At 44.6% G+C, this 72,089-nt stretch overlaps 1 long non-coding RNA gene across 4 annotated transcripts; it reads right to left on the bottom strand.

The window, feature by feature from the left end:
* Positions 1-34,505: 34,505 nt before the first annotated feature.
* Positions 34,506-45,151, bottom strand: LOC128328435 (uncharacterized). 4 transcript variants are annotated; one of them, XR_008309214.1, is made up of 4 exons: positions 45,133-45,151; positions 41,462-41,588; positions 40,328-40,461; positions 34,506-38,181 (listed from the first exon to the last, which is right to left on the bottom strand). It is a non-coding gene; the product is annotated as an uncharacterized LOC128328435 (long non-coding RNA). The 4 variants fall into 4 exon arrangements; XR_008309212.1 differs by lacking the exon at positions 45,133-45,151 and adding an exon at positions 44,795-45,099; XR_008309213.1 differs by lacking the exon at positions 45,133-45,151 and adding an exon at positions 44,855-45,099.
* Positions 45,152-72,089: the final 26,938 nt, after the last annotated feature.

Here is a 72,089-nt window from a genome sequence, read left to right as displayed (position 1 = left end):
AGTTCCCTCCCTGGCATCTCCAAGACAGGGCTGAGAGAGATTCCTGCCTGCAACCTTGGAGAAGCCGCTGCCAGTCTGTGGAGACAATACTGAGCTTGATAGACCAATGATCTGATTCAGTATATGTCAGCTTCCTATGTTCCTAGGGGAGTTGCAAGCATGCTCCCAGTACATTTTCACAGAGCCTCTACATGGATATCAGCCACTATGAAATATACACTTAAAATGTAATTTTTAAAAATCTAAATGTATATTCTTCTTCTGTTTGTAAAACATATAAATAGTTTTAAAAAGCTTATAATGATTCCTAAAATTATGTAACATTGAGCATATAACAACAACATCTATCCAACATATATGTTGGATGGAGTGGTGGAGAGGACAGCCGGTGGGAGGATGGGACAGGCTAGCGAGGTGGCCCAAGACGGTACTCATTTGAGCATTTTTAGAATATTTGGGGTACTCTTTTACAAATTTTTGGTACTCCTGAGTACCATTTATGTGACGCTCTGATGATGATGAGATTTAAAATAGTTATATACCACTTTTGAACAAAAAGATGTTCAAATTGGTACACATAGCAAAAGATATGACAAAATGGTTCCATGTCCTGAAGAGGCTCACAGACTAGCTCCCCACTCCCCCAACACAACACCAGCAACAGCTACTGGAGAGATGCTATGCTGGGCTACACAGGGGCTACACACTACACACACACCCATTCATATACTCCTCCATTCAGATAGTCAGTCTAACATATGGCTGATCTTCTGATAGTGTTGCCTCCATCTTCCTCTTCCTCACCAACAATCCCACCTGCCCCTAGATTTCATGTGCTGACATGAAACTTTTTAAACTTCTGGGCTGTAGTAATGTACATAAACATTCTATAACCTCGCAACAGTTGAGCCAATAACTAGTGAGATGCTCATTGTGTAATTATACTAAAGCCATAGCTTTTATAGCAAATAGGTTTAAAGACTGCAGTCTGCATTTAAAAGCAATTGGCTTGTCAATATTATTATACATACTATAGTGAACTCAGATGGTTGAGTGCTTATCAGACTGAAAGCAAACTGAGACCACCCCAAAAAGAGAGCAGTTTCTATATATTCGGGAGATTCCTTAGATAAGAAAGGAGTAATGGGTATTTTTAATAATAATGTTTTAATTTCCCCCCTCCTACTCTCCAAAACAATTCCAACTGCATTATAGCCATAAATGTTTCAGGTTTAGGGCTGGCATTCAGTCCCAACATTGATCCTGTAGCACTATATAGCACGCAGGGGAAGATATCAAGGGGAAGTGAAAAAGTATCTTTTTTTTTCCTTTTGCCCCTCTTGCAAGTCTCCCTATCCACCAAAGCCTGAACAGCACTACAAATCTCCAGTTTCAGGCTGGTTGAATCCCTGGTGCTGGTACACTTCTCTTAGAGGTGGAGGGTTATTTATCTATCTATCTATCTATCTATCTATCTATCTATCTATCTATCTATCTATCTATCTTTATATAAATATTTATATCCCACCCCTGCAGTACAATTGCTAGGGGTTTAACTCAAGCTCCTTCTGTTTAATAATTTATTCTTCTTCTGCTGCTGCTGCTGCTGCTTATTATTATTATTATTATTATTATTATTATTATTATTATTATTTCATACCCCATCTCTCCAGTACAATACAATTGTTATGGGTTTAACTCAAACCCCTTCTGCTTCTGAAAATGTCACTGTGACACATTCAGTGAATTCTTTGCAGATAAAATTTCTCTCTTTCGGGTTTATCTGACTCCAGTATTTCTGCAGGACCAGCTAGGGAGGCATCCAGCAATCCCTCCTGCGAGATTAGATTGGCTCAGTTAAAGTTTGTGACTCCTGAAGATGTAGACAAACTGCTTGGAGCAGTATGGCCTACCACCTGCTTTTTGGATCCTTGCTCAACATGGCTGATTTCATCTTGCAGGGAGGTTGTTGGAGCTGGCCTAGATGATATCATTAATACCTCACTGAAGGATAGTAGGATGCCATCTTGTTTGAAGTAGGCGGTGCTAAGAGCCCCTTCTTAAGATATCCACTTTGGATCCCCTGGTGATGGATAATTATAGGCCAGTCTCCAACCTCCCATGGTTTGGGTAAGATTATTGAGATGGTGGTGGCTGACCACCTCCAAACAGTCTTGGAGGAAACTGATTATCTAAACCCATTTCAAACTGGTTTTAGAGTGGGCTATGGAGACGGCCTTGGTTGGCCTGATAGATCACCTTCGCCAGGGAATTGACAGAGGGAATGTGATTCTGCTGGTTCTTTTGGATCTCTCAGCAGCTTTTGACCAAAGTATCTTTCTGGATGAGTTTAACACTTCCCCAGAAAGAACAGGTTCGTAGCTTGGCAGTCCTCTTGGACCCAAGTCTCACCCTCGTGCCTCAGGCTGAGGCTGAGGCCAGGAGTGCTTTTTACTAGCTGTGATTGATTCGGCCACTCTGCCTGTTTTTTTGAGGAGAATGACCGGAAAACAGTGATACACCAGCTGGTAAGCTCCAGGTTGGACTACTGCAATGTGCTCTATGTAAGGCTGCCTTCATACGTAGTTCAGAAGCTTCCGTTAGTTCAAAATGCGGCAGCCAGATTGGTCTCTGGGGTATCCCAGAAAGATTATGTCTGTTCTCAAACAGTTGCACTGGCTGCTGCTATGTTTCTAGGCAAAGTACAAAGTGCTGGTTATTGCCTTTAAAGCCCTGAATGGCTGAGGTCTGGGTTACCTGAGAGAGCGCCTTTCTCTACAAGATCCCCACCGCTCATTGAGATCATCAGGAGGGGTGCATCTTCGGGTGCCAGCAGTTCATCTGGTGGTGACCTGGGATAGCAACCTTTCAGTTGTTTAGGTTATGGAATGTACTCCCCATGGATATAGGAAGATTGTCTTCCTTGGAGGTCTTCAGGAGAGCCTTAAAGATCCATCTTTCTAGCCTGGCTTTTAATGATATTTTGTTTTAATTGTAATTTCTTTTAATTGGCTTTTGATTGCAATTTTAATCTGCTTTTAATTGTTTTTTTATTATTTTAATTATGTATTTTTTACTTCAGTGTAAACCACCCTGAGCCCTTTTAGGCAGGATGGTGCATAAATTGAATTAAATAAATAAACAAATAAATAAATACTGCTCAAGGTGGCTCACAACAGTAAAAGTTATATAAAGTTAAAACAATAGAACAAATATAATACAGCATATAATAAAAACAATTAAAACAAACTCAGGTAAAATAAATGAATAAAGATAAAATAAAAAATCCATCAATTTATTATTAAAAGGTTTTTAAAGTCTCTCTAAACAGAAGGGTTTTTAGAGCATAAGGGAGGATGCACTGCAATTGCTTGTCCTGCTTGTCTAATTTTGGGAACCACGGCTTTCCTGCAAAGCTACATCTTCTGTGCTTTAGCACATACCTTATTAATCTCTCTCTGGCATGGTAAGTGTCATGCAAAGGAGGCTTTGGCACCCGGAACAGACAATGGTTGACCTTACAGAGTTGCTGTGAAGATGAAGGAGGGCTGTTAAGCACTAAAGTACAATGATGATTAATAACTATTCATGAGCAGTGTCACCCTTTCCGTGCCTTTAAATCCCAACTTGAGGTGCTGGAAACAGGAGTGCTTAACTCCATGAAGAAAGGGCTTCCAGTGTTAAATACACTTCCAGTGTTAAATACCCCTACCTTTACCCTCTCAGCTTAGAGATGCATGAGAAGGACGTGATTTACTCCTGTGTTCAAAAGAGATGAAAGAGAGTGTTTGTTTCCCTTTTTAAAAATTTAAATGCCTCCTGGCCATTGTTGTTCTTAATACTAGGTGATGTATAATTTAGAATGTAACTATCTTAAAATAAATTAACAGGTATAAGAGTCATTTTTATTTCCTTTGCAGAACATAGTGTGCAATGTAGGGATGTGCACAGAAGCAGTTTGGCTGGTTCGACCCGGCCAGGTCCAGCTTTGTCTAGGCCGAACCTGATTCGGTTTGGATATCGAACCAGTTTGTGAGTGGCTCAGGTATACTTGCAAAGTGAATACTTGAGGATTCCCCTTTACAAGTGATGGGGGCATATCTAATCTTAATGGTAAAGGAGCTGGTGGGGACTAGCAAGAGAAAGCAGCCTCCATCAGCTTCTGTACTTTTAGAGGAGGCGGCAGGGTGGGGCGGTGGGGCTCCTCCAAGCCCCCCGCCAGCCTACCAAATGACAGCCCAGACTAGCTGTGGCCCGATTCAGGCCTCTGTGCATGCACAGAGGCCATTTCCTGACTTCTGTGCATGCTCAGAGGCCATTTGCACCACCTCGCGATTTATGTCTCTACGCAATTTGCTTGGTGATGCAAATAGCCTCTGCATGTGCATGGAGGTCACGAAAATGGCCTCTGCATGTGCACAGAAGCCTGAACCAGGCCACAGCTGGCCCAGGCTGTCATTTGGCAGGTTGTTGGGGGGCTTGGGGGATCCCCTGCCCTCTGCCTCCGCTGCTTCTTTGCCACCTCTGCCACTCTAAAGGTCTGGAGGCCTCTTTCTCTTGCTACACCTCTCCAGGGGCTTTACCATTAAGATTAGGGATGCTCCCTTAATTGTAAATGGGAATCCTTAATGATTCTCCTTTACTAGTATACCCAAGCTGGTCCATGAACCGGTTCTTAGAACCCGGGGCCAGGCCAGTTTGAACTCGGACCAGCATCCCCCTTTGGGAGGCCAATCCAACTGAACCTCGGACCACCCAAACCAGGCGGGCTCGATGCCAAGCCTGGCTCAAAGCAAGCTGGTTCGCGCCTCTCTAGTGCAGTGAAACGATCAGAGCACCACCAGCACTGCTGCGTGTGTGTAAGCACCATTGGGGCTCTTGAGGAACAGATTGGTTCTGCTCTGACTTACAGTTGCTCGAACACATAACACAACATCACACTTTGTTTCCAGTGGGCATTGCACAAATGTGTTTGAGCAACTTTAAGTTGCTCTGTTCTGCAACAGCCACGATGTTCTGTAACAGCCCTGATGGGCAGTGTTCCAGCTGCCCACATTGCATTGTGCAGTATGTGAGCTAGTAATACTAATAAATGTCATACAGGCGAATAGGCTTTAATGCCCTCTTTTTATCCCTACTGCTTTTGATTGTATCTTTGTGTTTTCAGCCTTTGAGGGGGCAGTAGAATTTATGGATACGGTTTTTGTGTTCTGCAGGTACTTTTTCAAGGACACAAGTGCTATACGCTGCATGAGTTAGTGCTGCTGCATGCAGATTCCTTGACGGCAAAATAAATATATTAAAGCACACACATGCAGAAAAGAAAACTCAGTTATTTGCCAAGAGATTATCATTATGCTTCTCTGTACCTAGCAGTGAACAAGGTGTACTGATGAGTAAACTTCAAAAGTGTTTGGATAAACATATATGGACTCAGAAGAATTGACCTTGAATGCTCTAGGGGAAAATACTTTCATCCTCTTGGTTTATGCAAAACAAGAGAGAAATAGACTTCTATAATAGAATACCCTATTTGAGCTCGGCACAAACTGCATGAAATAAAAGCAAACATGACAAAAATTTGGGGCTCAGTGGATCGTCCAGTGAGTCTTAATCTCATATTAGATTGGGGGAAATAATATTATGTTTCTTTTTCTTCTTATCAATTTATGTGAATGTATATGGGAATATATTTTCACACATTTTCTTGACAGTTCTTTCAAGGTCACCGACATCCAGCTTAAAATGTAAATACAGATCAATAAAACATGGGAATCACAAGTACAAACAGCTGACATCAAGACTAAGCTATTCAGTAGTACTATTCAGGAGTTCCAAGGGTGGCTCCATCAGAAACTTTGTTGGTTGCCCTGAATTTCTGTTTCAGAAATCTAACATGTGGGACACAGCTCGCCTACCCAGAAATGCACTTTGCCCCTTCTGTGTCACCACTGCTCAGATTTCTCTGTCTATTTTCTAATGGAAGGCAAGTTGGCAATTTTTTTTAATCCTCTCTAATAAAACACTTGGTGTCCGTCCGTGGATGGACACCAAGCGTGCGTTCGTGCCTGCCTGTTCTGGGCATGCGCGAAGCGCATGCCCAGAACAGAGCAAGGCAGCCGCGAATGCCAGCACCCGGTGGCCATGTTGGGCGGCCAGAAGCGGCTGGCTCGAAGAAGCCGGGTAAGCGGCGGCGGGGGACACTGGCCGAGGCACAGCGGAGCCATGGCCGAGGCCTGGCTGCGCTGCCGCATACCCGGCTTCTTTGGGGCGGCCACTTCTGGCTGCCCAACATGGCCGCCGGACGAGGCGGCGGGGGAAACTTGATGCGGCGGTGGGCCCGGGCACCGGTGGGCCCGGCGGGAGCCGCGGGCGGCGGTGGGTGGCGGGAGGGGGAATGGCGGCGGGGGTCCGGAGCGCACAGCTCCACTAGCGCCCGTTATCCAACGGGCTTACAAACACTAGTTATATAATAAATCTGGAACCACCTATAGTCCGTGCTGTATAAGAGTGTCTCTACAGCCCTAGGAAGACATTCTAAATGTGGAGAAAATCAACATGTGGAAGGGGGATTGGGATTTGCATGTCCTAGCCCCACCCTAAGCTCCATGAGTTCATTGAAAAGTCTAGAGACGAAAGTTTGGGGCGGTGTACAAATTTGATAGATAGATAGATAGATAGATAGATAGATAGATAGATAGATAGATAGAGCCTATGTATAGTATACATTGAGACTATATACGGGGCATAACTAGGTTGGAGTGGGCCCTGAGACAAGATTTTTAAATGCCCCCCCGCCGAGAAATTTTTTTTAATGACTTCAAAAGGAAGATCGGGTAGGCGCTGGGTGGGGGAGAGCCTCTGAGGGCCCCCCCCCAAGGGTGGACTCGCGGAGACAAACAAGAAGGAAATAGCGGGCGGCGCCAGAACAAGGAGGAGAAAATTTTTTTTACATGACTTCAAAAGGAAGATCGGGTGGGGGAGAGCCTCTGAGGGGGCCCCCCAAGGCGGGGGGCCCCGAGACAACGGCCTCCCCCTGCCTAATTGTAGTTACGCCCCTGACTATATAGACCAGTGATTCTCAAACTTGGGTCTTCAGGTGTTATTGGACTTCAACTCCCATAATCCCCAACCAAAGGCCACTGAGGCTGGGGATTATGGGAGCTGAAGTCCAATAACACCTGAGGACCCAAGTTTGAGAATCACTGATATAGACTATAGTCTCTGTATACCTTTGAAATGATATATGCAGGTTGGTGGTGGGGCCAGGCATCAAGATCACAATCCCCTAGGGCATCGTGAAGGCTCGAACTCAAACCATACCTCCCTAACCCCATAAAGAATGAGACTGGTTCAGGTTTGAGCTGAGCCCAATTTGAACGAGCCGGCTCGAAGGCGGCTCAATGACTCGAGCGGCCATTTCATCCAGGGTGAGTGGCAGTGGCCATTTTGGGTCACTTTCCCAGGGTGCTTTCCAGACTGCGCGGGAGGAAGTGGGGTAAAATCTGACAGCTAGCCATAACATTTTGAAGCCAGTTAGTTAGCTTAGTAATTTTACACCACTTCCTCCCTTGCTGAGGCTTTGAGGGGAGAGAGAAGGGAGAAGAGAGGAAGCAAAGGAGAAAGAGAGGAGGGCACAGTTGCAAAGGATGGGATTAAAAATGTATTTAAGGACAAAAACCCCGGCCTTGCAAAACCACGGCTTCTCAGAGCTGCCTGCTTGATTGGAGAGAGCTGCTGCCTGATTGCTGAGTGGAGTCTCTGAGCTTCACTGGGGTTTGCCTTGGATTATTTTGATTATTATTTTGGATATTTTTGTTGGCTGGCTGGCTGCTGCTTCTTTTTTTAATTTTAAAAGAACATCTCCTGCTACTGCCCAGCCAGCCAGGCTCTGGGTCCTGCCTTTGGCCTATTTATTTAATTTATTTTTCCCTGGCTGGCTGCTGCTTTTAATATCTATTTTTAAAGCCAGCTGCTGCCTGACAGCCAGACAGGTTCTCTAGGTCCTGCTGCTGGGCCCTCCACTTGGGCCTTGGCCCTACAGCACAATTTTTATTTTATTTTATTTTATTTTATTTTATTTTATTTTATTTTTGAACTGCACTGGGGCTGAGACACCGAAAGGCTTATTTCTCTCTCTTTTGGCCTTTTAATTTATTTCAAAACATTGCGTTTTCTTTTGAATTTATTTTGGGTGTGTAGGTGTCCCTGCTGGCCCCCATCTGCCCTCCCACAGCTGTGAGCCAGTGCTAGGTGTGCCCTGGCTAGTGTGTCAAGCCCTGGCCTCCAACCTTCCATCTCCAGCTGAAGATGTCCAGATGCCAGAGAGGGTGAGTAGTGAATTTCTTAAAACCCCTTTCCCGCCTAGATTTGGATTTTAAATAGAGCCTTCCTGTTTGGGGATGGGGGGGAGTGCGGGTTTACTTTTACTCTTTTGTGTGCTGGTTTTTCCCTGTATTTTTCTTTACAGGTGGTACTACAGATGTGTACTAGTTCAATGTAGATGTGATGGGTGCTAGGTTAAAAAAACCCCAACTAACTAAAAGTTCTAGCAGGAGGTCAGGATGATGGCTGATACTTGTGTCCCGAGCAAGACTCGGACCCAAGGGACAAGCAGAGGGAGGGATGGCCCTGATGCTGTTGTAGGCAGGGGCTAGAGGAGGGAGGGAGGGGTGGCCATGGCTGCCCAATCCCCAGTTTCCCCACCCTAGTGAGGTTGCATGCAGGCTCTCCTATCCAGAGGAGCCTGCTGGTCCTGCACCACCAGATGTGCCAGTGCCCGTGACACCTGCTGGCAGTGCTTGGAGGGGAATGCTCCCCTGCCAGGGAAGCAGATGTTTCCTTGGTGGGAGTGCAGGGAGAGGGCTCAACAGCTGCTAGCTCAGCCAGACATCCCCTTTCTGTAGATATCCCTTCCCATTAATCTCGCCCCTCAGTGAGACCCACTCCATCAGCGTCTAGTCTGGGACTGGGTCCTCCTCAGGGACTGTCTGAAGAGGAGCCTACTGAGTCACAGCCTCAGCCTGGCACTTCTTGTACCCAGACCGAGGGCAGCGTGGGCAGCCCGCAGCCCTAGGACCACCATCACCCAAGCGGTCCAAGATGTCTGCTTCCAGTTCAACCAATGTTTGATTAAGACTTATATCTCCTATGTTAGATAATTTGCCTGGCCGGTCTGATGAATTTTATTTAAATTATCTTTTAACTAATGTGGACACTGATATTATCTCTGTTATGGCCAGGTTTTCTTATATTATTTGTAAAATTCATACTGGTCTATTGTAAATGTTTGCTGGTCAATGACCAAATAAACTTATATCTATCATCAATGTTTGGAAGCACTTTGAGGTGCTTCCAAACTGAGCTTCTTGTGTCCACTGCAAGGTACAACTCAGTAGGGTGAAAGATGTCAAGCATCTGGGGATGTTCTTGATGTGGTAACACGTCTTGCAACATCATCCTGGCATCCTTGCCATTTCTGATAGCGCTAGCATGCCTAGTTGTGAGCCTTCAACTAGAGCTGGCAAGGGGCATGCACCAGGTTCTCTGAGGCAGGTGATGCTCCCAGTCAAGCAGCGGGAGCCATCATCGGGCAAGCGCCCTGGCCATCCAGACCCACATCTTGTAACCCGGACCATAGTTGAGATGATGGCTGTGGACGGCCAGCCATTTCAGATGATTGAGAACACCGGCTTTAGCCAGTTACTCCAAGTGCTTGCCTCCGACTACAGGATTCTCTCAAGGATGACCTCAGTCAGAGGATGGTCCCCTCCCTGTTCTGGGCATGCAGGGAGCTCATGTTGGGCATGCTGGAGGCAGCAGGTGCATTTCACAACTGCATTTCACCCCCTGTAGGGATGTGCATAAAACCTTCTGGCCTGGTTTGGTTTGAGTCTTACCTGAAGTGGACCAGGCCAGTTCAGTCTGGCACCCCCTCGAATCCCCCAGGTTTGGTTTTGGGATTTGTGAGCTTTTTCATTTTTTTTTTTTTTTTTAAAAAAATAGTACTTACCCCCTCGGGGGGGCTTCTCCAAGGCCGCGGGGGGGGGGGCCTCTGGAGGTCCCTTCCCCCCACAGGCCTCCATTATGGCTCAAATCACTCTCTTCAGGTGGCCTCTGGTCTACCTTGCTGACTGGGCAAAGAGACAACTTTTAAAATTGTAATTCTCTTTATTGAGTAGGGGGAGAGTAACTGGCCTTATTTACCCCCAGCACAGTACCTCCAGTGACTGTTGCTGATGTCTGTCATGTTTCTTTTTAGATTGTGAGCCCTTTGGGGACAGGGATCCATTCAATTGATTGATTGATTGATTATTTCTCTATGTAAACCACTTTGGAACCTTTTGTTGAAAAGCGGTATATAAATATCTATTGTTGTTGTTGCATATTGTTGTTGTTGTTCCAGGCCTCATCCCTGTTGCTGCGACCATTTTGGAGGCTGCTGCGCATGCCCAATGGGCCTCTTTGTGGCCATGTAGAGGCCCATTGGGAACCTACAGAGACCCCCCTGTGGCCTCGGAGAAGCCCCACAGAGGGTACTTAAAAAATCTTTTTTGAAGTACTTAAAAAAAAAATAACGAAAAAGCTCTTGGAACCCACCCACCTACCTCCCAATGGCTGAGGGGCGTGCTTTTCGGTCTGATGTCAAGCTGAGCTGGGAGGGGGGGATTGGCTTGACACTGAGCCGTCAAACTGAACCAGTTTGATGTCGAACCTGTTCAACATCAAACAGGTTTGCACAACCCTACTGACCTGTGGAATAGCGTCAGTGGAATGCATGCTGCTTTCCTGTCCCTCGCTGCTCACTGGTGGAGGGCGGAGAGAGAGGGGAGAGAAGGGACATCTGCTGCTGCCATTGCTGTGGCCAGCCCCTCCTGTGTAGTAGGCCTTGGGTGTGTGGTGCACACAGCGGATGAACTGGCAAACTTCATTGGGTGCCACACTGAGAAATGACTAACCGGGAAGCCAAACCTTAGGCAGAGCTTCATTGTCATGACAATGGCTCCAATATGACTAAGGCAGTAGATCAGATGCAGTGTGTGTCCATACGCTGTATGGCCCACACTCTGCACCTGGTGGGGTCGGGCGCCCCTGGCCTTAAGGAGGCCAGGACATCCAGAGAGCGGGGTGGTCTGCCAATAAGTGCAGATGCTGCCTTAGCTGAATTTGTGGAGAAGTGCCACAAGACTGCAGCCTATATCCATTCCATAGGATTCCCTATGAAAAGAATTTATTTAACAACTGAGAATCTACAATACATAAAAATTCCTTTTTAAAATTACCTAAGTGCCCTACTGCCTTGTGGGTTTGGTGGTTCTACAATCCCTCTCCACATGTTGATTCTTCCTGAATCTAGAGTGTCTGCATAAGACTTGTGTAAAAGAGGATATATTGCTTGGAGAACTGGGAAGAGAAGGAGCAAAGTACAAGGGTAGTCCCTTTGGGAGTCCTATGGCCTTGGTCCCTCCATAATAACATCACAAATGGAATATATAATGAAAAATGCCCTCTTAGTTGAGAGAGGCAAAAAACAGGAAGCCATGTTATTTACCATCTGGGGGATTCCTTCCTCCTCTCAGACTTCCACATGTTTACCTTAGCAGCTTTCAGGTGCTGAAGAAAAGGAAATGCGCTGCCTTTATTCCCTTCTAAGCTGATTTATAATGTTCCCAGCCAAGAAGACAATATATATGATGGATGTGCGCTTTAATTAGGCTGTTGTAAAAGCTGTAATTACAGCTACTAAGTGCACTTTTATGTCTGCATACATAAGCAATTTCAAAATTGTCACTCTGACTCTGCAAGAAAATGACTTGGTTTCCAAAACCTGTTTTGTATTTATTGGACTTTAGAAAAAAATACAACCAATAATGGTTTTGAAATAATATATTCTTGTAAATGAGCCTGTTTTTAATGTAAAGCAGAGCAGCAATCACTTTATGGTAGTGCTTATTTTTCTTATCAATCACTTTTTTAATGTGATCAGATACATTGAATCATTTCTTTCAGAAATATAATTATCCGTGCTATTTCTTTTGTAGTGTATCCTTCTGAATAACAATGAAGATCTAAGAGCAATTGGCTTCTACCACCTGCAAGCAATACAAACAGGTTTGAAGTGTTTGCTGCCTCTTCTTACGATCTGTTAGTAAACTGCACATCCTTATTATGGAAAATTAAACCAATTTATTCTTCCCTGGACCCATGCTGCATATTCAGCTGTTATCTTGAATGCATAGTGAATCAAGATGTTTCCCCTTGACTGCCTAATGTGGAAAACATTTTTTGTAAGAGTCCACAGAAAACTGGCAAATGACAATAAAACGTCAATACAGAAAATGTTTGACTTAAGACACATTGGCCGCCTTCTCACATAAAGGGAAACCTGCGGTTTGCCCCCATTCCCCTGCCATACTCCCCAACAATCCTCATCTGGAGTCTGAGAGCCTGAAAGTGGGGAGGAACTGGCTGCACAGGCTTTCTTCTTCTCGTGAAGGAGAGCCGCAGCAGCCAACCAGCTATCGAGAGAGGGAGAAGCTTCTTATTGTCCAATTAGAAATGGCAGCAGCCTTCAGACGGCACAACAGCACTTTCTAACTGGAGTCATCGCCCACAAAACTGAAGAGCAAACAAAGGTGCAAATTCAAGTTTGTAACCTGAAACCTTGGGTCACTTTTCAAACTGAACTGAGGGCTCCCGAATTTGGATGACCAGAAATCCCAACCTCTGGCAAAGTTGCCTGACATTTGGTGTGTTGTCTGAAGGAGGCCGCTGAGTTAAAGTGATCAGCACTTAAGATGGAAAGCTGCCACCTTGTTTTAGCTTTAGAACACTTGCTGTGAGAGATGATGCACCACTAGTCAGTGGGACAGAGGAAGAGGAGCAGGTGACAGGGGCACCTTCGAGACAGAAGAAGAGGAGAAGATGACCGTGGCAATTCAGACTCATGTTGTCAACTGAGGCTGTGGAGGCATTCGCTGATTTGCTTGTTCAAGATGTTCCCCTGCCACAAAGAGCCTGGCCTATCCCCAGTCCACATACTGTTCTTACCTTCCCACCTAACCATTGCCTCTGTTGCCTCCCTCCCTTCCGCTGAAAAGTGAGAACAAGCCAAGAAGGGAGTGGTGGCAAGAGTGCACAACTTCGTATTCTCCACCATCAACTTATCTGTTGCATGTTTGCATGTCTGTGCCTGCACACCTTTTGACAACAACAACAACAACAATTTTTTAAAAAGCATATCTGTGTATGGTTCAGGAATCAAATTCCTAGTTATAACATTGTTTCCTATGGGAAAATAGGTTCTGAGTTAAGATGATTTGACTTCATTCACAGTTTTAAAGAATCAATTGTGCTGTGAGTCTGAGAACTTCCTGTCAGTCAGTCAGTCAGTCATGTTTATTTACGGTCATAGACCAAAATTTACATACATAATAATACACGTAATATAGTAATAATATATACATAATATAATCAGGAACATGGACTCATCCCAATCAGCAATTTCCCGTTAGCATAATCTGATTTACCATCTGTTGTCTAGCCTTCTTAGCTGCCTCACAGAACTTAGCAACTTTAAATGTTACTTCCTCCTTCTGATCTGAGAGCAGATAGTTGACATAAAATGCATCTGTATGCCCTGGGAAATCAGTCAGTAAGGAGGAAATATAACAAGTTCGTAAGTCCCTATAAAAAAGACAGCGGAGTAAGATATGAAAGATAGACTCCTGTTCTCCACAGCCACAAGGACATAGTCTCTGTTCTTTTGGGATCCCTCTAAATTTACCTTCTAATTCAGCTGAAGGTAGCACATTAAATCTGGCCAATGTAAACATCCTGCGATATTTAGTGATAGTAATCTTACCCAGGTAATTCGCAGGTTTAGTATTATACATTTGTAAACCTAGGAAAACTTCTTTAGAGATTAAAGATCGATCAGTCTGCATTTCCATATCATAGATCCGCTGCTTTAATATCAGTCTCGCGTGACAAAAACCCATTTCTAATAGACCATCCAGGCTAAAGCCATATAAACTTATTTGGCGAGATATTGACTGCTTCCAGCTAGAATTAAATTTATCAATAAAAATTAAGTGAGCAAGGCCTGTAGAAAAGAAAGACAATCTCAACCAGAAGCTGAGAATGGAAAACCACATCCGGGCTTCCATCTTAGGCATGCCAGTTTCCATCCTCAATATTACATTGGGAACACATCTAGGGATCTGTAGAATAGATCTCAGAAACTTTGTCTGAACTATCTCTAGTGGAGTGCAGTTAGTATACGGGCCCAACTGTGACCCATAAAGCAACTGAGAGCAGGCTTTAGCTGTAAATAAGAGAACTTCCTGTATGTAACCAAGATGTCCTCCTCTTTCTGCTATATTGCATCTTGCTTCTTTTTCCATTGATATTCTCTTAAGCACAGAATGAAAGCATAAGGTTAGAATAATATAATCATGGGAATGCAAGGAAATGAACAATTCATTGCTTCCTTTTTTACATTTGGTCAGAAGTTCTTTGCTCCAAATCATTGAGTCCTACCAAAAATTGTAAAAAGATAGAAGTCTCTAAACTATCTCATGAAACTTGATTGTCACACATTGTATGGGATCCTTTTCAGAAAAGGAGACCATTTTTTTGATCTGGACATATTTCCTGGAACACTTAAACATTTATCACGCATGTCAACCAAATGAAATATCATTTTCTTGAGCACCAATATGCAAACCTCTTGCTTTATGCAAATAAGATGTTCTTTACCTTGGAATCTTAGCTTAAAATTGTTTCTAATGGGTGTGTGAGCTAAAATGGTTGCTCTCATGTTGGCTATGAAGAGAATACTCTCACCTGATCTAAGTCAGTTCATTGCTTTCTCCTGCCAGTATTATTGTTTGTACAAAAAAGCCTCCCACTTGAAGAAATTGATTTTGGAAAAATAACAGGCTAACAAATCCATGTTACTTGTTTTAATTGAACCAAACTTCATTGCACCATCTTCATTGACTGACTACAGAATGAACACCATGAAAGTGGGGCCAACAACTCAGGCACTGGCCAGGGGTTCGGGACAATTAAAGGATCCTGGCCATGCTCTGAGACCTGATGAAAAAAGATGGTGACTGCCAGCACTGCTCCTGAGAGACATTCTAAACTTATGCTGCTACCAAAAAGGTGAGCCTCACACAATATCTATATTATATCTATTTTATTAATGTTGTAAGCCACCCCGAGCAGTTGTGTACGTAAGGTGTGGGTTATAATTTTTTTAAAATAATTTCATATTCATCAGTGGGGACAAGAATATTGCATTATAGGTTAAAAAAAATTGTGGCACAGCCGAGCTGCCCTGCACTTTTCACCATTGCTAAGGGACTGTGCAAAGCACTTGGCCAAGGATCTCTACGTATGGTCTCATGACAGTACAGCCTACTGGTACCTAGATTTCAAGCAGAGAAATAGACGGTTTTTAAAAATCTAGTGAAAAGCAGAACAATTTATACTGAATTTCACTAGGTTCTGCTGCTACAGGTCTTATTATTCTGCATTCTGAACCAGCTCATTATGCACACATTTTCTGGTTGGTTGTAGGATTAAAGCAAGAGGTTTTGTTACAATCTAATTTCATCTTTCCCCAAATGAGATTGAATTAATTCTTAGGTTTCTTTGGAGAAGAACCCATTAAAAGTCTCATTCTTTTAGATCTAAATTAAAATATTATTTCAATTCCTTAGTGAGAGTTGTGCTCAGTGATTGGTTTTATCAACTGATGCTAATGATGTACCATAATCTGTGGTACATCTCAGGGTATCCTCTGGAAACTTTGTTTTAGATTTCAAATGAAATAAAACCAGTCAGCTAGAAATACAAGATGTATGCTGTTATGTAAGAGAAAAATTAAAGTATCGAAAAGAAATAAAAAGACATAAAAAGAAAGTAGGCCTCGATATTAGATAATCGGTTTCCCACAAGGACATCCAACTCTTTGAAAATATTGACTATAACTGTAAAAACCAGTAAAAACAAAAAGAGCATCAACAAGGACACTCTTTAACATGACTAAACTTTAATCCAATATATTTATTTTATTATTATTTTATTTATTTTTTAACTTTCTGTACCTTCCCATGCAAAGGCTCTGGGCAGTGTACAACAAATAAAATGCAAGAACAAATACCATTTAAAACGAAGAGGTTAAAACAGTATAAAAACAAATTTAAAACAGTTCAGAGCCATTTAAAGCCAATTAAAAATAGTTAAAAACAATTTTAAGATCTGGGAAGGCGAGGCCAAACAGGTAAGTCTTTAGGGCTCTCTTGAAGGCCAATAACAAGCCCAAACTATGGATATCTGCTGACATTTCATTCCACACGCCAGGAGCAGATACAGAGACGGCCCGGTTCAGAGTCGTCCTTAGATGTGCAGGTGGTAGCTGGAGACAGACCTCGCCAAAGGACCTCAAAGTGCGAAGGGATCATACACATTTGCAAGCATTTGTCGTGAAAATAGATAAAATCCATGGCACAAAATAAATATGTAGGTGTTTCTATTTAAAAATTTAAAAATCCATCCATTTGAGAATGAAAAATAAAAATAAGAGTACATTTTGCTAACATCCATTTTCTATGGAAAACAATCATATTGAGGATGTTCACACAACCGAAAACTGGGTTGGAGAAGAGTTCTACCCATGTTTGGGACCTGTGCACACTCCCAATTTTGTGTGTGTGGCAGCAAATGGCTAGGTTGGTAGAAGAGAGAAGTGATTGTGTAGGAGGCAGGAACTGGGTAGGACAGCCTTTCCTTCTACCTTGGTAAAATGCTGGGCAGAGGTACGTTTACATAATTTTGGAGCCTGGACCTAATGGTATGTGGAGGCCTCCCACATTTTTCTTTCCCCACTTTCCCTCTGTCTCTAAAGCACATGTCATAATCACACCTGGCTGCCTGGCTAGGGGTGTGCAAAAAGGCTTGAGTTAGAACTGGTTCGAATTCAAACCGGTTCAGTTCGACAGTTCTAATTCGAACCAAACACACCTTCAATTTTTAGAACTGGTTCTAGATCAAACCGAGCCCAGTTTGGTTCGAACTGGTTCAGAGGTCCTAGCCTCCATTTTAGGTGCTGGTGGTCATTTTGTGACACTTGTGTCACTGGATTTGATTTGCCTAGCTCCTGCTTCCCTGATTGGCCAACTGCCCATTTGCCCTCCCCCCCCCAGGCTGCATGTATGTGTTGCTGCTCCTTCCCCTTAGTTGCCCCCCGTGTATTTTCTTGTTGTGGTAGGGTGGTGTGGGTGGGTAGATATTTAATTTAGGTTTTTGGGGTTAGGGTTTTTTTTTAGGAGGTTTGGTTTTTTTATTTATTTTTTAAAAAATAAAATTAAAGCCCCTGGGAACTTGGGAAGATGTCAGAGCGCTGTGTTCAGAGCAAGGCTTGGAGCAGGGTGGCAGGCAGAGGAGGGAGGGGTGCCCCAGCTGGAGAGGGAGGTGTGGGGCATGAGGGAAGAAAGATGGGCCAGGACACCACAGGTACCCATTGCCCAATTCTTTGCCCTGGTGAGATTGTGGCATGAAGGCTCTCTTACCTGGAGGAGCCTCCTGCTACTGCTGAGCCAGGTATAGGACCAGCTGCACCACCAGAGCTGCCACCCCCAGCGGTGCCTGGTGGTGTGGGGGTGGGCAAGGGCTCAATGGCTGGGAGTGCAGCCAGACTGTCCCTCAGCTTAGTGCTCCCCAAGATAATCTCATGACTCAGTGGGACCCCTACTGCTCAAGTCATGGCAGAATCCAGTTCTGGGTGCTTGGGGGTGGACTCTGACTCTGAGGAAGGGTCTGGTGCTGTGGATGAGGCCCCCCTCACCCAAAACCGGGTCCTTCTTGCATGCAGAGGGGGGGGGGCAGCAGCCCCAGTAAGGCCATCATCACCAAAGCTGCCTAAGATGGCATCCAAGATGCCAGAGGTCATCACAAGTGGTGTATGGAGGCCTCAAAATGCCCCAATGATCACTTGCTGTGTCCACTGCAGGGCACAGGTTAGTCAGGGGAAGGAGCCCAAGCCTCTGGGGATGACCACCATTTGGTGACACATGTGGTGCTGTCACTCGGATCTCCTTGCTCCTGCAGACAGCACTCGTGTGCCTAGCACCGCTGACAAGGGTCATGAGAAAGCTTCATTGCTGAAGCAAGGCATGCTGCCAGTCAAGTGGTGGACACAGGCTTCGGGTGGTAAGCGTCCTGGTCAGGTGGACCCATGTCTCCTCACCCATCTCATAGGGGAAATGATGGCCACTGATGACCAACCGTTTCAGGTGGTTGAGAACACTGGCTTCCACCAGATACTCCTGGTCCTTGTCCCTGGTTACACAATCCCCTCAAAAACCACCTTCAGTAGGAACATGGCTCCGTCCCTGTATTGGTGATGCAGGGAACTCATGTCGGGCATGCTGTGTGCAGTGTTGCCCAGCACCAGTGTGAATTTCACCACTGATCAGTGTGAGTGGAATGCACGCTGCTTTCCTGGCCCTTACTGCCTACTGGTGGGGCCTGGAGAGAAAGGGGACCTCAGAGGCTGCCTCTGGGTCTAGCATGTCCCACACCACATTTTGGCACAGGTGGGCTGCCGTGCATGTGGAGACTGAGGAGTGGATAGCCAGGTTGTCAATCCTCAGAAGGGGCTTCATTGTGACAGACAGTGGCTCCAATGTTACAGCTGCTGTAGGGCAGCTGCTGGGGCATGTGAACATCCGGTGCATGGCACACACACTCTACCTTGCTGTGTCAGACGCCATTGGACTCAAGGAGCCCAAGGAATGGGCCCACCTGCCACTAGGTCCTGCTGCTTCCATGGCTGCTCTTGTGAACAACATATATATACCGCTTTTCAACAAAAGTTTCCAGAGCAGTTTACATAGAGAAATAATAAATAAATAAAGTGGATCCCTGTCCCTAAAGGGCTCACAGTCTAAAAAGAAACATAAGATAGACACCAGCAACAGTCACTGGAGGTACTGTGCTGGAGGTGGAGAAGTACCGCAAGATTGCAGCTCATTTTCACCGAGGTGAGAGGTCCAGGCACTTGCTCCATGAGCAGCAGCATAAGCATGAGCTCCCTCAACATCTACATGATCCCAATGGATGTAGGTACCTGGTGGAACTCCACTTACTTTGTTGTTGTGCACCTCCCATAGGGAATAATGGGCCAGTTCCCCATTATACCCTATGTAGAACCTTTTAGAACTGGTTCTAGTTGGGTTCAAATTTGAACCAAACCGGGGGTGGGGTGGGATTGAGCAATGCCAGAACCAAAACTGTCTGCCCTAGTTCAAGTTCAGTTCATATTCAAACTGAACCAACCGAGCTGGTTTTGTGCACACCCCTATGCCCAGCTCAGTGCAGGCCAGCAGTAAGCACACCACTCAGGACAGTCTAAAGAGGATTTGGGGGACCCCAAAGGGCTTGTCCTACCCTGCTCCTGTCTCCCACACAATCACTTCTCTCTCCTCCTACCTAATTTGTTTCCACACAACTGAAAATTGAGAGTTCCCAGAACTCTCAAACCTGGGTAGGACACTTCTCCTACCCAGTTTTCATTGTCTGAAAACATTACAAGCTTTGTTTTGGTAGTCAGAGACTATTTCTTCAGAAGTGAACTGAATAGACTATCTTTGAACATTGATTTCCAGATTAAAATGGCACTTTTTTCAAAAACTGGAAATCATCAATGCAATCATTCCATAACTTTACCTTCGTAACCAAACATGATCACAGATCTAGTTTCATGCAGCTCTTAAATCATATTAAGAAAATGCATATGCATTTATATTGTGACAAATGTTTCATAATAATGGATTGTACAGTAACTAAGAACCAAACTAGATGTGACCTTGGAGAGCCATGCTCAGATCTCATAGAGTACTTTTTATCAATGCATCTAGGCCACTTGAGAATAACTTGATCAATGGCAGTGCTGTCAGAGGTAGGACATCCTTTCCTTCCCACATCAGTTTTTTTACTTAAATTGTTTGCTCTTGAGCATACTGAGCTTTTAGAGTGCTGTTGTTAACCAAGCCTGATTTGTATACCATATATGCTCCGCAGCTAGCATATGAAATTAGGCTTGTTTCATCAGTGTTACAAAGTGGCCAGTTCTTTTATACGGTGACCATGTATAGTCTGGGCGCAAAGGTAGAAAGAAGATCCAAAACACTCCTAAATGATTCAATGGGCTTTATTGAGTATAAAAGAATAACAGCATCAATCTGACTGAGAATAACAGCATCAATCTAACGGAACAATCTATCAGTATTACTAACAATATTTCAATCATCGCCAGCAACAACATTTACCCAGTGTTCCTAACTATCATATGTGTGTGTGTTAAATCTTCCTAAAACCTAACATAATTCAGATATAGATGGAAGTTGGGGGAGGTAAGGAAGGAACAGGAGTGGTATGGTTGGCATCAAGAGTTAATAGGGGGAAGAGGGAGGGGGAGAAGGAAAGAAGGATCCAAGACTTGTGGAAGCAGCATATTACCAGGGTCAGAAGCTTGAGCGCAGTGAGGTTTCAGCTGAAGAAGAGACTCTGGAGCTGGAGAACAGGAGCCTGGGGTGCAAGCTGCAAGCAGTCGAGGAGGCTGGAAGCAGATGCTCAGAGCAAAGTGAGGAGTGAGAGCAGCATGGCTGGGGGCAGTCTTGACTTCTCACTGCGCAGTAGAGTAGGGGTATGCAATTCGGATTTTTGGTGTTTCAATTCAGATCCAAATCGAAACACCCCCAATTCATTTTTGGGTCCGAATCGGACCCATCCAAATCAACCCAGATTCGATTCAGATCCAAATTAATCCGAATCCGAATCTATTCAGATCAAGAAAATGGGTCCCATGGCTAAAAGAGTGGGGTGGGGTGGTAGAGCCAGAGTGGCATAGTGGTTAGAGTGCTGGACTAGGACCGGGGAGACCTGCGTTCAAATCCCCATTCAGCCATGATACTTGCTGGGTGACTCTGGGCCAGTCGCTTCTCTCTCAGCCTAACCTACTTCATAGGGTTGTTGTGAGGAGAAACACAAGTATGTAGTACACCGCTCTGGGCTCCTTGGAGGAAGAGCGGGATATAAATGTAGTAGTAGTAATAATAATAATAATAATAATAATAATTAATAATAATGGGTGGAGGCTACCACCCAAATTGCAGAGGGATTGGGCAAAGGGCTGATTTTTGGCAAATTGTTGAAGTTTACACGTCTTTAAGGTTTTTCCCCATAAGGTATAATGGAGGGTGTATCACTTCACATTGCTGGGAAAGGGGTGGCCTAGAGTGGTGTGGGGTTGGTGGTAGTGTCCAAGGGGGGCAAGGAAGCTACCAGAATTTTTTCAAAGGTTTTGGGCTGAGGAATGATTTTTGGTGATTTGTTGAAGTTTACGTGTCTTTAAGGTTTTTCTTCATAAGGTATAATGGAGGTTTCAGCAGCCCCATAACTGCACTTGGTAGGTGCTGGGGTGGCCCAGAGAAAGTGGTGGTGTAGTGCACATAGGGTTCCAACAACCCTCATGGGTTTCTAACCCATGGGGTACAGGGTTCTGTTGTTTCTGAGGTGTTCTGAGTGTGGATTCTCTGATAGCAAATGAGAGTGGATTCATGGTTTGTATTGAAAATTTCATTTGCTATCAGAGAATCTACACTCAGAACACCTCAGAAACAACAGAACCCTGTACCCTATGGGTTAGAAACCCATGGGGATGGTTGGAACCCTATGTGCACTACACCACCACTTGCTCTGAGCCACCCCAGCACCCCGCCAGGAAGGATTCACCCCAAGGGAATCCTTCCCCCCAAGGAAGGATGATTGGGAGGAGATTGTTCTTTTTGAGATTTGCCCCAAAGCAAATCTGTATCTCTGAGCTTGCAAATGGGCATCATCAATTGTCCCCAGATTTCTGGCGCCTGGTCCCAGAAGGTGTTAAACAGTGTTAATAAAAGAAGAATCAAAGATATAAATGTTTTATTGATTGATTGATTGATTGATTGTTGGATTTATATACTGCCTTTCATTAAAAACAATCTCTAGGTGGTTTACAAAAGTTTAAAAAAATACAATAAAATAACAATTAAAATATTAAGCTAAAAATATAAAAACAAACCAAATTTAAAATCTATAAAATACAAGCATAAAAAACTACACACAAGTAAAAACACATAGAAGCAGCAATAAAAACAATCATGTAAAAGTCTGGATAAAAAGCCAAGATTTAACAAGCTTTCTAAAAACTGTGATGGAGTCTTAGGAGCGGATGGCCAATGGGAGAGCATTCCAAAATTTGAGGGCAGCAACAGAGAAGGCCCTGTCCCGGGTGCATGACAGCCAAGCCTCCCTCATTGTCGGCACCCAGAGCAGAGCCCCCTCAGATGACCTCGTCAAGCAGGCAGCAACCCTTGGGAGAAGGCGGTCCCTCAGATACCCTGGGCCCAAACCATTAAAGATTTTCTTTGTGTGCATCTACCTAGAGTGGAATTTCTATAGACAGCAATTGGGTATCCCCTTTGGGCAGAGCAATCATTAACAAGGATTAACATAGACTTTTTGCAGGAGGAAATGTGAGCTCAGCTCCTAGCTTCTTCCAGAGACATTATCTGATAGTAAGTTAAATTTTAGCATTTGGATAGACCAGGCTTGGCCATTGTATTTCTTATGAGTACCCATTTCACAAGCATTGAGAGTACAATGCTGGATTGCCTCTTCCTCCACAGAGCAATTACCATCCGCCTCAGAGGCAAGTCATGTACTGGTGAGTTCACCTTGAGTTCAGGCATTAATTGATTCCTTAATAAAATAGAATCAGATACATGCCTGGATTCCATATAATTCTGGGTTAGTACCTCTGGGTTTAATGTTGGGGTCAGGATGTCCCCAACAGTGTGGAAGGGGGAGGTAGGTACCCAAGGAAAAAGTCAATGGGAAATGAGTATATCACCATAAACTGAATCAGACCACTGACCCATCTAGATCAGAATTGCCACCACTGACTGGTATTGGCTCTCCAGGGTTTCAGATGGTTAAATCTGGAATCTTCTGCATGCAAAGGATGTGTGATCTTGATCTCCCATATCATGCCTCATTTGTTCCAAAGTGGTTCCTCAATGTTCAAACCCACTCATTATCCATGGAAAAACTACTGGATAGATTGCTAGGTATGAATACTGAGGCACAAGAAGCTATAGGAGGACAGAACGACAACAATTAGTTTAATGGCAACAATTAGATTAAAAGTTAACAGTCAGATAACTTTCAGATAACAAATCAGATAACAGCACTGGCCTTGCTAAGTATATAAACTGGGGCAAAGTGACTGCGAGGCATAGATGTGATCAAATGACCACTTGCTGAGTTTGAAAATGTAGCTATAATGAATGTTCCCAGTGAAGGTTGAACTTTTGCAAGCTCCGTAAGATTTAAGCTTTTAAGAAGTTCAAACTTTTGGAAGCTCTGCAAGATTTGCTGATTAGTTTGTTCAAGACTATTTAGGGGTCACTTACTTTTCAGTTCTTTATGGAAGCAGGAAAAAAATACTTATGAAACACTGAGATGGATGTACTGATACTATGGAGTTAACATCCTTCCTAGGAACATAGGAAGCTGCCATATACTGAGTCAGACCACTGGTCGCTCTAGCTCAGTATTGTCTTCACAGACTGGCAGCGGCTTCTCCAAGGTTGCAGGCAAGAAACTCTCTCAGCCCTATCTTGGAGATGCCAGGGAGGGAACTTGGAACCTTCTGCCCTTCCCAGAGCGGCTCCATCTCCTGAGGGGAATATCTTACAGTGCTCACACTTCTAGTCTCCCATTCATTTGTAACCAGGGCAGACCCTGCTTAGCTAAGGGGTCAAGTCTTGAAAAGGATCTATAACTGTTCACCAGTGAAAGTTGGTGCAGGCCTGTTTTAGTGTTTCACAGCAGCTTCACTCCCAAGCAAACTCACCCTCTCCTCGAGAGGAGAGCTGGTCTTCTGGTAACAAGCATGAAGACCAGGTAGTGTGTGTGTCCTCTTTGTCCTCCTCTTTCTGCCTGTTGCGGGGACTCGCTCTGTGGCAGACATGTCACCAATGGTGACGCATACTAAATGCTGCTGCCCGCAGCAGCCCACCGCAGCCACTGCCTGCTCTCCTCCACTATCCGGTGCCACTCAGCCTCCTCTGAGACTGAGACAAAGGCTTGGCCACTTGGCCAATGCAATGGCCACGACATGCAAGGGATGGGGTGGCTGGCTGCTACAGCACTGCATGTCCACGGTCCCCTCTCCACAGAGATTCGAGGCATGGGTGATGACAATGACCCAAGCATGCTGCTGGACCTGAGCAGCTGCCTGCGGCTGTGGGCAAGCCAATGGGGCCAGGGCACAGGCTCCAGCAGAGGCCCCACCACCATGGCTGGAAAGCTCTGTCCTCCTCGGGCAGGCACCTGTTAGCTTCACCAATCACCATCCGACTGGTCCACTGCAGCCACCACAGCCAGGGTGCTCCATGCCATACACCTCTCCTCCATGCTGGGGAGGGGGGGCAACCCTGCCCCTTGGCCTCGTCTCTCGACTCCTCTTCCTGTGCTGTTTGTGGCTGTCCAGCCAGAAGTTCCTGGCTGCCCGGCAGCAGCCCAAGTGAAGGCGAAGCACTGCTGCTGCCGCCACCCACGTTTTCCATTGCGTCGTGTGCATGCTGCTGGCTGCTGCTATCCGTCCATCTGCCCCATCGCCTGTCCCGCATGCCTTGCAATACATTCACACACACAAATGAAATCTTTCTTTTTTTTTTTTTAAGCCACTGGGGGAATTTTGCTGCCAAAGGCAGTCACCTCTACCGCTTCTCCTTTAATCCGCCTCTGAGGGTGTGGCTTATGAAGATCTATGAGAGGGGCCAAAATTGTTAGGAATGTGAGGTACCTCTTATTGAAGTTCACAAGCCCTACTCGACATTCCTATCAATTTTGGATCCCTTTAGTGAAGCACTTAGACACTTTTTTCCAAGTTTAGCAGACCAGCCTGTTTGTATCTTTTATTAGCACATTTTCTCTATATCCATGCAAAGAAAGAGAATTTGCAAAGGATTCTATTTAGTGATAGAGGATAAGGAAACAGACCTTTATTTTATGCACTAATAAATGCTAATATTAAAGCAAGTCCTTTGTGTGCACTGACAAGATAATAGCTCCCTAAATGAACAGGACTTATATTCTTACTCTTAACAAATGCTTATAATTTGGGATGTTCCTTTTATAGTTACCTGATTGGCAGTGAGACTGCTGAACTCACTAAATCTTTTATTACATTGTAGGTGGATAGCTTCTCACTACAGCAAATCATAAGCCAACCTTCATTCATTTTAAATGATTCACAAGGAAACCAGCCCAGGAGTTCAATCCTCCTTTCTTTTTGTGCTTTGTAAAAGAGGCAATAAAAACATTATACACACACAGAGAGCTCAAAAAACTGTGGGCTTGAAAAGGGATCACCATTATCAGATCAAACAAACAATAAATGAGAGGTTTACTTAAAAAATATAGTGGAGATAACATTCCATTGTATCGGGATTGGTAGCTCTGCCCTGGCATCACTTTTCAACAAGACAGCAAAATCTCTGAGTTAGTAATTCTGGCAAAAGAACAAACCCGTTGCCAATTACAAATACATGCAACATTCCAACCACTTAATTTTAATGAGTTTGGTGTGCTGTACTAATCCTGGGAAGCAAGACAGAGAGCACTGATAAATAACTCACAAAGTGGCATCCGTGATAGCATGATGAAGAGCTGCTTCTCCTCCCTGTGCCAGCAGGGTGCCTTTTCATCTCTTCTCCTATTCTCTGTTCATTGTGTACCCTTGGCATCATCAGTCACCAGGCAGTACAGTTTACAAATGCTGTTGTGGCAGGTGGGGGAAAAATAGCAGAGCCAATAATGTGAAATCTATCACATTCCTGCCAGGCTGCAGCTTGAAGCCTCTATTCAAGTTTCTGACAGAGGCTGATCCACAGTTTAGATAACATTTTTAGTTATAAAAGATAGATTCTCTTGCTCATGCTAGTTACTCAGAGCTCATCTTTTCTTTTCTTCTTTCTTTCTTTGGGCAGAGGTGGCTGAATTTCCGAGAGCTGGTGAAGACCATAGCAATTATACCTGGCTCTTTAGACTACAGGAGATGCATACACAGAGAGATAATGGGCTATATCACCGCAGTATATGGCTCATTTGGATCAGCTGATCTTTCTTGAATAGTACCCCAAATGGAAACTTAGCAGCTGAACAATGACTTTGCTTCTGAAAGGAAGTGCAGCCTTCCTATAACAGTACTGTACGGCCTAATGGAGAAGAGGGTCAGCATTAAAGAAGTTGTTTGTCAGATGCTGCACACAGTTTTGTTTCTTTGTAAGAGGGTGGGTTCACATTTAGCACAGAATCCAAGGTGTGCACAGTCTCCCTTATTCCTGGTGTAGAATCCAAGGGAAAGAGTTGTGGCAAGGACAAGGCAGTAGAGTGGAATCAGGAATATGAATAGTTTAATGAAATAGATATTATGTACAGAGAGGCAAGTGCAGACTACCTTTCAGTGCTCTTGCTCCTGACTTTTTGTTAGCCCTGCCTCTACTCCAGAACTGGGATACAATTAACTAAAAGGAAAGGAAAGGTTGTGCCATCAAGTCAGTGTCAACTCCTGGTGATCACAGAGCCATGTGGTTTTCTTGGTAGAATACAGGATGGGGTTTACCATTGCCTTTCTCCCACACAGTATGAGATGATGACTTTCAGCACCTTCCTGTATTGCTGCTGCCTGATATAGGAGTTTCGTCCCATTCAAAAGCTGGCCTGGATGAAGGAATGGATTAACCAAAAACGCCACATCTAGGGGTGCACACTCTCCCCTCCCATCTCCACATGCATGCTTACTTCTTTGTAGGTTAGGATATGCTCAGATTGGTAGTGATGTTTGAACCCACAAATCTTGGCACATTGCTTCAGGGAACCCAAGATTTGAAACTTGCAAGAGCCTTAGGGTTCTGGGTCAAAATTTGTGTGTTCATATGTCACAACCAATCTTGGTGTATCCTAAGATACAAAGGAAGTAGGCATGACAAACCTTTATTACCATAAATCCAGATATTCACCAATAAACTTTCACAGACATTCCAGTATTCCCTTATATCCTATTGATCTCACTTGCTGATAAATATAAATATTGCTTTGACACTGTGGATACAAATGTAACCACATTCGAATCAAGACCCTTGCTAGGGCTTCCCTCACATAGATTCAGATTCTGAGAATAAGAGTTTTTTTAAAAACAAAAACAAAAAACCTAGGGCTTCAAATAACTGTCCCCATGATGTTAAACTGCAGTGGCAGTAGCAGAAGCATCCACAGATGTGTGCTCTTGCCTGATAGGAATTACTGTACCACCTTCTAGCTATTCTTCTCTCTGCCTGCATTTTCTTCTTTTGAAAGCAAGCTTCACAATGAAAATTAGCAATTGAACACTTTTGTGAAGGAGCTATTTTGGAACTGCATCCTGTTATGTGGAAAGGACAGCTAATTGCTTTGCAAGGGCTTTTATAAATAGCTTCCTCATCAAATTCTTTCATGAAAATATACTGTTTTCATATTCAGATAACATACTTTTTGCACACTGGAACGATTCCTTAAGTTTTTAATACAGTATGCCTGTTCTCTTTCTTGGTTTACCTAAAGCAGCAGACTAATGCAAAAGAGGTTTTACCTAGGTAAAATTAAAAGTATGGCACATGGCACACTTCATAACAGCAAGTCACATGGCTGCAGTTATTTTTAAAATGTATATTCTGCTTTTCTTTCAGAAATTGAAAAAAGCTAACAGGGAAAAACAGGACATTAAAACAATAACAGAATCAATACAAATCAAACAAGACAAAATACAATGGCAGTAAAATAAAATTATCAGCAGAAAACAATAAAAAACATCAGCAGCAGTCAAACTCTCAAGGAGTCAACCCTCAGTAAAGCAGCAAAATAAATAAACCTCCCACAAATGCCTAATCCTCCCACAAACACATCCCTAAGAGTCATGTCTTAACAAAAAGGCAAAACAAACATGATGATGGCTACAGGCAAATTTCCCTAGGAATAGCATTCCGTAGTCTAGGTGCTACAACTGAAAAGGTCTTGCCACTTGTGCTGGGGAAGCAGGGTCAGAGGAATATGAACTATGGTCAGTGCAGCCTATGAAAACTGGAATTCATTGAGCATAAGGGTTACTTTTCCCTTGTCATAACCTTACTCGAATCAAAGACAACTCTGAATTTAAGACAACTCTGAATTTAATTTACCTTAAAAAGTAGAGATTAAATACAGGTTATACCTGTATGTACTTGAAAGGAACAGGAATCTGGATTTAAGACAACCTCCTGATTTTCTAATGTCAAAAAACTTGGGGAAAACCTTGCCTTGGATTCAGGTATATACAGTATCTGAGATTAGCTTTCATGCACCTGACATGTGATCTAGCCTTGAGCTCTGATCCGATGAAAACTCTGTGATCATAAGCAGCTTTCTACACATTGATCTTTCTTACTTCCTGTGCAAAGGTCCTGTGGAACAGGGAAGGGGTCTCTGTTCCCTCTAAAGTGCCTGTGTGTGCACGCATGCCCAAACTTCCAGACCCCTGCACAGGCCCCTGCCACTGCTGCCCAACTGCCTGGCACCTGGTCCCTGACACCGTGTTTCCTCCCTCCCCGGACGGAAAGCATTATTGTACTTTCCCCCTCTCCCTGGCTGGGTCACTGCCACGCCGCTGCCGCCTCCTCCCCCTCACCACCAGCCGGGCCTCCTTCTCCTCCAGTTCTGGCTGAAGATCTCATGAGATCTGCAGTAGACAGACGGGATGGCTACAGATCTGCAGTAGCCAGACAGCAGTTCCCTCCCAGTGGCTCCCCCCAGCCCCCAGCAGCCCAGACAGACAGAGTCCAAAGAGACTGGGGCTGGGGGCAGGGGGTAGGAGGACGGGAGGTGGAGGTGGCTGCAGCCAGAGCAACCAAAAGAAATATGGGAAGGATGAGGATGGGAGGCAGCGGCTCCCCAGCGGCTCTCCCCTGGCAGCATCCAGAGAGACCGAAGCTAGAGCTGGCGGGGAGGAGGACAGGAGGCAATGGCAGCTCCTCCCCTCAGAGGAAAAAAGGGTTAACAAATCAAAACGCAAAATTCATTAACGTGTGTGTGTGTGTGAGAGAGAGAGTTATGTGCACACACTGACTTGATGCAGCTGCCCAGGACAAAACTCTTTCTACTCACTGGTTTTAAAAATTATAGGGAACACTGGAGGGTGGGGGTGGGGGGTGGGATCTTGCACTAAGACGCATATAGGAACATTGTGCAGGGCACATTCTTCCTAATATTAATAGTGTTTTTGGTTCCTACACTGCCAAATCGTAGTGAGGGAGGAGGGAAGCACATGCCAGATTCTACCTCACTGCTCTTTCTACTCCCAAGTAATACTTGATCAGTGATGGTCGAATATAATAAATAAAAACAAAACAATTTTATGTGGATATAACGAAGACTTTATTCCAGAAATAGCTCCATTTCCTTCTCCTTTCCCTTTCCCTCCCTTTTCTTACTGACTTCACCCCCTGCACTCTCTACAAGATCCCCACTGGGACAAACTTCTCAACAACAAAACACAAAAGATGACTGGATAGTATACAACAGATGGGGATGCTACTCAATAGCTGTTTGGGAGAAAAAGCTTCCATAAACTCAGAAGGGTTGATGCCTCCTGCTGTACAGTTATGTCCTTCGATCTTGATGCTTGTATATAAGGTGTTCATAGAATGATTAATCTGACAGCTACTCGAGACCATTTGCTTTCTAGCCATAATCACCTCTCTCACTTCATGGTGTCCCCATGCCCTTGCCTTACATTGTAAGACTGTAATCTGACTTAGCTGCCATGCATTTTCTCATTTTAAAAAAGGAAGCCATTCTGATAGTTTTTATTCTGCTCATTAATAGTCAGTGTGGACTTTTGTTAACCTACCGAGGACGCATCCATTTTTTAAAAAATGAAGAACTATTTCTGTAATCACCAACCATGTATTGTGTGGACATATAAATAAGACTTATGGTAAAATTAAGAAAATGATAGCTGATTATTTTGTGTGCTATGTTTTCTGCAGAAGCTCACAGGCATTTAACAATTTAAAAAAGCCGTAAACTGCAGAGATAAACACTTCAGTGGGTGTGCTTTTTCATTATCTTTTGTGCACAAGAAAATGAGCTTGATAATGTCATTACTGAATGTACTAAGTATTTGGCTGATTATTTCCTCCATGCTTGATCTTTTTCTCATTAACAGTTCTTGTAGCCATATGGTGAAATCCAGCTGAGGTCACTTGCAAGCAAAGCTCCCTCACTGAATAGCTGGTGACTCTGTTAGCACTGTGAAGTAAATTTTTGCTGTGGGTATCATGTTTTGCTTTAGCATGAAACCCACAACACCTTTAACTTTTAGTTTTGAGCTGTCAGCTCAGACTTCATTTGAATTTAATTAGAAATCCCTTATGAAATTACTATCAAGCTTGATCAGATGGCTTTTTACCAGGGATCTCCCACAGCAAAATGGCTATAGTTGTTAAAAAAAAAATTGTATGCCTTGCAAAACTATGTTTGAATGACTTACACTTCCTCTTCTCATGCTTACTCTGCAGCTTCCAAAACTGGAACTTGCACATCTTTCTTGCTGTGAAATGAAGCCTGTTCAGCCATCTCACCTCAGTTCTCACTGCAGATGTGTCACATAACACGCAAAAAGAAGTGTAATTAACACATCCCGTACTCTCACTTCTGGATAATGTCCAAAGCCTTTGCCCTCTTTAACAGATAGAAGGGAAATTATTGTAGTAGTAGTGGAAGTAGTAGTAAATTAGTAATAATAATAATAATAATAATAATAATAATAATAATAATAGCAACAACAACTCGAATGCTGTGTGAGTGAGGCACCACAGTGAGGCACTACCTTGGCGTGGTTGTGGGGCTTGCGTGCTCTGAGGAAGGTGAGAGCTATGCCAGAGGTCCAACCATACTGGACAGGTCTCACCAGAGGAGCCAGACAAAGAGTGCCTCTCCCATCAACAATATGGTGAGACGTAACTTTAATAAATCTATACCGGATCGGTCGTCACCCGGGTCAACAAGGACCGCGCCAGGTGCTATAGTCCCTGGACATCTGGTGGCAAGTGGGCAACAGGACTCAGGATCTTCAGTTGAGCAACCGGGGCTGGAGACTACAAGGTTACTGGAAGAAACGTCGCTTAACCGAAAAAAATATACAAAAAATGCCAACAAGGAAATAACGATCTGCTATTACAAGTCTAGTCCAACTAGAAGAGATTTAAAAAGAATGTACCAAATTTGGAAAGAGAAGCATCCAGATACAGAAATAACAGAACAAAGGCTAGCAGACCAGAGAAGATTCATAATAAGAAATAAAGTATTCACAGGAGTTGAGCTGGAAGAACTGCAAAGAGCAACACAGGCTCAAGATATGGAAGAAGAACTACCACCAACTGACGCAGTTGCTCAGGCGCAGGTGGAGGAGGTGTTGGAAATAGAGGATACCACTGTTGTGAATTGTTTCAAAATCAAAACCAAGCAACCTCCCCTTTGCCTTCACCTCAAAAACCCGAATGCCGTTTAACAGAAAAGCAACAAGAACTAAAGCAAAAAATAACTGAGAAGAGAAACTGGAAGAGAAAGAACATTACAAATACTTGGGCATACTCCAGGCTGATAACGTCGCACACACTAAAGTTAAAAGAAAAATTGGAAGCGTATACATCAGGAGAGTTAGAAAAATCCTCAAGTCCAAACTCAATGGCAGGAACACCATACAAGCCATAAACAACTGGGCTATACCTGTTATCAGATACACTGCAGGAATAATAGACTGGACCCAGGCAGAGCTAGAGACGCTAGGTTGTAAGACCAGGAAAATCATGACCATCAATCATGCTCTGCACCCCTGCAGTGATGTAGATAGGCTATACCTCCCTCGCAGCTCAGGTGGAAGAGGAATGCTGCAAGTCCATCGAACAGTAGAGGAGGAGAAAAGAGGCCTTGAAGAATATATCAAGGACAGTGAAGAAGATGCACTTCAAATGGTCAATAACGCGAAACTATTCAACACCCATGAAAGAAAGCAGGCCTACAAGAAAGAACAAGTCAAGAACCGAGCAGAAAAATGGAAAAATAAGCCCCTGCATGGTCAATATTTGCACAATATAAGTGGGAAATCAGACATCACCAAGACCTGGCAATAGCTTAAGAATGGCAACTTGAAGAAAGAAACAGAGGGTTTAATACTGGCTGCACAAGAACAGGCACTAAGAACAAATGCAATAAGAGCAAAAGTCAAAAAATCCACCACAAACAGCAAGTGCCGCCTTTGTAAAGAAGCAGATGAAACTGTGGACCACCTAATCAGCTGTTGTAAAAAGATCGCAAAGACTGACTACAAACAAAGGCATGACAAAGTAGCAGGGATGATACACTGGAACATCTGCAAAAAATACAAGCTACCTGTAGCCAAACATTGGTGGGACCATAAAACTGAAAATGTTTAAGAAAATGAAGATGTAAAAATATTATGAGACTTCCGACTACAAACAGACGAACATCTGCCACACAATACACCAGATATAACTGTAGTCGAGAAGAAAGAAAAACAAGTCAAAATAATCGGCATAGCAATACCAGGGGATAGCAGAATAGAAGAAAAAGAAATAGAAAAAATCACCAAATACAAAGATCTACAAATTGAAATTGAAAGGCTGTGGCAGAAAAAGACCAAAATAATCCCAGTGGTCATTGGCGCCCTGGGTGCAGTTCCAAAAGACCTTGAAGAGCACCTCAACACCATAGGGGCCACAGAAATCACCATCAGCCAATTACAAAAAACAGCTTTACTGGGAACAGCCTATATTCTGCGACGGTATCTATAACAATTGACAATAAAATTCTGGCATCCCAGGTCCTTGGGAAGGACTTGATGTCTGGATAAAACAAACCAGTCAATAACACCTGCCTGACTGTGTAAACAAGAAACAATAATAAAGCAGCAAATAACAGCAGTGTCAAAGAAGATTAGCAGGTATGAAGCCAGAATTACACAACACAGGCAGAATCTCCAATTCCAGTTGAATCAGAGATGTGGTTATCACATTCCTGACAGTACTTCCATTTATTGCCAACTTTGGACTTGCACAAGCCAGGACCAGTCAAAACCTGTTTTTCATCAGTCTCCCCCACTCCCCACCTCTTGAAGCGTTATGGTGCTCAGTGTGGTGTTTGTAGAGAAGGCATGGATTCAGGATTCTGCTGGAAGGAAAATGATTTTTAAAACCCATTTGCTAAGTAGAGAGCGAAACAGGCATTTCTCTGGATTGTGGCCAGTATCTGTAACATTAATATGTCCCTCTGTAACATTAATATTGGGCAAGGATTAAGGGAATGATCTTAATTTTTTTAAACAATTGTTGCTTACTAGGACGAACACCCAGGCTAAGTGGTGGACACCTAAGGCAGGCAGAGTGTGTTACCCAGCTGTTCAGCAGGTATGGAGTAGGGGGAGGGTGTCCCCATGCATCTTTGCTTCCCATGGTGTCCTCTAAGTTATAGGAAATAGTTCATAGCTGCAGCAAGCATCACTGGAAACCCTGTGATTGTTCTATTGTGTATGTATGCATTTTTGAAATAGGCTAGCAGAGCTGCCCTTGTAGCTTCAGGATGGATTCCACTTTTGTAGCTGGTGTCTGCTTTACCTGTGGCTTATATAGATTGATTTACTTTTACATGAATAGCATGTGCTTCCAATCAGGGCAAACACAAACACTTCAAGCTTCAGGTGTGTGATTTGTGCGATCCACCCTCCAAAAGGTCACCACACATAGAAAGATAGCAATTTAGGGAAAGGGTTCCATTGAACCAAGGGTACACATCACCCCAGCCAATTGAGGAGTTTCCCCCACATTTTACTGTACACCCCCCCACTACTGCCAAACCTAACAACCCATATCCACTCACAAAATGAATGAGTTTAAAAGCTCCTCAAGCTTTCCCTCTGTCTGCACACCTGTGTTGGAGCCTTCTCCCCAACATGCTAGGTTTCCACACCCAGAGAGTTTCCTTAAAAATATTATTTTAAAACCCATCTTCAACTTGCAGCCTGGATGCAGAGCTTTGCCACTGCATGGATTGTGTGAGTGTATGAACCAGCCTCCCGTTTGGAGGATTTGGAGGGTAGGGCTGGCTCCCAGAGTGCTGCTAGGGCAGAATGAGCAATCCTGCTTCTCTTGGATTTGTGGATCCTGCCTCTTTGCAAAGCTTGTCCTTGCAGCTCTAGAGATCCTACTCAGGGCTACTTGTGAACATCTTGCAAGAATTCTGTCATGAAGTTCCTTGGCACCCATAGCCCCAAATAAATGACACGACACAGGAAATGGGTTAAAACTAGGGCGATAACTTTATTAACCTAGATTCAACAAAGAGATGCAGTGTAGCCAAGCCACAATGCAGCTGCCACCCCTAGGGTGCAGCACCGTATCCCTTCCTCTGACCTGCCATCACGGTGCTGGTGACCATGGGGCTACTCTATTTAAAGGCACCGCTCCTAACATGGGCCAGATCAAAAACCCCTTCCAGTGCAACAGTGCAGAGTAGGCAAAAAACCAGCCACCTCCAGGCCAATCTGGGTGGATGGGAAAAATTCCTACTCAGCCCCAAAAGGCGGCCAGCTAATCCCACACTGTCGCCCAGGGGTGTGTGTGAGCAGATGCCAAGGTGTTCCTGCAGAAAACCAGCAGAGGTTGGGGGTTGCTTTTATTAGCATGCCCTCATCCCCCTGGATGGCCCTATGGACCGAGGATAAGGGATGTGCTCATATCATTTCAGCGCCTCGTTAGAGGGGCACCAAAATGATTCATCCGGTTCAGACATGCCGATCCAGGAACAGCCCTACTGAGGATGCAGTCACAGCATGGTCCATTGCGTTTTCCAGGCTTGTTTCTTATACCTTGCCAGGAACGGATGCAAAACCAGCACCCGCCACACTGCATGCAGTGCTAGGAGAAGGTGTAGTCTTGCACCCAGGCTCAGAATCAAGAGATGGGGCAGCGGAAAGGGTTGCAAACTCAGGCCACAACTTTAGAAACTAGTTTGAGAGGGGTTCTGTGAACTAAGGTGTGGCTTTGACGCCTGGGGTGAAGCTTTGTGGTGCAACAATGCCTCCCTGATAAGAAGGGGGTGATTTTTGCCTCAGAGGTGAAGGCAAAAATCCTCTGTATGGAGAACTATCCTGCCTTCCACACAGAAGAAACCTTTGGTGGTGGTGGGTCTTCTCCCAACATCTTGAATGGACTTGAGGCTTTGGGGAACCTAGCCTTAAAGGGAGTGGGAATCTGGTGTGGGCTTGCTCTCCTCAACCTCTTCCTGCCTTGTCTAGGGCCCACAATTCCATCCACCCAGAGGGGAGATTTGTTGATTTGTGTTGAGGTGTATTGACCTGGCTGAGATTGCCCTCTGCGTTTGCCTCAATAACAATGCCAAGAGTTGTTCTGGGAAGGGCTTCTTTGCTGCTAGGATGGAGAAAGAAGAAAAAGATAACAAGTGTGAGCTTCAGATTGGCAGACCTGCTACGACTTAATTGTCATTTTCTCAATGACCCTCAGTTTCAACTACCTTGGTTTCATGTTGATGTCTTTATCCAGCCCCCTACCAAAGAGCTGCTGCCCAAAATGTGTTGGGTTTTCTAAATAAACACATTGGGTTCTGCACCAGCAGACTATATTAATTATTGCAGGGGTGGCCAAACTTTAGCTGTTGTTGGGCTACAACTCCCATCAACCTCGCTGCTGTTGGAGGCACTAGGGATTTTCTTTATTCCTTCTTTCCTTCCCCTCCCCTTCTTTTGCCTGGCGGGTAGTATTTCTGTTTGGAGATTTAGCTATGTGCTTCCGATAAGAAAACACTCAGACTCACTCAAGCTTGCTCACTGCAAGGAGTTAGTTGCGCTGGATAGCCTGGGCGCTTTCCAGATTAACCCTTACCATAATGTCACTACAGATCTGCAAAGAGTGCTTTCGTATTGCCTACGTATTGACATTGCAGTCCCTGCACTGTCAGCAAGGTGCCATTCACATTTCCAATGCCTTCTTTCGGTTTTTATGGCTTTCTTACAGTCCTGCAACGTTGTAAAAAGATTGCTGTATTTTTCCATTTTAGGGCATGAGGGGCAAACTGGAAAATACTTCTCCCCCTGCTGGTGGACTTGCACCACACCCTTTCATTACGTTGTCAATTCGATCCCACCAGGCTGAAGCATTTTACGGTGGTTGTAACTGTAATCTGGAAAGTGTCCGGCAGTGGAAAGGTGTTTGTGCTGTCACTGGATGGGGTGCTTTATCTTCCCAGAAACTGGGGGGAAGCCCCACTTTGGAATTAATAACTGGGATCTACTGAAATTAATTACAAGAATGCACTGCTCCCTGCTAGGGATCCGATGGGCTGCACACCACCCCGGGGTGTCTTAACAAAGAGCAGTTTGAATATAAAAGGTAGAAACATTTTTAAATATATGAAATAAAAGGCTTATCATCAGCTTAACCCCCCCACACCTTATATATAAATGGAAGCAGAGGAGGGCAGCACACCAGTGTCCCATGGAGTCCAGTAGGGCTGCCCCACCTCCACTGCCCCACTCTCCTCCCAAGCTCCCCACCCATCCTGGCTTGGTCCAACTCTTGTCTTCTCCAGCCCTCCACAGAATTGGAACTTGGATGCAGCCAATCCCTTCTGCATAGCCCCTTTACTCCCCAGACACACCCACATCCAAGACTTCTGAGGATCCATCCCCAAATTGGGTTCACCATGTCTTTGCACCCAAATTGGGAAATACGGGGAAAGGAAACAAGCAGTTCAAAAACAAAAATACAAAACCAGTAACTGATACTGACTATAACCTTGGTTCAGCCATGAGGTGGGTCCTTCGGTAAGACAGCCTTAATCTCAACAGCATTTTCCACTTCTGGGACACCGACTGCATATGTTCCATCTAGAGCTGCCCCGTCCTCCTGGGATTCTGCATTTCCCTTGCCTTTTCTGGCTGTAGTAACTTCTGCAGGAGTTCTCGTTTCTTGGCCAGCATTTTAATCCCTACCCTGAGGGAAATCATGGGGGGGCAGGACTGAATTGTGGCCATTTGCAGAAGGGGGTGTGGGAGTGTCCCGGGGCCGGCTGCAGAAGGGAGGGGTGCGGGAGTGTCCCGGGGCTGAATGCAGAAGGGAGGGGTGCGGGAGTGTCCCGGGGCTGAATGCAGAAGAGAGGGGTGCGGGAGTGTCCCGGGGCTGAATGCAGAAGAGAGGGGTGCGGGACAGTCCCGGGGCCGGCTGCAGAAGGGGGGTGCGGGACAGTCCCGGGGCCGGCTGCAGAAGGGGGGTGCGGGACAGTCCCGGGGCCGGCTGCAGAAGGGGGGTGCGGGACAGTCCCGGGGCCGGCTGCAGAAGGGGGGTGCGGGACAGTCCCGGGGCCGGCTGCAGAAGGGGGGTGCGGGACAGTCCCGGGGCCGGCTGCAGAAGGGGGGTGCGGGACAGTCCCGGGGCCGGCTGCAGAAGGGGGGTGCGGGACAGTCCCGGGGCCGGCTGCAGAAGGGGGGTGCGGGACAGTCCCGGGGCCGGCTGCAGAAGGGGGGTACGGGACAGTCCCGGGGCCGGCTGCAGAAGGGGGGTACGGGACTGTCCCGGGGCCGGCTGCAGAAGGGGGGTACGGGACTGTCCCGGGGCCGGCTGCAGAAGGGGGGTACGGGACTGTCCCGGGGCCGGCTGCAGAAGGGGGGTACGGGACTGTCCCGGGGCCGGCTGCAGAAGGGGGGTACGGGACTGTCCCGGGGCCGGCTGCAGAAGGGGGGTACGGGACTGTCCCGGGGCCGGATACTGAAGGGGGTTATGCAAGTGTCTCAGGGCCGCTGGCAGAAGTGGGGTGGTCCTCCTGAAATACCAAAGTTAGTATATGGACCCTTCTTATTTCTGATCTAGTCCTATTCAGTGGTGCCAATTTCATTTGGAAGTGGATAATGGGATTTTCCTCAGGGTAGGGAAGCAGTATATGGCCCGCCTGGTCCTTCTGGCATACATGAAGGAAAATGACAAAACAGAGAAAGCTTTTGATTACATCTAGGTACTATTTATGAAACAAATCTAAGCAGTTTCTCAGATAAAACCAAATAGCAAAATAAAACAGCAACCAGTTAGGAACAGACTTAGACAATTTAACTTATCAGCTGAAATGATGAAGCAGACAAGGACTACAGTACTTACAGACACTTGGAAAACTGTCCCTCTTTCTAGGACTCTCACTCACCACTGTCAGCATTACATTCACAGAACTGCTACTTAAATGACTTATTTTCTTAATGGCTTTCAGTTTTAACTAGGGATGTGCAGAATGAGTTGCCTGTTAAATGGTTCCCTGCAAAACAGGGCATTTCAAGCAATACAATCTCACAACACAACATCGTACAAAAAGGGGTCTTCTTCTAGATCAACCCAGAACCAACTGGTTTTGTGGCAAACTGGTTTGCTGTTTTGAGCGGCGATTGTGGGTGCCATTTTGGAGGGCTGTTTTAGTGTTTTTCCCTTGCTGATTGGTTTTCTGGCATTACCTTCCAATTGGCTTGTGATCTCCTTGTTCCTTGGTTGGCTTGTCATCATACAAAATCAAGTGTTGTCAGCGGCCATTGTGCCCCCAATGTTTGCGGGGAGGGTGGAGGAAGGGGAAGCCAAAAGCAGGGAGTTTCAAAGTGTATTTAAGGGGCTGCTCGACAGAGAGAGCCACACTCTTTTAGAGGATATCGAAGGAGGGAGCCTGCAGCAGAGCAGAGAGTGGTGGCAGAGAGACTGTGCCAGTGTCTGGCTTACTGTCTTTTTATTTTCCTTGCCAAGTGCTTATTGTTCTATTATTTTAAAAATGGTACCAGCAGCCCTAGTGGTAGTGGGTTTAACTGGCTGCTGCTGTGGGTTTAATTCTGCATATTTGTGTCTTTCCCCCACCCTTCTGACTTGTAACAGCCTTCGGTGCCTTTGACAGCTGGGATGCTGAGATTCTCCCCCTCGCACTTCCCCTCTGGCGGCCCCAAACTGTGCCTTGCTGTCTGCTGCTGTGTGCCTGGGCAGTTTTTGTTTTTGTAGGCTGTGGCTGCCCAACCTGCCAGGCTCTCTCTTTTCCCCAGGTGTCTCCTGGATTGACTGATTTATTTTGCAAGCTTTGTCTTTTAGTCTTTGGGTGGATGGGTGGCCAACTACCCTCCCGGCTAGCTGTTAGGTGCCAGTGTCTGCTCTGCCCAAGTGCCGCCTGGAGATCCTGGCCGGACAGACTCAAGCAGAAGACGCCGAGTCAGGTAGTCCCCAAACAATCAGACGACAGAATATCTTGAATGGCACCTTTTCCGGCAAATCAGGGAAGACAGGAGGCTGCAGCAGGAGGAAGGAGGGGTTCTCCTTTCTTCTCAGAGAAAATGTCTATCTGGTTTTTCTGAGGAAGCCAGAGGTGCACCTAGGTAATGTTGGAGCCAGGAACTAAAGACCTTTGGGGGCTCCCCTCCCCTGCAAATTAAGCATCATCATGCTCCGCCGGGCAACCACTCCATCCAAGACAGAATAAAGACTTACCCCTGCTAACCTGGCAAAGAGGCACCTCCAACCGTGGTGATTCTCTTTATTTAGCAGGGGGAGAGTAACTGGCCCTATCTACCCCCAGCACAGTATTTCCAGTGACTGTTGCTGGTGTCTATCTAATGGTGTGGTTTTTTAGATGGTGAGCCCTTTGGGGACAGGGATCCATTTTATTTATCTTATTTGTTATTTCTCTGTGTAAACCGCCCTCAGCCATTTTTGGAAGGGCGGTATAGAAATCGAATTAATTTAATAATAATAATAATAATAATAATAATAATAATAATAATACTGATAATGGGGATTTGTGGTCCCCAGGAGCTGTGGAGGCCCTGGACTTCGGCCCCAAAGTCCAGGGGTAAGAGCACCTCTGGAGGAAGCTGTAAGGATCCCTCCTGAGCAAGTGTCCACGTTGGCTTGGTTGCTCCTGAGCCCTCACTGACTGTTCCTGCCCAGTAGGCCTTTCTTCTCTTGTCATCCACCCCACAGCCCTGCTACGCCTTTCCCCTTCTGTTGCCCAATGAGGTTCTCTTTTTCTTCTACCCCCTCCCCTCCCCTTCCCTCCCCAGATACACCTCTTCTCTTCTTGACTACTACACCTTCTTTCAAAGTCCGCTGTTTCCTTGCTGGATCCTGCTTTATCTTTACGCATCTTGACATTACACCAGATAGATCAAAGGAAACACCACTTGTCCCCCAAATCTTTCATGGTCCTGTTCTGGTGCCTTTTTTTCTATGGATATAAGGAAAAAACAGATACATCCAGTTGTGTAAGCAGTTAACCCACAGTACCCAGGTCTGAGCAATGTGCAGCCTGGCACACAAGCAGGGAAGAGGGACCGTGTGACTTTGTAACTCTTTCCAGTCACACTCACGATCCACAAATATGACAAATGTGGATATGCTATTTTCAACCAAAAGGGATTCTCAATGTGATTTACATTGCCAAAGGAATGAGAAGAGAGTTCCCTACCCCAAAGAGAATTGGGACACAGACTGTGCAGCAGCACAGCAGAGAGACCAGCAGTAGCCCCAGAAGGATGCTAGGCTGGGTTGATTAGGGGACAGTTGCTCCCCATCCTGCTAAATAGAAGAGAGTCACCACTTTACAAAGTGGTGCTTTGCTCAGTGGGCAAGGGTGAAGTCCTTGTGTGCCACAAGGATGCCTGAAGAGATTTCCTTGTCCCCAAAGGACAAGCCAAAGGTTGCCAGTTGAAATCCCCGCTGGTATGTTTCCCAGACTATGGAGAACACCTAGATCAGGCAGCAGCGATATAGGAAGATGTTGAAAGACATCCTCTCATACTGCGCAGGAGATGGCAATGGTAAATCCCTCTGGTATTCTAGCAAAGACGGCACACTTTACCTTTAAAGGACTCACAAGCATGTGCACACACATACGACACCATCAACAGCCAAGGTGCTGAATAGGGACAGTTGCTCCTGCCCCCGCCCCCCCTCACTAAATATGAGAACTACCCACAAAGGTACCTCTTTGCCCATTCAGCAGTGCTGATTCTGACACAAGGGAGATCCTGGAAGAGCCACTGTGCTGGACTGAATAGGGATAATTGCTCTCCAGGTGCCCAATGGAAGAGACTCCATGTTAAAAGGCATCTCTTGGCCCAGTTAACAGAGGTCCAGCTATTAGCAGATAAAGTAGTTTTTTACAGAAACCCCCTAAGTCTCCTCCAAAGGGAACAGAGGGAGGGCAGGACTCCCTTGAAACTCACCACTTGATGAAGTGGGCCACAGCACAGAAGAGAAGGCCTTTCCATCATGATGACCACGACTCCCCTGGCAGGATGCTGAAGGTTCCCAGGAGTTGACCGTTGGGGTCCTTGAAGCCTTTAACTGCACCTGGAAAATAAACCTTCTGCTAACCCTGGCAGAGGAAAGCAGAGAAGAGAGGAAGCAGCCACTCTCCCAGATCCACTCTCCTATTCAAGGCTGGAAACTGCTTCAGAAACAGCAGAAATTGACTCCCAGCAAACTTCTGAGCAGTTGACAGTTCAGAGGACAGTTAGGTGATGTCATAGAGGGTGATGCCAGAAAGAGAACAAAGAGTTTGAAAAAACCCCAGTGAGGCTTGCTTAGAAAGCAGGCAGTTTCCCCAAAGCATTGCGAACCGCACATTTAAAATCCAAATTAAAAAATATTGTATTGATTTATCATATCTTTATACCACATGGGGCAGTTCACAAGTTAGTCACTTGCACCTCAAACATTGACGCATCTGCCATCTTGAATTGAGATGGTTGATATCACAAACTATGCCGGCGAGGTGTCCCTATGTGTCCCTACAACTGTACCCAATTTCTTTCCTATTGGTCCGGAAAAACACGCACGCACGCACACACACACACACATACACAGAGAGCTGGGTGAGCAGATAAGCCTACTGGGATGTAGGCCCAAAAGGGGGAATCTTGCAAGCTATGAACACTAAAAGCTAAACATTTGGTTTCCAAAAATATGACAAGTGGCAGATTTTTCATGTGTTCCCAATTTTCCCCCTATAAGGTTAATATAGATAGCCAATAGGGATGTCCGGTACGATTCAGGTATAGAATGATTTGTACCCGAATCTACCTGTTTCAGGCGATTTGTATACAAAACAAATTACCCCTCTGCTAGCCCGGCCAGATTCGGGTCCAAAACAAATCGCCCAAATTTCAGAGCTGAATGTTTGGTTGTTTCGGACCTCCATTTTGTGGAGATCTCCGTGCAGTCTCCATTTGGTGCTTTGACATCATTTTGAATTTCTCACCCTTCCAATCCTCAGATTGGTGAACGAAAGCATGGACTGATTTGCTCACAATGCCCTCCTGGTTCCAGACTGGCTCTTTTGGCTCTTGCTACTGCTGAATGACCCCACACTGGCGAGGGGAAGGGTCGAAGAACAGGCAAGGGTGTGGGGAGTTCAAGGAGGGATTTTTGAATAGATTTAAAGAGGCAGCAGCCACCATTCTGCCTTTCTGCCTCGTGGGAGGAGAGAGAGAACTTTGCTTTGACTTGACTTGCTTATTGCTTCGCCTTGCCAGCCTGAGTCCAGCCTGCCTTGCCACCCAGCCTGTCTGCCTGCCCCTGCTGCATGCTAGCCTGGCTTGTGGTTTTAGGGGTGAGTTGGCATCCTAAATGCACTACACCACAATCTGCTCTAGGCCACCCTGGTGCCCCCCAAGTGGAGTTATGGGGCTGCTGAAATCCCCATTATTCCCTATGGGGAAAAGCTTAAGACACACACACTTCAGAAATTCTTTTAAAATCACCCCTTTGCCCAATTCATTTGAAAAATGGGTGGTAGCTTCTTTGCACCCATTGGGCACTACCACCCACCACAACCTGCTCTGGGGCCCCCTGGTGCTCCCCCCCCTCGGGAGTTATAACTAAGGCTGCTGAAATCCCCATTATTCCCTGGGGGGGGAAGCTTAAAGACCCGTAAACTTCAAAAATTCTTTAAAAATCACCCATTTGCCCATTTCTTTGAAATTTGGGTGGTAGCTTCCACTCATTGGGCACTGCCACCCACCTCACTCTTTTGGCCCCAGGACCCTTTTTAAAATCTGAACTGATTCAGATTTTAAAAATTCAGGTACAAATCGAATCTGGGGTGATTCGGGGAGGGGAGATTTGGGCCCAAAACAAATTGGGGGTGATTCAATTCGGGGACAAATCAAATTGAAAAAATTGATTTGTGCACATCTCTACTTCATATACAGAGCTATTGAAGAGTTCAATGCAGGGGCATAGCAAGGTTGGAGTGGGCCCAGAGATGAGATTTTCAAATAACCCCCCCCCTCAAAGTCCAGGGCCTCCACACACCCCAGGCTTCCAAGAATTTAAGTCCGATAGTTCATAATAAGTATGCTGCCTGAAAATACATCTCACTGAATACACTCACACACACTTCACAATATATAGTGATATACATTTAGTACTATATATTTGTGCTACTTTTAATGCCTAGAACAAACTAGAAACACTAATGATTAAAATGGGCCCCTCGCTGCAGATTAGCAAAGGAGACGTTCAACCATGCAGTGAGAGCCTATGTATGTTTTCTCAGAATTCTGAACAAATTCAGTAAAGTTTGATTCCAGGAGGTTTTTCACAAGGGGCTTTTAAAACCCTTTAACACACATCTCCTCTGGAATGGAGGTGCTGCATTCACATGTTGGCCAGATTTACCGTGAAGTCCCTGCAAGTTATTGGGGAGCAGTTCACACATAAGAAAAATAAAATAATATAAAAGCACCACACATGCTTCACAGTTCTCACTCAGACCTTCTGGTTTGCAAAACAACTGGAACATAAGTGCATTTATGAATGAATGAATGAATGAATGAATAAAATATATTTGTTCCAGAAGTTTTTGTAATTTTCTGCCATGAAACAAGCCACTTATAGGACTGTTTTAAATTAAACATTCACAGACTTCTCAGTCTCTCCCTCCCCCCCCCCCATATCAAAGTCCTATGGCAAGCAGATCCCTATATATGGGCAGCGGGTGGGGGGGGGACCACAAAAAGGAATTCACATTCTACCTGGCAAAGGCTGAGCTGTCTGGCCTGGGCAGAGTGTCTGCTGCAGAGTACTGTGGTGGCTGCCAGCCTCCTTCCTTCTTGGGGCCTGATGGCCTACTCAAGCTCAGGCTTCAGCGAGGCCTACATGGAGGCCTCCCTGCAAGCCCCTCCCACCGGCCGATCAGCTAAGGGACGGGGAGAAAAGGAGCTCCTAGCAGGTTGTCCCCTGCTTTAGATTGCAGGCCAGGAGGACAAGCAGGAGAGAGGGCGAACAGGGCAAGTGGCTGAGGGGGCAGGGGGCAATGGGGAGTCATGTGAGGTGTCTCTGGGGGGGGCCCTCCAGGCAATGGGGCCCTCAGACAACTGTCTCCCCTTGCCTAATGGTAGTTCCGCCCATGGTTCAATGTATCTCTATGAAGGTGCAAGAAGACTCTTCAGAGACTGCACTGATTCTAGGTTATCTCCTAATGAGCTCATACACAGCAGTGGCACCCCTCAGATTAGCCTATCACAAGGTAAAGAGATAGATTTCCCTTCTACCTAGTGCAAAAAGATGAAATAGGATTCTCAGGACTTAGGACAACCCCATCCATGTATTACTTGCTGCAGTAGGACTAGAAGGCAGAGGACACAGATCTTTTTTCCATTTGTAACTGATCAGTGGACTTATTCATGTATGAAACCATTGGTACTTTGGCCTTTACTTTCCCAGGATTCCTCTGGCACTACTCTTGGTCATGCTATGGGTTTATGAAGGCTAAATAGCCACACTTCTTATAGGCTGAGCACTCCTGTCTGGGAATGTTAAAAAAAAAATTGGGAATGCTTTTAATTTGAACAGCCTCCATTGCTTCAGCCAGAAATATTAGCCCTCTCACCCAATAAGTTCATAGTAAGTCATTTCATACAGGTGGAGAGAAAGTAGTAAAGGAAATATGCTATGTTGAAACAGCACAAATTATGGATAATTGGCCAGAAGCCTAAAAAATGGAGCTGTGCATCATGGTTTAAAGGGGCAGGGTCTAACTTTACATGACACTATGTCACCAAAGAAATGAAGGCTGCAAATCCTAAACATACATCCTTCTGAGAACACATGGCTAGGAACATACCCCGTCTTCCAAGTTCTTTAATTAGCATCCTATTTGTATCCTGATCTTTTGAGAAACTCAAGAATACATGGAGGTCTCTTCATTTTATCATCAAAGCAACCCTGCAAGATATGTTAGGATGAGAGTTTTTGGGTGGCCTGGACCAGGGCCGGGTTAAGTTAGTGTGGGGCCTGTAGCATATGTTACGAATGGGCCCCAAATTAAAAAAAAATGCACATAAATATTAAAACATAAATTATTTACTTGCATAGTAAAGTAATTCAATTTTTTCATTTGCCTAGTGCCCCCCCCCACCAACCACCCCATGCCGCTACTCAGCTGAGCCAGCCAGTCAACAAACTTTGCAAAACACACACACACACACACACACACACACACTTTTGTGACTCCTGACCATGGGTTCTCCTTTGGAGTTATTTTCACAAAGAGAAAGGGGGTGGGGAACAAAACTCTGAATGTTTAAATTAAAAGGTTCTCAGGAACTCTGTACTTTGAGAAATCTGAACCTATTAGCAATTTTGGCACACAACAGTGGGTGTTTGATTCCAATGTGTGCAGAACATATTGGATCCCAGCAGCCATCACATTAAAAGGGCCATTTGACAATATTAAGAATATATGTTTAACCTCTTGTGCAAGCCTGACAGGAAAGCAGATGTATATTTAAAATAGTTGATGCATTGCAAATGAATGTGATTATGATGAGGTGCATTAGCAACTTCCATGAAAACAGAAGTATCCAAAAGACAATCTTTTGGCAGGAGGCACAGCCTCTTTCAATCTAAATTACACTAACATGCTTAATATTAAAAGGAGGAAATGCACAAATCATTCAGTGCAACCCTAAGCATGTTTACTCAGAAGTAAGTCCCACTGAACTCAATGAGCCTTACTCTCTAGTAAGTGTGCTTAGGTTTGCAGCCTCCGTTTATCTTTGGACAATTTCAACGGGCATCCCAGTGTAAAGCTAATGAAGTTGGCAATGCAGCAGTAGTTATTTCAGTTCTAGAGGAGAGGAGAGGAGCTCACCTTAAATTTGGCAGCCAGTTCCTTGAAAAGCAATGATCACAAATTCCCTCCCAACAACACTAGATACTAAAGGAGGATATAAGTGACGTTACCCAACAAGACCGTGATATAAGCTCCCCTCAACTGATCCACTAAACTTTGAGACTCCTATTGCCACGCATCTGAGTTACTTCCGGCTTTCTTTTTCCTCTTAAAGGTACACATTCTCATTGTTTATCTTTACCCTCTCCCAGTCAGTCGGAAAACGCTGGCAACATTCAACTAGCATCTTCTTTAGCTTCCTTTCTTCCGCCGGCATAAGTTAGTTGTTTTTTTAATCTAAACTGCTTTTATTTCTTTTACTCTCTGTGTGTGTATGTTTTAAAAAACTTTTACAGTTTAAACAAATCAAGACCAACTCCCTGGCGATTAAGTTATCTTTGAGACCCCTTTGCAAGCTATCTGTTCCTATTGTTGTTCTTACTGCTCCCTCCACTTAACATAATAGATAACCCAATCAACACCATGGTGCCAGGAAGACCTTGCTTAAATGCCCTCAAGCAAGGCGAGAGAATGGGCAGCAGCATGCAATGAGGAGAGTCAGAGAGCACCAATTAGAGATCAAAAGAAGGGGCAGACATTCAAGCCAGGCATGTGAGACCGGAGAAAATGCGGGGCCCGTAGCAAATGCTACATTTCCTACTATGTTAATCCGCCCCTGGCCTGGACACCCATTGAGCTTTGGCCCTTTTTTACCCATTGGCCTGGGCACCCATTGAGCAGAGAGGTCTCCCCAGTTACTCAGTACTCAAACCACATCACACCAGTTTGAAGATCACAATCCTTAAGTAACCTTGCCATCTTTTCAAGTTGTTTGGGAGCAATCGGAAAGAGTACGGGCAGGCAAACCAGCCTTGATTTAGCTTGTGATTATAGTCCTGTTACTTCTACGTAGGGAACAATTTAAAAACATTTCAGACAGGCAATGCTCTGCCAGAAAAACCATTCTCCACTTATTCTGTTAGCATACATTATTGCCCTTATCTTAATCCATGTTAAGTGACTGAACTCAACTGTACGTTTATGTCCCAGTAGCAGATGGCACTCCAATTATTCATATTTGTGATTGCCTTAGAAAAAAAGAACACACAATATTTCCCAGCACTTTTTTTTTTAGTTTAAATTTCCCTGGTGAGTTAATTGTTAATTATTCCTTGTCTCATAAGGTATTTTTAAACCCTTTTACCCATATATGGGAAATTGTGTAATCAGGCCTTTTTGCTCTTTATTTCTTTGTGGATCCTTCATTTGTTCAGATAATATGCTTTTTTTATTACACTTTGAACACATAAACTCAGCAGCACAAATTGTAATGTGGTCTGGTTTAGAGTCACAAAGAAAGCTAGGGACTTCCATTTGGAATTGTTCTCTGGAACAGATATCAACTGGCCTAAAAAACTAGTTTCTACCAAAGCATAGAAGGAGAAACTGCAAGAAACGTAGAAACACCAAATAAAGAAGTAACAGTGCAATTCTGGGGAAAATTATGGGACAACCCAATAGATTATAATAAAAAAGCAGGCTGGATGAAAGAGTCAAAAAATGTAACCAAGAAATGCAAGATCTAATAATAACACCAGAATTAATAAGTGAAAGAGCAAAGAAAATTAAAAATTGGACTGCGCCAGGCGACGATGAACTGCATGGCTTTTGGCTTAAACACCTAACAAGCCTTCATAAACAACTATCAAAACAGTTCAATCACATTTTGCAAGGAGCTGATATTGAACAATGGCTAACAACTGGGAAAACTCATCTCATCATGAAAGACCCAGCAAAAGGTGCAGTTCCAAGTAATTATAGACCGATAACCTGCCTACCAACCATGTTCAAATTATTAACTGGAATAACAGCAGATGAAGTCATGCAACACTTATTAACTAACAAACAGCTTCCAGTTGAACAGAAAGGAATTTGCCCGAACACCAGAGGCACAAAAGACCAGCTGCTGATTGGCAAAATGATTTTAGAAAACTGCAAGAGAAGAAAAACAAATCTAAGTGTTGCATGGACTGACTACAAGAAAGCCTTCGACTCATTGCCTCACACATGGATACTAAAATGTTTAGAAACAACTGGTGTCAGCAAAAACATTCAGATATTTATTTTAAAAGCAATGAGCATGTGGAGTACACAGTTAACAATCAATGGCGAGACACTTGGACAGGTTAGTATTAGAAGAGGCATTTTCCAAGGGGACTCAGTATCCCCTCTGTTGTTTGTAATCGCCATGACCCCACTTTCACAAATACTAAACAAAACAGGCCTCAGATACCAAACATCTAAAATATCAAGTAAAATCAACCATCTGCTGTACATGGACAATCTGAAGTTGTATGGAAAGTCCCAGTCAGAAATTGAATCACTTCTAAACACTGTCCGAATATTCAGTAGCGATATAGCAATGGAGTTTGGACTAGACAAGTGTGCTGCATTAATAATGAAGAGAGGGAAAATAACAAAAACAGAAGGAATAGAACTGCCCAATGGAAGCAACATCAAGAACCTGGAAGAGAAAGAACTTTACAAATACTTGGGCATTCTCCAGACTGATAACATCGCACACACTGAAGTTAAAAGAAAAATGGGAAGTGAATACATCAGGAGAGTTAGAAAAATCCTCAAGTCCAAACTCAATGGCGGGAACGCCATACAAGCCATAAACACCTGGGCTATACCTATTATCAGATACACTGCAGGAATAATAGACTGGACCAGGCAGAGCTAGAGATGCTGGATCGTAAGACCAGGAAAATGATGACCATCAATCATGCTCTGCACCCCCGCAGTGATGTAGATAGGCTATACCTCCCTCGCAGCTCAGGTGGAAGAGGAATGCTGCAAGTCCATCAAACAGTAGAGGAGGAGAAAAGAGGCCATGAAGAATATATCAAGGACAGTGAAGAAGATGCACTTCAAATGGTCAATAACGAGAAACTATTCAACACCAATGAAAGAAAGCAGGCCTACAAGAAAGAAAAAGTCAAGAACCGAGCAGAAAAATGGAAAAATAAGCCACTGCATGGTCAATATTTGCACAATATAAGTGGGAAATCAGACATCACCAAGACCTTAAGAATGGCAACTTGAAGAAACAGAGGGTTTAATACTGGCTGCACAAGAACAGGCACTAAGAACAAATGCAATAAGAGCAAAAGTCGAAAAATCCACCACAAACAGCAAGTGCCGCCTTTGTAAAGAAGCAGATGAAACTGTGGACCACCTACTCAGCTGTTGTAAAAATATTGCACAGATTGACTACAAACAAAGGCATGACAAGGTAGCAGGGATGATACACTGGAACATCTGCAAAAAATACAAGCTACCTGTAGCCAAAAATTGGTGGGACCATAAAATTGAAAAAGTGGTAGAAAATGAAGATATAAAAATATTATGGGACTTCCGACTACAAACAGACGAACATCTGCCACACAATATACCAGATATAACTGTAGTTGAGAAGAAAGAAAAACAAGTCAAAATAATCGGCATAGCAATACCAGGGGATAGCAGAATAGAAGAAAAAGAAATAGAAAAAATCACCAAATACAAAGATCTACAAATTGAAATTGAAAGGCTGTGGCAGAAAAAGACCAAAATAATCCCAGTGGTCATTGGCGCCCTGGGTGCAGTTCCAAAAGACCTTGAAGAGCACCTCAACACCATAGGGGCCACAGAAATCACCATCAGCCAATTACAAAAAGCAGCTTTACTGGGAACAGCCTATATTCTGCGACGATATCTATAACAATTGACAATAAAATTCTGGCATCCCAGGTCCTTGGGAAGGACTCGATGTCTGTATAAAACAAACCAGTCAATAACACCTGTCTGACTGTTTAAACAAGAAATAATAATAATAATAATAATAATAATAAAATAAACTTTATTTGTTAGTAGTCCCATAACAAATTGTTCTATGGGCAGCTTACAACACAACATTAAAACATGAGATTAAAAACATACAACACATTAAATTATAACAGACCCCCAAAAAAACGGCGGGGGGAGAAAATACAAAATATAATATAAAACAATTTAAAAGACATTTTTTAAAAAATCAGTTAAAATCTAATCAAAATCTGAAATTTAAAAGGCCTGAGTGAACAAAATTATTTACCTGGTATCTAAAAGAATAAAGTGATGAAGTCAGGTGAACTTCACTGGAGACACTATTCCATAAATGGGGTGCAGTCACCCAAATGGCCTTTTCCCTGGTAGCCACCCACCTCACTGGCAGGGGCATTTGGAGGAGGGCTTCTGAAGAAGAATTTAAGGTATTAAGGTTAGGACATATGGGGCAAGACACTCTCTCAGGTAACCTGGTCCCAAGCAATTTATTTAGTTATTTTTATTTTTTACATTTTATATTCCACTCTTCCTCCAAGGAGCCCAGAGCGGTGTACTACATATTAGATTTCTCCTCACAACAACAACCCTGTGAAGTAGATTAGGCTGAGAGACAAGTGACTGGCCCAGAGTCACCCAACAAGTATCATGGCTGAATGGGGATTTGAACTCTGGTCTCCCCGGTCCTAGTCCAGCACTGTAACCACTACACCACTCTGGGCTTTAAAGATTAAAAAAGCCTGTAGTGATCAGCCAATCCTCCCCTAAAGAGTTAACCGGAAGTGACGTCTGTCCTGACTGACAGGCTGGTAAACTCCAGGGCTCAGCCAATCAGCACACCAGGTGGGTGGGACCTAGAGAGCTACAGTATTGGGAGGAAGAAGGCAGTTCTTTGTTGGAAGAAAGAACACATGTGGCTGCAGGAGGAAGACTGCAGATCCTGGAAGACAGAACTGCAGGGTCTTGATTCTCAACCTCAGTTTGGTGAGTTCAAGAAAAGAAAGCCTGGGCTTTGGCTTCGGGAAGTTTAGTCTAGGGACAAGTTTGTTTAGTCAGACTTTGCATTAGACTTTCGGTTTCTTTGTGTGTGTCCCTGAAACTGTTCTATAATTGCTTACCTGTAATGTAATTAACATAAGAAACACTAGCCTTTGCCCATCAGCCAGGGCATTGCAAAAGACTGTGGAAGCTTTTAAGTGTGCTTTTGCATTTTCCTACATACCAGTTCTTTGCAACTGGGTAACCATGAATTTTAAAGCATGCCACCCCAACATCATTCAAGGTGCTTTTTGAAGTATCTTGTAACCTACTGAGTATTTTTTACCTGTAACTAAAAGCTGAGAAAGGCTCAGAAAGAAGCAGTCTGTGACATTTGAATAAAACTGTTTTTCTTTTGGTTCCTTTCTTTTACAAGCCTCGCCGAGTGGCATTTTTAATTCAAGAGAAGGGGGGATGAAAAGGGTTTTTACTCTGGCGCAAACATGCCTCAGGTGGTCAACAGCTATCAGTTTTCTCACCACGTGTAAGCTTGCATGTGGAAGATTTTTGTACTTTTCAAAAGCAAAAGAAAGAGAATTTTCCCTGTGAATTCCACCCCAAGCCCAGGGAGGTTCAAGCTCTGTAATAAAGAGCTTGATCTTAATTACAGAAGAGTTGTATGAGAAGCCTAGTCATGCAGGTCAGCAGGGATGATTCAGCATTTCTTTCCCTCATGTGAGCTTGCTCTGAGACATTAGTTGTAGTAGTCGTAGTCTATGAGAGAAGGTAGTTATATTAGTCCATGGAAATATAAGAGGCTGCCGCATTGACTTCTAGAACTGTCAATAAACTAAGCAGACAAAAGAAAACAGAATACTCCCAGCCACCTACATTTCACTGATGAGTTAGGAGCACTATACACATGCTTGTCCACTGGACTTCTTCCAGGGCAGCGGGTGGGGGCAAAGCCAGCAATCCAATAGCCCCCTCTCCCTAGGTAGAGGAAACCAATGGGATTTGGTTCAATCAAGGGGGGGGGGACAACTGCCCTCTCTTGCCCACCCCCTGGATGCCCATGACTATATCTCCTGGTCAGTCTCAGCTCAAACAAAATTATTGGAGGGGCAGAGAGAAATTCTGCCCTCCCTATAAGTATATCCCTTTCCCTTACGCAGTCTAGTTTCACCCATTGAGAACCATAGGCATCATGTTAGATTTGATGTTCAACATTCAGTGACTAACATCTAAACTAACATTGCACTTGTGCACTGAACAAAGATGCACACTTGCAACAAGGTCATGTAGTTGAACAGATGCTCAGTTGCTCAGTCTCTTGTACTCTTGGTCCACTGGTGCAGGTGTTATGTTTTCACAACAAGGACAGTAGATAATTTTGCATCATTCCCTGCAACATATTTGTACGGAGGAAGAGGTTTCATAGTCAGGAATGCAGCATAGGTTGCACAAGCACCACCTGTTGCACCAGCACAACATTGGTCTGGAACACAAGCGTCCAGCTTAGCGGAATCAGTTAGTGCAACATCCTTCCACTAGGACATGTTTTCAGTGCAGTGCTAGTCTGAATGTCAGCTAGTGAACAGCCCCACACATTCATAAATCCTTATATACTGTATTTCTAAGCCTAAGTATGTAATGCTGAAATAAATGCCCATTTCTTCCTGTCAATCCATCCATCCCTGCCTCCATTTCCTTCTATAAGATCCTTTGGGGATTTGGGGGAAAGATTAACAATTTATTTATTTAGTTGGTTAGTTAGATTTATATGTCGCCCTACTCCCATAGGACTCAGGGCGGCTTAACATATAACATACACAGCAACACAATTCTATAAAATACATCTTGCATAACGTCCTAACCCCAACTCCATACAGTACTCATTCCACATGACATAGTAACCATGGATTACAAGATCACTCTATGACCAGCTATCTCAGCGACCGAATACCCGACGGAACATTTCAGTCTTACATGCCTTACGAAAAGCCAACAGATCGTGGAGAGCTCTGATTTCTCTCTGATGAGAGATTTGTTAAAAACTGCTTGCTTGGCAATTTATTTTGTGGGCTGGGTGGTAGGTGGCACCTATTATGCCCTACCACAAGCCACATTGGTGTCCCTAGGAGTTACCCATGGGGAACAATGGGGTGTTTTGAGTTTTCCCATTGTTATCTATGGCTGAAACACTCAAAATGTTTTGCAGTTTCTTCCATTGAAACTTTTCTTCCATTGAAACTTCAATTGAAACACTGTTTCGACTAAACGTTTCAGATATCTGTATGTTGTTTCAAGCTTGGAAAAAACCCCACAGCATTCATTTTGTGCACATCTCTGTTACATTTTAGATTGTACGTTCCTCGGAGCTGAGACCTGTCCTCTTCTATTTTGTAAAACACCATTCACATGGATGATACTATATAAATAACAACAATAATGTGAATTCTGACAATCCCATATGTATTTTTGAGTGCCTAAATTGATATATTTCATCACTTTTCAGACATACCTAGGTGAGGGTCAACATTCTGTTATATTTCTGTGTTTTCCGACATTAACAGCATTTGTCTGGGATTGTCAGTATTCAGTAACGATAATATTCACCAAAGTGTAGCTGTTCATTATGAGTCAGTTCAGTATTCCAAAGAATAAGTACACCAGAAAATTTGAAAGTGTTTGGCTTTCCACCCATGGGAACATTTGAATAGTCTACATTCCCTCACATGCTGATACTTCATTATGTGTACCCTGTTTGATTGTATCCCCTGCTGCTGCAACCTGTGGAGAAATAGAAAATAACATATACTTTCATCTATGTATATGCTGTATTTTTGGTAATCCAATCCAGTATGTGTGCAGAAAATTTATTGGTGCTGTTTTCTAACTTTTCATTTATATATTAAAGAAGTATGTTAGGGGCAGAATTTTGTGCTTTACAAGCAACGCTTTTGTCCTAATACTTTGCTCCCAGCTAATGATAGGCCTTTTGCAACATCTTCTGCTGCAATTATTTTTATAATAGGAACAGAGGAAACTGCCTTATACTGAGTCAGACCATTGGCCCATCTAGCTCAGTATTGTCCACACAGACTGGCAGTGGCTTTTCCAAGGTTTCAGGCAGGTGTCTCTCAACCCTATCTTGGGGATGCCAGGGAGTGAACTTGAAATCTAGATGCTCTTCCCAGGGCAGCACCATCCCCTGAGGCGAATATCTTACAGTGCTCACATGTACTCTCCCATTCAAATGCAAACCAGGGCACACCCTGCTTAGCAAAGGAGACAATGCATGCTTGCTACCACAAGACAAGCTGTCCTCCCATCTAACTCCTCCCAGCTAATCTCCTACTAATTTTACAAAATCATCTTTTTGCAGGATGCAATAAACTGGAAGCATTTCAAGCTAATCTGCTAATCTGGCCTCTTTTCAGCATCTGTGCTTCTGGTGGAGGAATGATTAAAAAAAACTGCTTGCAGGATTTTGTTTTTGTTAATTATTTTCCTACTAAGGTTAAAAAAAAGTTTCATTTTTTGAACTCTTTTTAATCCTGTGTAAAAGGAGGGAGAGAACAGAAAGCAATGTTCTCTTTGCACATTGCAACTATGGTTCATAATAAAGATGGTTAGAAAACCTGCAAACATATTGAAAGCTTATGTCAGCAAGAGAATTTGCCCACTCTGCCAACAGCATTGCCAGAGGTGTTTCAGACAAGTAGGAAAGGCGGGGTGGAGGGAGAGCGAAGATCTCACTACTCAGTTGAACGTCTTATCTCTTCTTACAACTTTTCTTTCCTGACTGTTGAATCATTCCAAACTTAATGCACAAATATGTTTAATTTTTAAATATGCTTCTGTATTAATTTTTAATAAGGCCATACTCACTAGTGAGTGAGAAATGTTCTTTGCTATGAAATCAAAGAGCATTTGAATGTGAGGTAGGTGCTTGGAGATGCTAATAGATGAAAAGCAGACTCTAAACATTCAGTGATGGGTTCCCCCCCCCCTCAAAAAAAAACCCTGTCTGTTTTCAACCAGGCCCAATTTACATTAATTCCTTTATATTTTGGGTAAAAGGATGTGGAGCAAGTTTACAGCACTTTAAAAAACCTATGTTTTTAAAAACACAAACACATTCAAATATGAATGCTTAAGGGAATGAAAGGTGATGATTCAAGAAGAAGATTCAGAAGTGGATTTTGGAAAAAAACAAACCCTTAGATGCATAATCCCTTTGGTATTAATTTGTATTTGGGACTTGCATGGAAAGAATGGGTGTCAGAGCTTACAGACTGTTGCAGAAAAATCTCATCATCAATGCACCCTTTGATGGCAACAAAACACTCCAAAGCAGATCTTGAAGCTATTCACACGCACATGCAAAACCAGGCTAAGGAAGCCCAGACTGGTTTTGCATGCATGTGTGTACCACCGGGATTCAGGCTGCTCGGTGCTTGAATGAGCAGTGGAGCCTATTTGCACTTTGCAATAGGCATGAGGCCTGAATGAAGCTCATTGGCTCCCGGGCACAAAGCGGGTGGGGTGTGCTGCTCTCCCCTTCAGTCCATCTCAAGCAGGCACAGCAGACGGACAGTGTTTGGGGAGTTCCGCACTGAAGGGTCAAGGTGCGATTGCGGCAGCGGAGGCCTGCAGATTGGACAGCGGGCAAGTGGTGGCAGCCTGCGTGAGAGCTGGAAGGCCTCTTCAGCTGGGCTTGGAGCAGCTTTGGGGACCCAGGAGCAATGAGGGAGCAGTGGCTCCCTGCAGTTTTTAGCCTCCAGCTGGGGGTGGTTGCTGGGGCTGAGGGCCTGCAGTCTTGTCTGGCCATTGCTTATGGGGCGGTCGAGCTAGTTGGCCTGCGTGGGTTTAAGGCGAGCCTTTTATTTTGAGCCTTGTAACTATATTGGTTATTTGTTCTAGATTTCCTGGAGAGTTTGTTTGGCTTCAGGCAGTGAGCCTATTGGGGGTGATTACTGTGCAAGTGGGGGCAACTTTAGTGATTTATGGCACCAAAGAAAGCCAAGGGGAAGATGGGGGGGCATGCCCTCTGTGCCTGGAGGCTCTCTCCTCCATCATCTTCATCTTCTGACGAAGAGCCTGATATGGCAACCATTAAGGCCTTGATCAATCACTTGGAGGCCCTTGAAAAGGAGAAGTGTACACCAGCTGGGGGGAAGGATAAGGCAGGGCCATCGGGGTTTCCTGCTAGGCCCAAAAAGCTGACCAGAGGGGAGAAAAGAGCCAGGTTGATGAAGTCTCTATCTGATAGGCTGGCTGCTCTGGAAGCTGGGAAGGAGGCACTAACGCCAGCATCTGAACTAACACCAGGAGAAGGAGAAGGCCGTGCCAGGACCTGATGCTTTAGGAGCCAACAGCGGGACGCCGGTGGATCAAGGGATAAGTGAGATTCCGCAGAGTTTTTGGTCTTGGGGGATTCAACCTTTTGGTTTCCCTCCCGGCCCATTTGGGTGGTATCCTAGTTCGCTTAACCAACCTACACCATATGGTGTTTGCAACCAGGTGTGGCAAGGGGCTAACACAAGGGGTTATGCTTCGGCCTTAACAGCACCAGCGCAGGAACACTACCCAGCGCAGGAACACTACCCAACAATGGAAGACACATCTCTTCCATTGGGAGATCATCTCTTGCCCTCACTTAAGGAACGCATATGGAGGGTGAGTTTGATGTTTTCCACCTGTTATTTAGGGAAACAGAACCAGTAGTTAAGAGGGGGAGCAGAATAGGTACCTTAAGAAGTTCAAGCGGAAGCCTATCAAACATAATTGGTCTAATTGACTGTTTGCTTTCACAATTTATATGGGGGTAGTTTTTCAGGTGCAGCCAGCTAGGAGCCTCACCCTGATTAAATATTTCATTATTATACATAGGGGGTACATGGATTTTGTGGGCAATACATGAGAGTGTTACGATCGTGCGTTCTGCAGCATTGAACCCCGCTATTCCATGGGACAAGCAACATCAGGAGCTCTGGCTACAGTTTATGATGCCATCTAGACCCATACAGGGCAACCGCTAACCCTAACCCGCGACTGCTCCGACTGTGGCCACATCACATCAAAGGCTGCCACAGCTCCTGCTACAGCACAGGGAGCTGCACAGGGGGTTCAAAGCCCACTCCTATGTTGTGAGTACAATAGCAGTGGGAAGTGCTCCTGCACGCTATGTTGGTTCCAACATGATTGTGGGTTTTGTGGGGGCCGACACCACGGCAGCAACAGCCCTTGCACCAAAGTTTCAGGAACCAGCAGTCAGGCAGCAAAAGGGGAGGAGGAGCACCTCAGGGTAGGGGCAATGGAAAAGGGACCCAGCCCAATTACCAGTACCGCTCCACTTGTTGTGCAGTTATTCAAAGTGTGACAAGGCTGAATATCTGCTAGCTGATTTTCATTTTGGTTTTCGTATTCTGTGCACTTTGCTGAGAGAACACAGGTCAGCCCAAAATTTAAGATCAGTGCCGAGTGTTGAGGATGTGGTTGTTAGGAAGATCCAGAAGGAGGTGGCAATGGGTAGGGTCTTGGGCCATTTTGCTGTTTTGCGCTTCCCATGCTGAGGATATCACCCCTGGGGTGATATCACCCCAAGAAGGCCCCTGGGGAGTTGTGATTGATATATCACCTGTCCTTTCCCTGGGGAGCTTCCATGAATGATGTGATACTGCCTGAGCTTTGCTCTGTGAGATATACTTCGTTTGATGAGGCAGTGCACATGATCCATGCTTGTGGGAAGGGTGCCTTGTTAGCCAAATGTTATATAGAATTGGCCTTCCGCTTGTTTCCAGTGTATCCTATGGATTTTGACCTCCTGGGTTTTTTCTTTCCAAGGTCAATATTACATCGATTGTGCCCTGCCAATGGCCTGTTTTGTGTCCTGCTCTGCCTTCTTGGCATTCAGTTCCATGTTAGAATGGGTGGTTCAGCACAGGGTGGGGCTTAACTCATCCACCCACTTCTTATATGATTTTATTTTTTCAGGGCAGGAATGTACCAATCAATGTGCACACATTTTGTAATTCTTTGTTGGGTTATGTTCTGAGTTAGTGGTCCCCTGGCCCATGTGAAGACCGAGGGCCCCGTTTCTAGCCTTACCTTCCTGGGCATTGAGCTAGACAATCGGGCAGGATGCTCTAGACTCCCTGGGGAGAAGCCGAGGGCCCTTTTGGCTGATTGCTTGCGAGTTCGGAAGGTTACCCTGAAACAGCTGCAGAGTCTAGCAGGCCACCTTAATTTTGCATGTCAGGTACTGGCACCTGGTTGTGCCTTTTTGTGGCGCCTGATGGATGCGATTAAGGGGGTTATAGAGCTGCACTTTTGTAATCACTTTATGACTCCCATGAGGGCAGATGTGGAACTGTGGGTGGCCTTTCTTGACTCTTACAATGGGGGGTCCTTCTGGAGGGATATACTGCTGCTGGAGGCAGATCTGCAAGTGCAGGCTGATGCTGCAAGTGGCCTGGGCTTTGGGGTCTTCTTTAGGGGGCAATGGTGCATGGCTAGATGGCCAGAGCAGCGGGTGGTCTTGGGTATCACTAGGGATTTGACCTTCTTGGAGTTCTTCCCTATAGTAGTGGCAATGCACATATGGGCTGTCCAGTTTCAAAACTCCACTGTAAAATTCTTGTGCAATTATCTAGCTTCTGTGCAAGTAATTAATCAGCAAACATCACAATTCCCCAGGGTTATGCATTTGGTAAGGGCCTCTGTGCTGGCTTGTCTGAGAAACAATGTGTTATTCATAATGCGCCATGTTCTGGGTGTACAGAACGGCCTGGCGGATGCCCTATCTCATTTCCAGGAGCACCATTTTTGCCATCTGGCACCTGGAGCTGTGCAACAACCAGACATGATTGTTGACATGATGACCGAGTGGTTGTGGAGCCTTGGTGCATAGAAGCACGCAGAGCAATTTTGCCATCCTTAGTTCCAAGCACAAGAGCTGCCTACAATAGAAAGTTCAGGGTCTTCTAGGATTTTAGGGTGCAGGCAGGCATTGGCCAGGTGTGGCCTGAATACCTCATGCAGTATTTAGTTGATCTTAGAGCACAGGCCTTAACCTTGGGGACCTTGTCCGGCCATATGGCTGCTCTAGCATTAATTGCCAAAGCCTGGGGGCACCGGATTTTATGGGAGATTTCAGGATTAGGCGTATGTTTGAAGGGTGGTCTAGGGAAACCTGATGAGCTCAGGGAGACCTGATGGGCATAGGCCCCTTTCTACTGATTCAGTGCAGAGCGCAATCGAACAGTATAAGACCATTTGTTCATCCCCTTATGAGATGGCACTGTTTTGGGCAGCTACATTGGTGATCTTTGGGGCACTTAAGGCTAGTGAGCTTTCTCCCAGAGGGAGAGTGGGCCCCTCCAATAGGGTTATACAGGGGAGAGACCTAGTTTTTAAATCAAGTTATGTTGAGTTACTGTTGTGTTTTTCTAAAACTGATCAGAGGGGCCAGGGGGCATGCAGTTGTTTTGCATCATGTGAACAGCCCAGTGCTGTGCTTGGTGGGCACTGTTGAGTGCTGTGTGGCCATGAGGGGGCCGAGGAAGGGGTGCCTCCTCATGCATTCTGATGGGAGGCCTTTTTCTCAGTTTCAGTTTTGGGCTGCAGTTCATAGGGCCCTGGCGGCGACTGGGGTCTCTACTGTGCATTTGTCATTGCATTCCTTTCACATTGGCGCACTCTGCTGCTTCCTGGCACTGCCGTTCAGCAGATTGGCCGATGGCCATCAGGCGTGTACAAGCACTACATGAGTTAAGCTCCTTGAGTACTGTTATTAGTGTCGTCTTCTCTTTGCAGGAGCAGAGCAACTGGCTGAGTGAGGCCAAGTCCTCATAATGAGACACTCCATTGTGTTCTGGTCCCACAAGACAGCGTGTGGGGACAAGCCTGGAAAACAGCTAGGACTGGGATGTGGGCTTTGATCTCATGGATCAACTGAAAGGGTATGGTCTTTGCCCAATTTTTGCCCGTGTTATGGTAATATTTGGAGGTTCACCCTCCGCCTGACATTTTGCTGCTTCAATTGGGGAAGAACAATGTAGTTACACAGTCAGGGCTGTCCCTTATTCACATGATTAGTCCAGATGTGGTTGCTGGGTCTGGTTGTGATCTGGTCTGAACTGCCATAGTGCACGGTTTGGAGGGGGGCAGCAAGGCCAGGAAGGATTGCTATAGCGTGCAGAAAAGTTAGTGCTGCCCTGACCCAGTTTGTTGAGTCTCTAGGGGGTGAGTGCTTGGAACATCCAGGCATTGTTTTTTCAACTGCCGAGTAGTATAGGGGTGATGGGGTCCACTTGTTGCCTGTAGGCACACAGATCTTTTTGGAAGATCTGAGGCGGGGATTGGCTGCTGCACTGTGTGGGAGGTGGGCAGTCTGGGCAGTTAAGCTAGGCTAACCCCCGCTGTGGCAGGAACAGTCCTAACAGGAACAGGTGGGATGTAACAGCTGAATTTTGGGGAGCACCTTCAGGTAAGTGTTTGGCTATTGGACATGCAGGTCTGTTCTCTAGAGACCAGACGGCTCAGGGAATTTCGACCTTGCACGCTCCACTCTGTCGGCTGACACCCTTAGGAAAGCTTGGTGGCTTCTGGGGGTTGCTGCTAAGGGCAGAGACCTGGCCTTAGGTTGGCTAAGAAGGGCAGCCTCTGCTTTAGAGCAGTGGAGGCTGTCTGGAGCCAAGGTGCATCACCAGTACTTATTAGGCAAGGCACATCCTGATTTGGCTTGTCTTTAGTTACTGCATGGTGGGGATGGAGCTCCAATCCCAACTACCATCTACCTCTAATTTGAATAATAAATTGTGGCCCTTCATCACCGTAACACTTGTGTCTTATTGGGGTGTGGGAGCAATGTGCCTCATCCCAGTGGCACCGTGGTGGCAAACCTGCTTGTGGAGCCTCCCTCCAAAATGAGGTTAGGAGAGTAAGTGCCATCTTTCATGACTATGCTTTGGCTTAATGTGGGGAATTTAACTAAACTAAGTGCAAAACTGCATACAGTCAAATTATACACAGAGGTACCAGGAAAGCTGACAGTAGAAAGGATAAATCCATGTTAGAGCACTCCGAAGGGCACAATAGAGTACAGACAAGTTTCTTACAAGCAACACTGAGTTTGATTAAAGAACAGAGGTTTCTTGAAGTTTGCCTTGTGCTGGAGCCTTGCAGTTTGCCTTCTGGTGGAGCCATGAGGCAGAAGATTCACCTGGCGAGGAAAATCTGCAGGCAACTTGGTTTTTGGCTTGCAAGGAACTAGGGGACCCAAAAACCGTGATTTCAGATAGTGATTTCAGTTCATAGATTCTCAAGTTTGGGAATCTCTAGAACTTATCCACAGAATGTGAGTTCTCTAGTTCTCTCTCTGGGCTTTCAGGAGGGTGCATGGTTGGGTTAGTGAGAAGTGGGCAACCTCATTCCTTGATAACAGAATGACTTCACTATGAACTGTACAAAGTAGCAATTCTTAGAGGGGGTTTTCTATCCTCAAGACTGAACTTTCAGAGTGAAGCTTGTACGGACTGAGCACCTGACACCGTCTGGTATTCTAATCTCAGGGTTGATGCCTTCCAGTGGTTGCCTATTATGCAAGAAGATAAAGCCACTGTACTAGGAAACTTATAATTCAGAAAAGCTCAGGTGTGTTGAGTGTTTGTCTGGATGAATAAGTCCTCCTAGTGAGTTGCATAATACCAGAAGCATTAATGCTAGCACAATGTAATGCTATGTAATGAGTAATGTAATGTAATGAGTAATGCTAGCACAATGGTGCTGGAACTCGCCATTCTCTCCACCTCTGCTTCCTTGCTGTAGCCTCCTGAGAATCCATTCCTAAGGGTTGAGGGACAGGAGCAGTGCAGAGGGAGAAAGGAATCTCCAGAAACCAGACACAGACACTTCCACCTTCCGTTACTTGAGTGTTGTTAGGGATGCTGCTGAAATCTGGAAAGAATTAGCTAACAGATTCATGAGCCCAGTTATGTAGATTTGGGTGTGCATTCATGAGTGGTAATGCTTCTCAGTATTGTGGCCTTTTCTTAAAGGACATGTGATAGTCAGGGGCAGTCCAAGGTATTGCAAAGCCTGAAGTAGGGTGCCAAATGCTGCCCTGTTGGGGCATTCACTTCAGGCATTCCCTGGTAGGGCCTAGGCCCCTGTCAGTGTTGGAAGTGAAGGACTCTGCGCTGCCTCATGCTTCAGTGACAGAGGGGGACAGACTAGTGAGTCAGAGGGCTAGAAGAGTCAAGACATTGGTCATTCCTTTTCTCTACTGCTCTGACACTATCCCTTTGATATGTAGATTGCTACTCTCAGGGACTTCCTGCCTGCCTGCCTGCTTCCCTTCCTTCCTTTCTTCCCTCTAACGCACACGCTTGCCTCTCTCTCTGCATCCAGATAGCTAGCTAGATTAGAGATTCTATCTCTCCATAGACTCCGCTGTTTTTTGCCTCTGTGCACTCTGCTGTAATAGAAGGATATCTCTTACCAGAGAGAATTCCCAACAGTCAGAACCATTTTAAAGCTTGCAAGCTTTAAAATGCTGGTTCCCGCCGCCACACCAGCACGATGTAGTAGGTTGCGCGGTTGCATCCCGTCACATGATGGCACGGGCTGCCATCTTGCCTCTCCCTCTACATGGCCGGGATCAGCCAATCAGGCAAGGAGGTGGGCCAATTGGGTCCCAGCTGCCTCCTTGCTGTTCAGTTGCTCCGCAGCTTGGCTAAGTGTATCCTGTCTTCATTGGGGCTGGGGGTGCAAGTTCATGGGGAGGGAAGGTTGCTAGCAGCCTCCTCTTCTTTCTGTGTGATTCTTGCAAGGTATGCAAGGAGTATGAGGTGAGGCAGTCCCAAAGAACTGCTCCAGTGCTGACATGGGGGGGGGGCATCTTGCCCCCCTGCTGGTGCCCCAGTAATCTGCTGCCTGAGACAACGCCTCATCTTATTTCACGAAAGGGTCACTCCTGGTGAGAGGAAGTTCAAATAAAGTGCAGAATTGTACCCCCATCCCACTTGACATCGAGCATACATGAGTAGTTATGTGGCTAGTGAAATTTTGAGGCTGGATGTGGGTGTTACATTGAAATTCTACACCACCCAGTGCTCTGACTCTGGCACTCTTGCCTAGAGCCTTCTCTTTAAGAGTATGGCAGTAGGCCAGTCTCTCTCTTTCAAAAACTGATGTGTGGGTCGAAGGCATTCTTGTGGGCGAGGGGAATGTAAACTCTGCCAGGAAGAGGCACCTACTTAATGGGTATAGCCCTGTGAAGATGGTGCTGAAAATTACTGCTATCCTTTCAGCCTTCCACTAGCATCTATATGATTATAGAAACTGGCAGCAAGTTATGAACTTCATTGTCTGCCTGAGTTCAGTGATCAGCACGATAGAGAGAATGGAAGAGATACCGTGTAAGTCATACAGAGCAGAGTTAGGAAATAAGAAATCGCTAGAGAGGAAGATTATGACAGAGAATTTTCATTTTGTCCCCTTCATCTTAAAAACCCGTGTTGAAGCGTCTGCTATTTTCTCTCTGTGTCAGTTTGCTCCTCTGCTGCATGAGTAATATGTTAGCTAGAGTAATAATCATGTTCCCTCATAACACTTGCTGAGTTCAATCAGTTTTAAACTCTCGTTGGCCAGCCTGGGCATGGGCTTTTTTTAAAAAAATGAACCAAGTAATATACATTATGCTTCCAAAATAGTGCAATTAACAGCCAGGTTTTATGGGGCAAACACGGCTACTAATGAAAATGGTTATCCATAATAAATGAGACCTGACAGCAATAATTGTTTAAATGTAGTTATGGCTGGTGATGTTTTGATCTACTGTGAACATGACCTTATTTGGGGACTGTACGGATTTTCATGTGAGAGAATTTGGGGGGCCTATATTCAGGCTCTTTGCCTCAGCTCCATACAGCTAATGATGCTTTTGTGAGACATGACTTCTCTTTGTATCAAGTTCATGAAGTAAACACGCACACACCCCAAATCCTCTTTTGAATGGCTGAATATATAATTCAGGAATATATTTGGCACTACTTGAAACTGCACTAGTGATTCAACTCCCATTTGCCTAGTTTTCCTTAAGCTGAATCTAGCATGCTTTACTGTATCATCTTTTTTTGTAGGCCAACCAAAGCATTTTACATTTCCCAAAATATTTCAGGCCTGAATATACAAGTCATTTGCTCATGTGTGAGGTTGAAGACTGTGAGAAGGATGAATGATGAAGGAAGTTTAAAAATACTTTGCTCTTTATTATTTGAAAAAAAGAATTGGTCCAATGGCTCAGGTAGCAGGGATAATCTGGAAGCTGTGTCATACTGGTCAGAAAAGGGGTCAAGCAGAATGTATTAAATAAAAAGCAGGTGACTAGCACTGTATCAGTGTTGAGCCCAAAGCAATGTTTTTAGTTATATATGTGTGGTGTTCACATTAATGTGAAGTTGCTTATCAGGATAATGAGGATACTGTCACACTCCTCTAGGCTGCTTTCCATCACTGTTTGCAACATGAAAAAAATACAAACGTCCACTCTGATGGATAAGGCTGCTGGAACCCTTCGGTTCAGTCCTGCTTCTGCATTGCCAGCAATCTGTGGTATTGGTCTTTGATCTGTAGAAACAGCAGAACACCATCTTAAAACATGATACACCCCATCCCACCCTCTCACCACACATGTAATGAATATGTTAATAACTTGTCTCACTTCCTTTAGTTTTATATGTAAATCATTTTGCAGAGATAATATATAAATCCAGATCTTTGAGCTTAGGGTCATATATGGCTGCATAGTAATATCTACTAAATTGCATGGCTAAATTGCATGGTTGTTGTTAGCCTACTTTCCAGTAGGCTTATGAGATCACCCAACATTTTGTGTGTATCCATGTATGTGTGACTGTCCCCCATCAATTTTGCAACGCCTGGACCAATATGAACCAAATTGGATACAGCTGTAGGGACACATAGGGACACCTCAATGGTGTAGTTTGTGATGATGTAGTACACCTCAATGGTGTAGTTTGTGATCCACCCTGATCCAAGATGGCAGACGCGTACACTTTTGAGGCACAAGTGAGCTAACTTGTGAACCCCTTAACCAACTTGAACCAAATTTGCTACAGCTGTAGGGACACATAGGTATGCTCCAATGGCGTAGTATATGATGGTGTCATCTACTCCAATTCAAGATGGCTAATGTACAAATAGCCACGTGCAAGCGGGCTAATTTGTGGACTGTAACCAATTTGAACCAAATTAGGTACAGTTGCTGTGAGTGTCACACAGGGACACCTCAATGGTGTAGTTTGTGATGATGTCATCCACCCTGATCCAAGATAGAAGACACGTAAACTTTTGAGGTGCTGGTCGGCTAACTTATAAACCACTTAACTGATTTGAACCAAATCTGGTATGTATGTATGTATGTATGTATTTATTTATTTGGTTAAAATATTTATAACCCGCCCCTCCAGTACACTACTGCTCAGGGCTGCTCACAACAATAAAATAATATACAATGAAAGTAATAAAATTAACTAAGTTAAGGTAACAAGTTAAAAGTCAGGCTAAAGACCACAATCAGATTACGTTTCAAATTAAAAGTTATTTTAAAAGCTAAAAATTGAGATAAAAACTAAAAACGAAAGAACCTACCAGATATAACCAAAGTTGGAGCATTAAAAATCCTATTTAAAAAGATGTGTTTTAGTTGTTTTTTAAAAAACACTGAGGGAGGGAGCATGGTGAAGCTCTTCAGGGAGGGCGTTCCAAGCTGAAGGGCCACAACCAAAAAGCCCCTGTCTCTTGTGCCTGCCAAACGAATCTCTGTTAGTGGTGAGGCTATGAGCAGGGCCTGAGATGATGAGCAGAGGACCATGGTAGGTTCATATGGGCAAATGTGTTCCAACAGGTACCCCAGACCCAAGCCATGTAGAGCTTTAAAGGTCAAGACCAGTACCTTGAATCTAGTCTGGAAGTGGACTGGTAACCATTGATGCTGCTGCAGGATGGTTTTGATAATCATGAAGTGACTTGTGCCCATGAGGATCCTTGCAGCAGCATTCTGGACCAGTTGAAGATTCCAAGCAGTTTTCAAGGGCAGCCCCATATAGAGCACATTGCAGTAATCCAATCTGGATGTTACCAACATATGAGTGACTGAGGTCAGATCCAACTTTTCCAAGTAGGGTCACAGGTGGCATACCAGCTGTAGTTGATAAGAAGCGCTTCTGCACACCGCCAACACCTGTGCGCCCAAGGACAATATCGGGTACAGAAGCACCCCAAAGCTGCAGACTTTGTCTTTCAGAGGGAGTGCGACCCAATCTAAGACCAGACTTACCTAATTACTCAGATGATCAGTTTTACCAACTCAGAACACTTCCGTCTTATCTGGATTACATTTCAATTTGTTTGCCCTCATCCAATCCAGAACAGCCTCCAAGCCCCAGTTTAGAGCATCCACTGCTTCCCTGGTGTCTGCTGACTTAAAAGACAGATAGAGCTGGGTGTCATCAGCATATTGATGGCATTGCAGCCCACACCCATGGATGACCTCTCCCAGAGGTTTCACGTTGGTGTTAAACAGCATGGGGGACAGAAGAGATCCCTGTGGCACACCACAGGCCAAAGGCCAAGGGGTGGAGCAGGCGTCCCCCAGCATCACCTTCTGAGTACAACCCTCCAGGCAGGAGCAGAGCAACCATATAACCGTGCCCCCAAGTTCCAACCCACAGAGACATCTCAGAAGGATACCATGTTCAATGGTATCAAAAGCCACTGAGAGGTCCAGGAGGATCAACAGAGTCACACACTCTCTGTCTGTCTCCAGCTGTAAGGACACATAGGGACACCTCAACAGCATAGTTTGTGATGATGTCATCCACCCCAATCCAAGATGCCGTCTGCAAGGGGATCTGTACTCAACATGAGGCATGCCCTCAACTCCTGCCTGTGGCTTCCAGCAGCATCTGGTGGGCCACTGTGTGAAACACGATGTTGGACTAGATGGGCCTTGGGCCTGATCCAGCAGGGTGTTCTTATGTTCTTATGTACTGTAACTGTACTGTACTGTACAGTTGGGACGCCACTGTAAGAAGTGGGGTCCACCAGGGATCTGTACTGGGACCGGTGCTTTTTAAATGTATCCAGAAGTAGGGGTAAGCAGCAAGGTGGCCAAATTTGCAGATGATACCAAACTCGGGTAGTGAAATCCAAAACGGATTGTGAGGAGCTCCAAAAGGATCTCTCCAAACTTGGTAAGTGGGCAACAAAATGGCAAATGCAGCTCAGTGTTGGCAAGTGTAAAGTGATGCACATTAGGATGAAACACCCCAACTTCAAGTATATATTGATGGGATCTGAGCTGTTGGTGACTGACCAGGAGAGGGATCTTGGGGCCGTGGTGGACAGCTCATTGAAAGTGTCGACTCAATGTGTGTCAGCTATGAAAAAGGCCAATTCCATGCTAGGGATCATTAGGAATGGAATTGAAAATAAAACTGCTAATATTATAAGGCCCTTATAAAAAACTGTGGTGCAGCCACACCTGGAGTACTGCGTACAATTCTGGTCACCACATCTAAAAAAGGACATTGTAGAACTGGAAAAGGTGCAGAAGAGGGCAACCAAGATGGTCAGGGGTCTAGAACACCTTTCTTATGAGGCAAGGCTACAACACCTGTGGCTTTTTAGTTTAGAAAAAAGATGACTGTGGGGAGACAAGATAGAGGTCTATAAAATCATGCATGTGGATAGAGTGGATAGAGAGAAATTCTTCTTCCTCTCACATAACACTAGAACCAGGAGTCATCCCATGAAATTGATTGCTGGGAAATTTAGGACCCAGTACAAACAGAAGTACTTTTTCACACAAAGCATAATCAACTTGTGGAATTCCCTGCCACAAGATGTGGTGACAGCCAACAACCTGGATGGCTTTAAAAGGGGTTTGAATAACTTCATGGAGGAGAGGTCTATCAACAGCTACTAGTTGGAGGGCTATAGGCTACCTCCAGCCTCAAAGGCAGGATGCCTCTGAGTACCAGTTGCAGGGGAGTAACAGCAGGAGGAAGGGCATGCCCTCAACTCCTGCCTTTAGGCTTCCAGTGGCATCTGGTGGGCCACTGTGTGAAACAGGATGCTGGACTAGATGGGCCTTGGGCCTGATCCAGCAGGGCTGTTCCTTTGTTCCTATGGTGGTCATGTGAGCATCTGAGGCACAAGCCAGCTAATTTGTGGACTGTCTAAGCATTTGAACCAAATTGGGTACTATTTCAGTGAGTGACACACAGGGACACCTCAATGGCATAGTTTGTGATGATGTCATACACACAGATTCAAGTTGGTGCATGCGTAAACATTTGAGGTACAACTTGGCTAACTTGTGAATGGCTTAACCAATTTGAACGAAATTTGCTGCAGCTGTAGGGACACATAGGGACACCTCAATGGTGTAGTTTGTGATGATGTCATCTACCTCAATCCAAGATGGTGGATGCATGAACATTTGAAGTTCAAGTGGGCTAACTTGTGGACTGTCTAGCTGATTTGAACCAAATTAGGTACATTTGTAGTGAGTGACACACAGGGACACCTCAGTGGTGCAGTTTGCAATGATGTCATCCATCCTGATTCAAGATGACGCAACCATAAAAGACACATAAACTTTTGAAGTGCAAGTGCACTAACTTGTGGACAGTCTAACCTATTTGAACCAAATTTGCTACAGCTGTATGGACACATAGGGATGCTCCAATGGTGTCGTTCGTAATGATGTCGTCCACCCTGATCCAAGACGGCGTACGCATGAGATCTAACTTGTGGACTTCGACTTGAACCAAATTTAGTTCAGTGTAGAGACAGTGAAAAGAAAGTAGGCTGAGTAGTTCTTACTAAAACAACTCTATCTATCTATCTATCTATCTATCTATCTATCTATCTATCTATCTATCTATCTATCTATCTTTTTATTTATTTTCAGTGGTGAGTTGCAATTTATAACAGAGCAGATTGCAAGAGGGCTCCACCATGGACCCAAGTTAAATCTATTTACCACTGTATGCTTTTGAATCATGGTCTGGGTTCTTGGTAGGGCCCATGTCCAAGTCATTTGCTACAAGGAACCTACAGCCCGAGCCAAAGGAAATTGGCAAGTAAGCCACATGATATGTGGTTGTATGAAAACACCTTTTGTTAGGTTACTGTTAAAAGATAGTGCTGTGATGATTATGCTTGTTTTTATCTGCCCTTTTGTGTCTCCCAGAAAGAAAAGAGCACACTTGTACTTAAGTGCTACATAATTAACTTTGATTTTCAATATTTTAGTGTGATGATGCAAAGTGTATGCCAAGGATAATTGGAAGTTAACTCTGCTTTATTTATACATTGTGAATCTAACTATGAAGAGTTTAAAAGGGTTTGTGGGACAGTAATAAAATATTCCCATGCATTTTGAAAACAAATGGACAAGAGGAAGGACATGTGGTGGCATGGGCTTTTCTCAGTTTTAAGTCAGTTGCAATACTGAAAAGCAGGTATTGGCTAAACAATCTTTCCTCCTTCAGCAGTTCCCTCCCTCCTCCCTCCCTTCTTCTTTTTCTTCTTCTAAGTTCAACCATAATATCCAATAATCCATTATGTATTGCTATAGATGCTAGGAGAAGAGTAGTTGCTGGAGTGTCTGTAATCTCTTGTGTTGAAGCTTCCCCCTTTGCTCTTGAGGATGCATAGGATCTCAACTAAGCCAGGTCAATATTACACCAATTTTAGTGAGCTGTCTGTTTAGTGAGACTACTGGAGTGTTCTGTACATCACTCTATATGGCAACTTAAAATATTCATCTTCTTTAGTTTATGAATCATACCACAGCCTCCCACTCATCATTTTTATTACTTTTGGGGAACTCAACTGCCATCTACCCTGAACTTTTCATTTCTAGGCTGTGCAAGACCTTGTCAACTAAACTTTAAGCAAATAAATACAGATGACCTGTAGGCCTTGTCCAATACATTAGATCCTTGTTGCCTTTTTCTGCCTTGTGTGACCTTAGAAGATGGTTATTGTTCATGGATCTCAGCAACAATTATTGATGTCTTGCATCTGCTCCTTAAAGGTCATTGGGGTTACTGATTTATTCAAATAAATAATGCAATTAACCTTGATTTCACCTTTATAATATCATAAATTACATGGAGTGAGTGATCTATTTCCCCTGCTAGTAATAGGTGATATGATGCAGAGTAATCTTGTACTAAAAAAGGGATCGTAATCAATCAAAACATAGGTCAATGGAAACCAATAAAAATAGGATTTGTTACTCACTGGGAAAAAAATCCTTTCCCCACAATTGTTGAGATAATGAATGGTTGCTTGAAACTCCCTTTTTGTTACCTTTCTTCTTTTCAGGAAGGTCATTTTTCATTACCCAAGGGCCCTTCAGAGTGTTTTTTTTAAATCCCATTGGATTGTCAGCCCCACAAAAGCAGCTTCTAATTGACATTGATTGCAGGGAAGAGGCCTGTCTCCTCAATCAGGAGGTGTAGATCAAGTCAAGGTTTGTAAGAGGCACATGGGATGAGCCGAGGGTGTTCACCTAACAGCTTCCTGACTGCAGTATAATCTGCTATTGTTACCGTGCTTTATATACAAAGTAGCTCTGGATTGTTTACTTCACATTTTAAAAACTGAAACAATTATTTTGTTATCTTAATGCAAGTTGTTCATAAGGATAAAGGCCATTTGGCTATAAAGAGCTGAAATTCCCCAGGAAAGTAATGGAAATGCCAGGTTTTAAAAATAGACTAGGTAAGCAGGTTACAATACTTTATAGAAACAAGGATTCATAAGACTATTTATTTCACACCAGGGGCCTGCACTCAAGGGAATGTTTGATTTCTTTCTTTCCATGTCACATATATTTCCATGCCATATCACAAACTGCTTTTGAATACTCTTCTCAGTTTCAAAAGCACTTAGCTATGCATCACAGGGAACTGCTACCTGAGAAAAAACAATATGAAAGCCTCTTTGGCAGGGCCAGATTATGCTGGAGGAATTTTGGGGAAGGGGACTCAAATTCTGAGTGTTCCAGGGCCTCCTGCCCCCTTAATCCAGCCTTAGTTGTGTTTCTGTGCATGAAGCTGATTCTTTTTGACATCATCATCATAGAGATAATCCTGGGCAGTTCCAGGTATAGGGAGCATCAAGGAAGAAATGGCAGACTCATTTGAGGGAAACAGAAGACCTTCAGATGGCTGAAGGCATGGTGGAGTTGGACAAAGGTCACAACCAGAGATGTATTGACAGAGAGACATGGGAGACCAGACCATGGAGGTGCTTGAAGGTAAGAATGAAAAGGTTGTGCAGGATCTAGGTGCAGCTGAAGGAGGGGCAGCACATGGTCAAAGCCACAAAAATAGTGACTGGTTTATGCAGCAGAGTGCTGGACAGAGATGAAGGGACTTGAAGTTAGACAATGAAGAAGGCTGCAGCAATCAAAGTGAGAGATGTTGAGTGTATGCTCCAGAGATTTTGGTCAAAGGGACAAAGAGGAAGGTTTATATTTTTATAATGCTGTAAAGCAAATATTAATTCCTTACTTGCTCTGATTCCTGATCAAGTGCAGACACATGGTAAAATTCTGCTCCAATCCGGGTAGGATGTTACAAAAGTCTGATTTTCCCAATTGTTGTGGCATACATCGGGTAGTACATTATCACTTGATAGATGCCCCTCTTTCTTTACCCTCTGTCTTGAACATTGATCATTTGTGTTCCCACAACTATATTTATTACTGGTGT

The sequence above is a fragment of the Hemicordylus capensis genome, chromosome 5, assembly GCF_027244095.1.
Source record: "Hemicordylus capensis ecotype Gifberg chromosome 5, rHemCap1.1.pri, whole genome shotgun sequence".
Lineage (NCBI taxonomy): Eukaryota > Metazoa > Chordata > Lepidosauria > Squamata > Cordylidae > Hemicordylus > Hemicordylus capensis.
Note: the sequence above shows the minus strand (reverse complement) of the source record. Positions and strands in the feature narration are given on the sequence as shown.